Source organism: Taudactylus pleione, unplaced genomic scaffold (assembly GCF_031769625.1).
Source record: "Taudactylus pleione unplaced genomic scaffold, aTauple2 ptg000256l, whole genome shotgun sequence".
Taxonomy (NCBI): Eukaryota; Metazoa; Chordata; class Amphibia; order Anura; family Myobatrachidae; genus Taudactylus; species Taudactylus pleione.
This window is the reverse complement of record NW_028284658.1, coordinates 1,710,171-1,782,259: the sequence shown is the minus strand read 5'-3', so window position 1 is coordinate 1,782,259 and position 72,089 is coordinate 1,710,171. Positions and strand designations below refer to the sequence as shown.

General features: G+C 42.2%; 1 protein-coding gene across 1 annotated transcript; it reads right to left on the bottom strand.

Moving 5' to 3' along the window:
* Positions 1–12,697: 12,697 nt before the first annotated feature.
* On the bottom strand, positions 12,698–70,277 carry LOC148514866 (BPI fold-containing family B member 4-like). The gene is made up of 15 exons (XM_088480782.1): positions 70,151–70,277; positions 68,571–69,045; positions 56,879–56,983; positions 54,207–54,350; positions 54,064–54,127; positions 40,810–40,870; positions 39,461–39,552; positions 38,173–38,358; positions 35,931–35,984; positions 25,752–25,922; positions 22,202–22,269; positions 20,405–20,447; positions 17,969–18,032; positions 17,172–17,248; positions 12,698–12,721 (listed from the first exon to the last, which is right to left on the bottom strand). Exons 1-15 carry the CDS (start codon positions 70,275–70,277, stop codon positions 12,698–12,700), a joined length of 1,755 nt encoding a protein of 584 aa, XP_088336908.1.
* Between the last annotated feature and the right edge of the window lie 1,812 nt (positions 70,278–72,089).

Below are 72,089 nucleotides of genomic sequence, written 5' to 3'. Positions count from 1 at the left end.
AACCTAACCTTCCCTCCCCAGTGCCTAACCCTAACCTCCCCCCTAGTGCCTAAAACTAACCCCCCCTCTCTGCAGCCTAAACCTAACCCTCTCCCTTAGTGCCTAACCCTCCCTCTAGTGCCTAACCCTAACCCCTAACCCTACACCTAACCCTCCCCTAACCCCAATACTTACCTTCGGGATGCCGGCGGTCGGGATACTGGAGCCTGGATCCCAATGCTGTTGGGATTCTGGCACCGGTATTTAGACCATCAACATCCCACATGCCAGGATGCTGACTACATCCCAATTCAAAGAGAACCAATGAGTGAATCCTAATATGCCTAGTACCATTTGCTGCTCCTCAAATAAGTACACTGGTACACAGGTGCATGGCCCCACCATGGCCACACCAATATAAACATGCAACAGGACCAGGCAAAGATTCTCCAACTTGATTAAAAAATTGGAGTCCTGTCAGCAGGGGACAGTTGAAAAAACCACAGGGGCAGAAAGACAGTTGAAATAGAGCTGTTGGGAGAAGACGTGAGTGCCGTTGCCTGACCTGCTCTGCGATGGGTGGATAGGCAGACCGCAAAGTAAGGACTGTTCCAGCATCGGGCTCGGTTCAGGAGCAAGTGTGTCTGGCATTCCCCGCCTCCAGAGGCTCAGTTGGTAGTGGTGAAAGATGGAGTGAGCGTGCCCAGTGATTGACAGCAGAGGTCGGATTGGAGGCGAAGCTCCTGCGGCCTGCCTGATAAGGATCGGCACTTCTGAGGTAGTCTGACGGTGGAGGCAGAGAAATTGGGGTCATCGCAGTGCTGCCAGACTTACCTCATTCATAATGGCAAGTAGCAAATAGCCTGCACCCAAAGATTACATGTACTGAGGCCACAGTAATTATCCAGCAAGTGAGCAAGCCATATACAGTAGTTAACGCTAACAATAGAGGAGAGCAGCCATAACTTGCCATCCCAAAACCAAAAGACAGCAGAAACAATTATTGACATACTGTACCTAGTACTGCTCCACAGTCAGTATAGCTAAAACGACTTAGGATTGATACATAACGACTGAAGCAACCTGTCAGGAGACATCAACCCAACTGCCTAGGGAAAGTCTGGAGGGAGTATAGTATAAGACAACAGGAAAACCTCTGTAGACACTTCAAGCAGCTGTAAACATTAGCTCATAGGCTGAAAGCAGGGAATAGAAACATTGTATTAAGCAATTTCAAATCTATAGGAAGGATACAAAGTTATAAAAAGTAACTCCCCTCAGTTTCTATTTTCTAACCATAAGGATTAAATAGTGGAGATAATAGGGAAGTTTTCTTTGCAGCATCTAGCCCGGGCAACATACAGCAGCAGGACTCTTAAATAACATTTAAGCAATAACTCTAACAAAGCCAAAAGGAGGTCATAACATCGTATTGTATGTGCACCAATGAAATGGAGCGAACTGAACTTACAGTTCACCTTGGGTAGCATGCATGCTATTATAAGGGTGACCAAAAAGGGGTTTTAAATGCAATGTGTGTTTTTGTTCAAGAGTGTTATATTTTGTTGCCACATTTGGTATGCTATTGATAAATGCAACTGCGTATTCTATATGTGCTAGATACTAATCTGGGACGTAATTGTATTTTAGTATAACCAGTGAGTTAGTAGATTTAGAGACATTACCGTTGAATATTCTGTTGTTATTTATCTTCTGCGAGTACTAGGAGGGAATTACCTCCTTTAATAAATCAAATTACTAAGGAAATAATTGTGTTATTCAACTGGTTGGATTCACTTCCTTGCCTCTCCAATCCTCATGAAAGCAGTAATTGAACATAGTGGAGACAACCCCCATTTAGTGAAGGCAAAGGTACGAGCACACTGATTTCCACGACCAGTGTTCCACAATGGCACCCACCAAGAATGCCTGCTTTCCCCTATGATTTATGTACAGTATTTGCAATAGAATCTCTGGCTGTGGAAATTAGGGATGCTGATTCTATCTGTGGACCCCATATTGTTGAGTTTTTATTATAAGATAAGTTTGATTGCTGATGATATTTTCTTGTGTCTATTGGACCCTGATACCTCTCTTTTTCCTTGTATTCTGTGTTGGAACATTATTCCAGGGTAAAAATGTATACTATTAAAACTGAAGCTCTTCCTTTCCATATAGCCCCTCCATCACTCTCCTTAGGATAACTGAGACCCTCACTAAGGACTGGATGTCCCAAGAGGTCTCGTGGCTGGGCAGATTGACTGTGATAAAAATGGTCCTACTCCCAAGTAAGTTGCATGGGACCTGGTGACTCATTCATGCCAGGCATAATGCACTGCATGGCGTATTGATGATAGATAAGCAAGAACACATCTGTACTGTACCTTCTCCGGCCTTCTCCTTGGTGGGGATAGCTCATTTTACCAGACTTACAGTTTAATACTTGGACTGGAAATGGCTTTTCCATTTTGAGTGAAGCTACTGTATGTCCGGTAATGGTTTTCTTACTTTCTCCCATACAGTCTGTCCATGCCATCCCTACATAGATTAGTTTTTACACTGGATAGCCAACATAAAATTTGGCCCTCAAAATCTAAATATTGCTTGAGAAATTGTGTGTGTGTGAGAGGGTGTGTGGATTTTCCATGTATTTTGGGATTGTCCACTCCTCAGACCTATCTAAGTGGCAGTTTTTGCCTTGATTAGACAAGTTACAGGAGTGTATATTCCATTGCTGGCCATGTTTCATTTTTACCCTGGTAAAATGTCATCTAGTGATGCTGTAGGTAAATTATTGGCCATAAACTTGTGGCCACCAAAGAGGTCATTGCACAGCTTTGGAGAACTGCTTCTGTGCCTACCTAGCTTTTTATTATGGTAAGATATAGAAACATTTTCTAACCCTGTTTCTGATGAATGTTTAGCATGGGACTGATGGATGTATCTTTAGACAGAATTGCACAAATCTTTTAATATGTGCCCATGACACTCCCATGACACTTCCATGGCACTCTGACAAGACAGGGTGGTTCCGTGCACTCACATTGATGCTGCCCAGTTGCTTCCCCAAAATGGTGACATTCATGGAAAGACAGAACCGACCAAGTTCCATATGGCTTAGAACGGGATGAACATATGTAAAAATGCATAAATTCAGATCAGCAAAATTCTATGCAAAAACTTTCCATTTGTAGCCCAACTTAGCACCTACACTGAAGCTGTGAGAAAAAAGCAGTGCTAATTCCTATTGAAATTACCACAGCTAAATTTCTCACAGCCAATTGAAAAGAAAAAACCTTGCGACTGCGGGAAATAGTTGCGCCGCAGGAAAAAAATATTGCTTGCAATTGAATATGCCCCTCTGTGAGTAAATATGAGAATGAGTGCACTTTGTACTTTGCTGTTTGAACAATGTATACATTCCAAAGTATACAGTTGGCGGGGTTTATGTAATAGCTTGCGACTTGCAGCCGCTGTGGGAACTCCTGCGACAATCATTCTAAAGGCAAAACCAGCACGTACACTACATTTTTTATGCAAATAAAATAAAACTTTGTTCAACTTAGCATGAGCTCCTGTATGTTTTGTGTGGTGCTGACATCTTCTGTTCATTTATAATATTACATCAATTTGCCTAATAATTCTAATGCTTTACACAGCTCTCCCTGATTTCAGTTGTTAATGATTGGTTCAGTGATTTGTAACCTGAAAATGTATTTAATTTTCAGTATTGACATAAAAAATTGTTCTTGCATATTACGTGCAATTCTTACCATCTATACTTGTTACCTAGGGTTTTTTTTTAACTGATGAGTAGTTACAATGCAATAAATGTATTATATAATGAGATTTAGCATGCAAAACATGAGTGCTGTGCAGGAAATTCTTGCCCCAGGAAACGATTTTTAAATGTTGTCCAGTATGGCTTAATCAGTGGCAATTCCTACCACAATACATGAGGGGGGCTCCTGTGGTGCAGTCCCAGTGTGAGGTCTGGACTGTGACAGCACCTGCCAGGTGTATTGCACATGCACAAAGGATCTGGCAAGCTCTGCGACTGGTACATGTGCACAAACACCGGCTTATAGGGACCTTTTCGGCTGCAGCACCTAGATGTCAAGAAAGGCTGATGGAAAGGCAGGGGAGTGACTTCATATTGGAAGCACTATCTCTGCTAATCGCAGTCCTGACTGACCATCCCAGGGGGAAGAAAACACCTCCACCTGGGACTGCCTGAGTGACATTTGATTAACAGCTGGCACTTCCAATGAGAAGCCACTGCCAGGGATTACACCTAGTGCCCAGACTCAATGGTTAACTTCACTGGAAGTGGCGGGGGGCAGCATTCCCTAGGTAAATTCAGTGCTTTATGTAGCCTAGATGCCACTAAAACAGTGCCCATAGTCACAACAATTATATATGCATCTCATCATGAGTTGCGGCAGCAGGTATAATAGTACTGGAGCAATTCTGTATTGCTCTGGCACAATGACTGATGCGCCGAAAAGCAGCTGTTCCATGAACCCCAACAATTTTATTACTAATTAGTAGGTAGTAAGTCTGGCACGTGCGCACTGCCACAGGGGGCACAGGCCCGGGGGTGAAGGGACCCTAATATATTCATCTTCTCATGGGGGACTCAGGGCTGGAGGGCATGAAAGGACCCAAACGGATCCCTCTTCACAATCCAGACATCATTTCCATCCAGACACCAATGGCATTTGTAGATGGCTTAGGTTCACGCAGTCAAGCTTTGCTTAACATTGGGCCAGTGATATTGAACAGGCCCCTTAGTAACTTTCTCTCAGAGTCTGATTAAGATCTCATGGAGCCCAAGATAAAGTTCTGCTTTGGAGCCCTTTTCTCCCCTCCAATTACCAAGAAAGAACACATACTACAGTATATGTATAAGTAATCCGGGTCCCTTAGTTTCCATAGAACTCTACCTAATCAATGATCCATCTCTGACTTCTATACATGTAGAAAAACTAATATTTACATAGCACTCTGATTTCTTCCGCCTTCTCCCTGAGCACTATGTGATAATGCTTCATTAAAATCTCTGCGATGTCCCAGTTTAGCAGAAAGCTCATTAACTCTCTGTTGTGAGCCCTCCTGTACCAAAGAAAGTTATCCAAAGAGAATAGAATGGAGAATAGAATTGAATAAGAAGGAGTTGTCCACAAATAACTTTGATATTCCTGTGGTTATTTGTGAATAGGAAACTTGGTCAAGCAGTTGCAGAATTCTGATTAGTTTGCATGTGAGAATGAAGAGCAAGCCTCTGCTATGAAGGAAAGCACACACTCACACAGGAAGCTGCTGGCTGCTGCTCCATATCAGTGTTATATTGGGAGTGTGTCGCTTGGTTGTGATGTCACAGGCAGGTTCAGCACTTCTAATCCCAGCAGGACACAATGCCATCCAAGCTTCCTGCTTATTAAAGCAGTGGTGCGATGTGAGGGATGGGGAGGAAGACTACGCTTTCAATGAGAGGGTAGCACTGCCTAGGTCTCCATCAGTGCTAGTGGCAGCCCTGGCCAATGTGGAGGATTTGGCAGTTGCTCCAAGGCCCTCACAAATGGTCAGGCTGGTTGACACATGTGCCCATGCTCATTACTCTTTGGACTGGTTTAGACCCAGGACAGAGGACGACTTCTGGGTGACGTCCATTATTTTGTTTTAAATTCCAGGGTAAAAATGTATACTATTAAAACTGAAGCTCTTCCTTTCCATATAGCCCCTCCATCACTCTCCTTAGGATAACTGAGACCCTCACTAAGGACTGGATGTCCCAAGAGGTCTCGTGGCTGGGCAGATTGACTGTGATAAAAATGGTCCTACTCCCAAGTAAGTTGCATGGGACCTGGTGACTCATTCATGCCAGGCATAATGCACTGCATGGCGTATTGATGATAGATAAGCAAGAACACATCTGTACTGTACCTTCTCCGGCCTTCTCCTTGGTGGGGATAGCTCATTTTACCAGACTTACAGTTTAATACTTGGACTGGAAATGGCTTTTCCATTTTGAGTGAAGCTACTGTATGTCCGGTAATGGTTTTCTTACTTTCTCCCATACAGTCTGTCCATGCCATCCCTACATAGATTAGTTTTTACACTGGATAGCCAACATAAAATTTGGCCCTCAAAATCTAAATATTGCTTGAGAAATTGTGTGTGTGTGAGAGGGTGTGTGGATTTTCCATGTATTTTGGGATTGTCCACTCCTCAGACCTATCTAAGTGGCAGTTTTTGCCTTGATTAGACAAGTTACAGGAGTGTATATTCCATTGCTGGCCATGTTTCATTTTTACCCTGGTAAAATGTCATCTAGTGATGCTGTAGGTAAATTATTGGCCATAAACTTGTGGCCACCAAAGAGGTCATTGCACAGCTTTGGAGAACTGCTTCTGTGCCTACCTAGCTTTTTATTATGGTAAGATATAGAAACATTTTCTAACCCTGTTTCTGATGAATGTTTAGCATGGGACTGATGGATGTATCTTTAGACAGAATTGCACAAATCTTTTAATATGTGCCCATGACACTCCCATGACTTCTGGGTGACGTCCATTATTTTGTTTTAAACTACCCAAATGTGAGGTTCTGGTTTTGTTGTGGACCCGGGGTGGTAAAAGGAGCAGACACTGAAGCTGATTTAAAAATAAACGTGGAGTTTTTAATGAGTGGCTTAACAGACATGAATGTGGCAAAACAAAAAGTCCGGGTATAGCACTAAAGTGCACTTGGAGAACTGTAGTGAAGCAATGGGAAAAAGTCCAGGTAGTGATAACAGAAAGTAGTCCAGTAATCCAGGTTTTGTGAGGCAGAAATGATTTGCAGGCTGAAGTGAATTTGCAAGCTGAAGTGAATTTGCAGGGAAGAGGCAAGTGGAGGCAGGGTGCAGGGTAACAGCTGACACAGGTACTCAGGTAAGGGAGAGGCAATGGAGGAGGCAGGAGAATCCAGCGGGGCTAGAACAGGCAGGGTGAAGCAGGCTAAGCAATGATCCCAACAGACAGGTGAACGCACAGGAAGTCTCTCTCTCAGCTCTCGCTGAGAAACACGTTGCACTGGCAATGAAAGGAAGCTCTGCACTCCCTTAAATACCCAGTGCCGGATTGTGACTGGCCAGAGAGAGCATGTGACACACCAGGATAGGGCGACTAGGTCACATGACCGGAGGAAAGATGGCGGCGCCCATGCCAGAGTGGAACGGAAGCACCACCAGGCCTAACCAGACCAGAGTGACAGTATGCCCGCACAGGACTACGCACAGCCAATGCACCCCGCCAGATACCAGCACCACCGCCAGAGGCCCCTCACCATTGCGTCCTCACAGGTAATACCTGCCGGCCGGCATGCCGGGAATCCCTGGTCGTGACACCAAATAGGCAAAAGAACAGACCTGAGCAGCTTCTTGGCTTAGCCTGGTGGCGCAGAAATTATGTGTCAAGTCTATACTCAGAAAGGAAGTCCTATTTCCTCCAGGAGGTTCCTTAACTAGAATATACAGTCTGAAGAATATTGTAATTTTTTTATGCTCGCTAAATCAGTATTGAAGTTTTGTTTTATATTGTTCTAACTTGTGCTATATAGCAGAGGTGGTCCTGCCTACGGTTTTGTTATTAAATTGCCATTACTAAAAAAATGCATGTTATAAATCCAGAAATAGTGCCGCATTATAGGCAGGGCAGCAAGGGTTGTCATCCAGGGGCCCCCGACTCATGGGAAGGACTAAGGCCCTGATTCAGAGCCAGACGCTCTGACCAGAGCGCTCGCTCTGAATCAGGGCAGACCTCCATTAATATGGAGCGTCCTCCTGGACGCTCGTATAGCTGTGGGTCACCACCCACAGCATATACGAGCGTGCAGGATGATGGTCGCGATGGTCTTGACCATCGCGACCATCGAAACTGCGAGCAAAAGCCTGCTGTTGAGTTTTTCAACCGCAAGGCCAGGAGTGATTTTGGCTCTATCAGAGCCAAAATCACTCCCACTGACATCACTAGTGATGTCAGTGGGGCCGGCTTCAGACGGTAGGCGTTCCCTTGGGAACGCCTCCGTCTGGCAGGCACGCCCCCGGCACGCCCAGCAAAGGGGGCGTGCTGTCAGTCAACATCGACAGCACGCCCCCTTTGATGAGACACTCCGAGCGAAGGAAAGTCCTTCGCTCGTCGGGTCTCGCGCATGCGCACGACAGAGCTCCCTCCGTCGTGCGCATGCGCAGTGCGGACCATCGACCCACTTGCGAGCGGACAGCCGCTCGCGAGTGGGTCTGAATGAGGGCCTAAATGTTTGTGGAAACCATTATCTTCCACTCAGTAGTGCTACCTGTCTTGACAGCACGGATGTAATTTAATGATGTTGTAGAATTGCCATTCAGTGGACACAGGAGGAGTACTCCAGAGACAGAGGGGCGTGAGAGAACTGCCTGGTAAGTTAACCACTAGGCAGGGGATGGAATATGGAGATGAGGAGGGGTTATGTGTGCATGATACAAGACTTAGAGGGTGGGGGGTTGGAGAGCACAATACAATACATAAAGATGTGTTCACTTGGGGCCCCCCACAATACTTAAACCCAAGGATTAGCACAAAGTGGTTAGAGGCTCGGGTGCACTGGTTCTGTTGTATAGGCATTGTAAGTATGATTTTCTAATGGAGGAGGGAGCCCTACATCTTCATTAATCTGCTACAGTCCACCTCCATCCTATTCAGCTCTCGCTAGCTCCACTCATTTGAAGTTTGGATGTTATTTATTTGAATTAATGGATTTAGGATCCTATGCACCTCTCTGCTTGATAGGACAATCATAAATTAAAATATTAAATGTATTCAGAATTTATGAAATATCAATATGAACATTTAATGATAAAATATTAAACTACATTAAAATATACTATAAGAATTATATGTATATACTGTCTGTATGTGCTTTATTATAATGAAATAATGTGTCTGGTAAAATATAGTAAAGGGTAGAGAACCTCTAAGAGTTGATAACAGTCAGTAATCCATTTTGTAGGAATACATAGCATAATATAGTAATCATCAGCTCATACTACACTACACCTTAAATCGCTTCACTGGCTCCTTATCTACTTTAAGATTCAACTCTGGCTACATGCCCAGCAACATTCTCCTGACAAGGTTATTTCATTTATCATGTTGCCACCTACAGTAGAAATGCCCATTGCATGGATGAAGAGAAATGCATGGTGATATTGTATATGCAAAGTACATACACAAATGTTTGCTAAAACTTGCTAGATGCGTCCGCATTAAAATTTAGGTTGAAACTCAGAATCAGACCCTTTATATCATGGGTCTTCAACCTTGGCCCTCCAGCTGCTGTGGAACTACACATCACAGCATGCCTTGCCACTGTTTTGATATAACAGCATACTAAAACTGTGGCAGGGCATCCTGGGATCTGTAGTTCCATAGCAGTTGGAGGGCCAAGGTTGAAGACCCCTGCTATATCATCTGTCTGTAGGGACTGGAAGCAAACACAATGCTGATTGTTGATACATTATTATTTTTAAATAACTTTGCCAGTATATTCTTTTGACAATTATATTGGTAGGGCCCGTCCCCATAAGCTATTTTCCCGTAGCCTGCACAAACCTCAGTATGACCATGACCCTGACTGTACATTTCTAACTGGCTGCTTATTGTTTTAGAATAGAAATTTTGCTTATTTGACATTTATATGGCTTTAGATTAGAACACATATATTCTATTGGAAACTCATTATTGCTGCACATTACTTCTAAAACAGACACTCAGCTACCTGGGATTATTGACTGACAGAGAAAAGAGTAGTCTTATGACGGCTGGTATTTGATTTATCTATGTGTGTATAACCCAGCTTTGCATGTTCTCATAAATGCAGGTGGCTTGGGCTTCCAGATCAAATTATGAAAAATAATAAAATAAATAATAGCAATAATAAAATAAATGTTTAAATAGTAATAGCACAGAAGAAAGAAAACATACATGTATTTCTCCCTTTTGTATAAAGACTCGTTGGCAATTATATACTTTTTTGGCTACAAGAAACACTGTTCAAGTGTACACTATGTACTGTATATTATTCTTTATTTTGGTGGGGTAAGATATATAAAGAAAGAGATATAAACCCTATTCATAGGATATATGTAGCCATTAATAGCATCCTATTTGTGAGTTACTGCATTTTATTAGGATAACATAGCTCAAGACAAACACTTCAGTTCTGTAAAGGCCTTTATTGCAGGCATTCTCAGACAGTCACTGATCTGTCACTGTGCAGACATGGGCATGCTCCACTTAGGTTTTCATGGATGATGCTTGTCCCACTTCATGTGATAACATTGCAATTATCTTTATTTCTGAAAAAAAAAGTAAACAGATAAGAATAAGGGTCATTTGTAATAATTATATGAATGTACAGGTCACTAATTCATGTGAGTGTCTGTCAGAATACATATATAACAATACATGTCTGCGCTGTCAGTGTCAGTTTATGTACTTGCCTGCATGATTGTATGATGCTTGTCAACTCTCCCTGTACACCCGGGAGACTCAGTAAATGATCTGGCTGTCCCATGGACCCCTGAAAAAGTGGGTGGTTCCCCCACATCCTGCCCAACTTCAAGTGAAGTGGGCACGCCGGGGAGAATAATGCCGCAATTTGCGGGTCTAAGTGATTCTAAGGGACTTGCGCCATATTGACCTCAGCTCCTCATCATAGACCCGTAATTGCAGCATTATGCTGTGGGGTCGCAGGGTCTAATGAAACAAAGAGAACAGCCCCGACCCCATCAGTGACCACCAGCATTTCCTCTTCGGGCTTCTCCCACAGAGGAGAGTATTAAAGTCTGCACATATGTATCCTGTATTTGTCACTGTGGGAGTTACTAATATACTGTACAGTAAGGCTAATGTCAATCCAAATAATCCCAATTTCAAGATTAGAAAATGAATCACACCCTCTACTGAATTTGATCACATCCTGATATTATTATACATTATCTGTTTTTCCAGACTGTTAGGCCTCATATACAAGTGTTATTTTAAAGTGTTCAAAGTATATTCTCAAAGACAATTGAATGTATTTTATATTTTGATAATTCAAAAATCAATACATGCAAATGAATTTGATCACTTTCTGAAAGGCTTTACTCCAAATTCAGTGTTCCCTGGAGTGTTCAGATGTGTTATCACTTGGAAAAATATAATGGAGTTGTATAGGATTGCTCTAATTCAGAGTTACACATAAGTCCATTCACACATGCAAATATTCAGTGATTCAGAGCTAGGCGCATTTTCTTTTTTGGTTGAGCCAGTGTAATTCTGTATGTATCAACTGGGTGTTCACACGTAGTATAATTATTCAGCCTACATATTGTGGCTTCGTAGAGTTGAGTATAAGCAGAGATCTGGTGCAAGTGCACACTACTGATGACAGCTGCATGTGGGTGGCTTTGGCCCATTAGGGCACATAGATGTAGCCAGCTCTGAGATCCACAATTATTTCCAAGCATGCAATGCTGCATCTGCAGCTGACTTGTGTCCAACTCTGATCAGGCCATAAGTACATAGTGTACTGTACTTCTGGGAGACTATTGTTGAATTACAGTATTTAATGTGTTTTGATATTTCTGGGATAAATTTGAGAATAAAGTACAAGGATTTATCCATGCTTTTAATTAGGCTTGCTTTACAAAGCTCCTGTTTGTGACAGAAAAATGGGACAGCTGAGGGATATGCGCTGGATGGCATACAGGTCATTGTAGGTGTTTAATCTGTAAACTGTGTATGTAAAATAAATGTATTCACTTCTACTACATAGTTGATCGTTTAGCAAGAGTTCTTATTTTTGTGGAACATTCCCAATTTTCAGTAGCTAAAACGGAGCATGGCTATTCCGGACATGACTGTGGCTTTTCTGGAAATGGGTATGTCATGGCCTATTCTTGATCAAGCCCTGATGGCCCTCCATAATTAGGTATGTAGCTCACCTTGAGTGGCATCAGCAGATACCAATTACCAGAAGAAACCAGTATTGCTGAGTTTCCAGGACAGCTGCTCCAAAAAGCAACTGCTTCAAAGAGCAGCTGTCCAGCAGTCCCCAACACTGTCAGTTTTGCTAAAAAGTATTGTAAGGGGAGGGGAGCACAGAGGGGGCTGGAGGAGGTGGAGGGATCAGAATAACCCTCTTTGCACTCCAGAAAGCCATCTAATAAGAAGGAGCAAGGCTCCGGGTACTAATGCCATCTGAATTGGTGTCAGTTCCCACAATCAAATGTACCAATCAAATGTACATTTTCGGAGCTTGATGAATTTACTGTGGCCACATCAGGCCACTAACAATAAATGGGCTTGTTACATAAAAATTGCAGAAACTGCTGTCTCTGCATATGTAACAGGACTGTTCACTGTAATGATTAGGCTTCTATGTCACATAAGGCCAGTCATGGAAATCTTTTTTAGTACACTCAAATATGGCACATAATTTCACATCTGATAGCCGCCTCCAAAGAGATTACTATGAGACACAGAAATGTCTCCAAAAAACTTGCATAATGCAACCTAATATGCCCAGGTACATGAGCATTACTTCTTTGTTTTTTGTTTACCCATTCATTTTACACATTTTATTATAAATGTCCTTTATTGTCTCTATTTTCAATTAACATTGGCGTACAGTAAGTGTTCTTACCTAGCTTTTATGCGTTTAGTACCACAAGATTCTAAGAATAAAATGAGAAGAAAAACAGGTAACGTTTCCAAACAATAAATATTGAACACCTCAATCAGATGTTTTTTTGTTTTTAAAAAACTATGTAAGGCAAGCTAAACACAAATGTAACAAAATGATTCAAATGCATTTAAAGCCTGCACAAGTGTTGCATACTACTTTAAAAACACCTGTTGTTTACGCCTAATGGAGACAGTAATTTCATACTTACATCCGGGAGGGGGCTGCCAGGTTGCTGCAGTGAGTGGTGTGGGGTCAGCTGAAGTGGGCGGTGCGGTGGCATGCCGGCGCGGTCTCATCATCGCGGCCATGCCCCGCTTTATAATGCCGATATTACCGGTATTATAAAGCAGGGGGCGGGGCTACAATGATGCAATTCAGCGCAAATCGTGTCATCGCACCCCTGGACCACCCACAGGCTGAAATAATATGAAATTGCAGCCAATCAATTCACCAGGAACTAGTGACATCACTGAGTCATCACTGAGTCATGAGGCACCTTTTTCCAGTAAATGAATAAGCTTAATGCTGATGTAGGTCACAAAATGACTGTCTTTACTATTTCTAGGAGACATTCTTGCATTTGCCTACAATTGTACACATAAACCTAGATATGTGTCTTTACATTTTCCTTAGATGTTCTTTAAAATTAAATGTGTGTCTAGTAGCTTAAATGTTAGAAAAATTAAATTACTTGTGTAATCATCTTCATCACTCCATTCAAAACTACTGAGGCAGTGACTATTGTCAATTTTTAAACTATTAGAAGAATATATTTTGAATCTTGTTTCACCCCATTGACAATGTGGAATGATCTACAGCTATGTACGGATATAAGGATGGACATAGAAACTATATAACCGTGCATAGTTATTTGATCTACAGTATGCATTTTTTTATTTGGGTATATTTTGACAGTGCAATAATATATTTTATCCGTGACATGAGAGTTTTATTAAAACTTTCAAACCATAAATACTTTTCAGTGGCTGTACTGATCCTTTTCCATTACACTGCTCAATATAAGTTGTATATACCAAAATGTAATGAAGTTTCTTAAACTTTTCAATTAAACACAAGCTGCAAAGGTGTTCCATGACATGAATACCATAAATTCTATTCACTATGTCTATAGGCAAAGATGGCTTAACATATTTCTGATTTGCTGAAAATAAATATTTAGCTGCTTTGAGAATATGGTTTACATGAACATTTACTGTATGTAGTAATCGGTGGATAATAAGGAACAGTGATATTAGTGGGAGACAAACTGTACAGGCAACCTGTAAGATAAAATCATAAGTTACCAACAGAACAAATGCTTTTCTTAGTTTCCAAATGTAAATCCATTGTTTAATAGAGATCTCTCTTCCTAGTGTTATTCCCCATTTAATAATATACAGTATAGTGCTTCAGAATTGGAATTGTTTTGGGAGTGCAATCAGAACTTCATAGTATGTGGTCTCGGGATGCAGTTATTATCCCAACCGCAGGAATTCCGGTGGTCAGAATGCCGGGGCCAGTATCCCGACACCTGTCAGAATCCCGGTGCCGGCATCCCGACTGCCAGAATTATGACCGCCGGGATCCTGAGCGCCAGCATCCTGTACCCCTACCTGTGGAATCAACCCATTCCCTGCAGTTCCATCCAGGGGCACCGAGAGGAGGGAGAACGTGTACTAATTACCCTCCATCTACACAGACAATGTGATTTATCTAGGTGCAGAATTACTACTTTTTTGCTTTGCTCTCATCTCTAATTCAGCTGCCCAGTATCCTCAGAGTCCATTATAAATAACCATCAACTTTTCTGAGGACCACTCTCAGATGCCAAATCTACTGTTATTATCACGATATATTTTGACAACATGTAACACAGTATTTTATGAGGAATGTTTTAATCCTATATATTTGTGTCAGTCACAGGCACGGCTTACATACACAACATCAATTCCATCCAAAACCAGTTTCTCTGGACTGTCGGAGAAAAGCAGAACACACATGGGGAGAACATACAAAGTGCATACAGGTCATCTAGTGCTGTGGTTGGACATGAACCCATGGCCCCAGTGCTTTTAGGCAGCAATGTATATCATTATGTGCATCTTCTTGTGCCTTTATTGTCACAATCGTGGGATTTTGAGACTGTGTTCCCGGGCTGGGCCTTGGATCAGTATTAGTCAGCACGGGGACTCGCTGGAGGAGAATAGGCTTGATAAAGTTTCTCCGCATGAGAGGGTGCAGAAGATTGTTAGAGGTTTGAAGTAATGCGGAAGGAGCTTGGTGTGGCTAAGGAGCCGAATAGAGACGTACATAGCGTGAAAGCTACTTGGAGCGGCTGGATAGCCATGTAGAGAATTTGGTAGCGTGAGAAGCTACATGGAGTGGCTGGATAGCCGTGTGGAGAAGTTGGTAGCGTGAGAAGCTACGTGGAGCGGCTGGATAGCCGTGTGGAGAAGTTGGTAGCGTGGAAGCTACGAGGAGCGGCTGTATAGCTGTGTGGAGAAGTTGGTAGCGTGGAAGCTACAAGGAGTGGCTGGATAGCTGTGTGGAGAAGTTGGTAGCATGGAAGCTACGTGGAGCGGCTGGATAGCTGTGTGGAGACGGCGGGGGCTTGGACGCTACTTGGAGTGGCTGAGTAGCCATAAGGTGTCGGTGGTAGCTCGGACACTACTTGGAGTGGCTGGGTAGCCGTAAGGTGATGGTGGTAGCTCGGACGCTACTTGGAGCAGCTGGGTAGCTGTAAGGGGACGGTGGTAGCTCGGACGCTACTTGGAGTGGCTGGGTAGCCATAAGGTGACGGTGGTAGCTCGGACGCTACTTGGAGTGGCTGAGTAGCCATAAGGTGACGGAGGTAGCTCGGACACTACTTGGAGCGGCTGGGTAGCCGTAAGGTGAATACTGAGCTAGATAGCAGTAATACCTATGGAGCACAGTGGGAAGGCTCACGGGAAGGCGGAACATTTTATAGTGGAGGCTGGGAGTTGATAGGCTGAGAGAGAAGGAGAAGATTCCTCATAGGTGGTAATGGAGTCACATGGGCAATCCAAGATGGCCACACCCATGGACCGGAGGACAGTGCTTCTTGGAAGTAATCAGCGGGGACCAGTGATCAGCAGGAGTCGGCGTGGAGACAGGACAGGAGCGGGACCCGTTAGAGGAGAACAGCGGGACCCACCTAGAGAGAGGAGGAAGCAGCGTACAGCGTGGGAGTCGGAAGATACCGCGGGTTAGCGCCCGCAAAGGTAAGCAACGGGGTCTGATCCTGGGGTCTCTAGTGTGGCGTGTGACATTTATCTCCTCCCTACAGAGAATTATTGATCAGTGATCCTTGTTCTTTGGGGATTATTACTTAAATACAGAATAATTGCAGGGGGCAGATATTTTCTCATAGTTTTAGGAAACAGATTAAAGGGCAGATGTGTCAAACCTTCGAAAGAGATAACGTTGAAAAGTTGCCAATAGCAACCAGTCAATTACTAGCTATCATTTACCTAGCACAGTCTATAAAATGACAGTTAGAAGCTGATTGGCTGCTTTTTTGCAACTCCATCTTATCTATCTCTAATGTTTGATACAGCTCCCCCTAAATCGTTAACTATATTAATAAATAATTCATTTTACGTAAATCCTAAATATTAACTTTCCTTTGAAAACAAGATGGTTGATTCAATATGGACCATGGGTGTGGCAAGGGTTATTGGGAAGTTAAAATACACTAAGGAACACTTTTCAATTCATGTTTTAATTACATCGTAAAAGTTTCTCATCTAAAGGGGCATACACACTAGACGATGTGCTGAAAGATATTGGTGAAAGATATTGGAGAATGATATTGGAGAAAGATATTGGGTGTACGCACTGAACGATATTGTTAATGATATCATTCAGTGATGTTATCCTGCCACATCCCTGAACAGGAACTTTCTGATGATATCATCAGATTGGCCTGCATGTTTGCAGGACAGGAAACATCCTTACGACCTGCAGGAGCGCACATCACTGGTCGTTTGGTGCATACATACTGGACAATATGAACGATATATATCGTTGAACGATATCGTTATCGTTCACTTTTATCGTCTAGTGTGTATGCCCCATAAGTGTATTGATATGAGCAGTAAGACTCTTCAGGATTCTGCAATAACTTCTCCCAAACTTGGGGTATAAATTGCCTCACTATGATCCTTTATCTAGGTCTAATTGCACAACTGAGTTTAAATTACCTCTGGGGCCTGGGCTATCACTATTATACTCTGTTATACTCCAATGAATAAATTATGTGATAAAATATATACTATATATTACTAAAAACATATAAAACAATAATGTAAAAAGAAGCAAAACGCAACATAATAAAAAACAAAAAATGGAAACCCTAAGGGTGAAAACAGTACACAATGCTAAAAAAAAGCCAATTTCTATTTTACTGGAATCCTTACATCCAAAATGTCAATGTCTGCGTTATTAAAGTCTATGTTCATCAGCTTCGGTAGAGGTATTCCATTCCCTACAACAGCTGTAATTAGAGCAAAAAACACATGTGTTGGTTAAAACCGTGTTTTAAAAAAGTTTGTATAAATAATGTATATTGCAGAAAATTTGCTTCATTTACCAACTAACCTGAACTCTGATGCTCTCACTGACTTTGGTGGGGTAGCAGCAGAGTTACAGTGTTTACTTCTGTAATCCAGGCCCAAGCCTCAGGGGGACTATTCCACAATTTTATGTATAGCCGACTAATTTGGGACCTATGCTGTTAGCAGGGACCAGCTCCCTGTGTTTCTGGCTACATCTCTGCACTGGAGGAATTACCTGCAGTCCCACTGATATTATAATTTTTCCAGGCTATCACAATGAGAAAATACAGAATGTCGGATGTGCCTGCGGGAAATATTACTGGAAAAACTGTTCTGGGGAAAGTTGCGTACTATTGTATTACTGCAAAGGGTGATCTTTATGGGGAAAAAAAAGTGCAACAAGCTGTATTAGTTTGTTATATTACTAAACACTGGATTGAATCAGAAATATATTGGGCATGGATATTGTTTTTGAAGGTTCTGTCTTCTGTAAAGTCATAGGACGTACGTGCACCTAATAATAAAGCACCTTGGGTTTGCACTGGTGCACCTGATGGCCTTCTATGTTATATATTGTCGCTCTTAGTTTATCAGTCATCATCATCATATACAATGTAATCATATTAATAGACCTTTTTTACAATGTGATAAATGCTTACTATTAATTGCAGGCAGAAAGGCAAGGCTGATAATGTTACCAACCAATCCCTCTAATGCAGAAACCTGTAAAGGAAAAATAAGTCAGCACACCTGCCACATGTCTTAGATTTCATAAATGTGAGAGCTAGTTATGTAGACTAAAAAGCAACATACAGTATTCTGCTAGACTGTGGAAGAATATACTTGACGCCATGTAGCTTCCCTTGTTCTGAAAGCCTTCAGGTTTGAACTGACTCTTATGAACAGATTTTCAAGCTAGCAACTTCAAGAATAATCTGCTGATAAAGAGTGCTTAACATGATGGTGGAAAATCGGAGCACATGCAGAGTACAATGAACCCTCAGAACATTGAAGATTCATCAGGTATACAAGAGATACACTTTCCAAGGCAGTTATGGTGCATATATAAGGTCAGATTTCCTTCAGATTTGAACAAAAACGATTTTAAAAATCGTTCAATCTTTCATATCTGAAAGAAAATCTGACATGTGTCCCTGCAACGATGAATGATGCACGTTCCCGTTTGTCAGATAACGGTATCTGACATCTGATGTGTTTGCAGTCAGATTTGGATAATTCCATTAATTTTAATACAGTAAAAAATCATTCAATCATTGAAATCGTTAGTAAAATCGTTCAAATCGTTCATCGTTTATTTGAAATATCTGACCGTGTGTATGCACCATTATGCTATCGTTATTGTTCAAATCTGAAGGAAAATCTGACCGTGTGTATGCACCATAAGAGTTACACTGAGCCTAAAACATGACTACAAGACTGACAAAACCTCCCAGATCTAACATCAGTCCTATAATTTATCCAAGTTTAAATCCTAACTGGAAACATAGCACCAAAATGAGTTCTGGTTTTGTCTGTCTGTGTTGTAAGAATGTAAGAAATCCCAACACAACATAAAAAGTTGCAGTTTTTGTATTGCTCTATTTAGCAAACATTATTCACTGTACTTTTTGGATACAATCACAAGTTACCCCTCTGCCCCAGTCATGTCACAGCGCTTTCTTCGTAAATTCCTAATGAGTAATTCAATTATTAAATGCATCTATTAAACACAAAATAATTGTTCAAGGCAAAATAAAAAAAAATGAAAAAACAAAAACTTTTGTAAATATTGTGGCACATATTGGACCTGATTCAGAAGTGGATGCTGCTTCTTCCACTCTAGCGTCTGTTGCTGGAGTCGTGGGAGCGATTATACAGAGCCTACCTCTTGTATACTAGCGTGCAGCAGAATTTGCAGACCCCGAGATGACCACTTTCAGTGGCCATGCACACTGTGGCACCACTGGTGGTTCTTGACTTGCCACCATCGCACACCATTGTGTGCACCATTGTCACTTGCACCAGGCCTATGGCAGGAGTAGTGTCTTTGTCTGAATATGGTCTCTGTAGAACACAGCTGCTCTCACTGACATGGCGACGACACTCCCATGACATGCCTATGAAACTTATTTTTATTTTGTTCACTTCAGGTCACCTCCTACTCACCACCCAGGAACACCCATCATTTTTGCCTCAGATTTTGATACCATCAATCCCTTATGCAACAACATCTTTGTGTGTATACTCAGGGTAATTCATGCAACTACAGTACGTGGACATCGGCATAGTGTGTGGTTTGTGCGAACCGCTGAATTCGGCCCATTATGTCTACAGTTTTCTCCTCCAGTTTTATTTATAAATGACCTGTGTGGTTATTTTTAAGGGGTATATTTACAAAACAGTGAGTTTTCAAAGCCGCCAGTTCTCAGAAACTTTGACTGCTGAATTTAAAATGGCAATAGTAATAATTGCTAAGTCAGGCTTGTTTTGCATTTATTGCTATTGCCGTTTTAAATCCAGTGGACAAAGCTGCCAATAATCAGCAGCTTTGAAAACTCGCTGTTTAGTAAACATTCTCCTAAGAATGTGATTTACTGACTTAACTAAATTAGATAATTATTTATGTTACAACAATGCATAGATAAAATATAATGCCCACATATATACAGTATAAGGCCTAGAGTCAGCTGGCATTAATATACACGCTTTGACTAACATTTTTTATGATGATGGTAATAATGTTGCCAGATGTTTTTGTATTTTGGATCTATTTTACCCCTGCTTGCTCCATTTATTTGCATGTATTTATGTCCTTAATTGTCTTCCGAATGACTGCAAGTGCAAGCACTGTGATTGCATTTGGCATGTGGTGTTACCATTGTCTAACACAATGCCAATCAACATTTTTATATTATGCATTTAATTTTATTACAAAACTTTAAACTTCACATCAGCTAAAAGAAAATGATATCTCTGTTTGCTGGCTACTAACACTTCTTCTTTTCTTTGTATGTTTATTTGCACATATACAGAAAGACTATAACAATGAATAATGTAGTTTATACTTAACTACGCATAGTTACTATCATACTTACTTCGAAGCGCCCAACTGAAGAAGAGACTATAGAAAGCTTAGTGCTAAAAAATAAAAAGACAAAGATTAGTTAACAGCAGAATAAAACTCTGCTCGTCTATCCTTGATTGTATCAACTCTATCCTTGGAATTTACTGTAGTTTATTATTTAGTTCCGATAAGAACAATAGAATGTTCATGGAGTCTTAATACGATTTGGTAGCTTTGATCATGGTTAGTATTTAACTTAATTCCTCTACTTGGACTATTTAATCTTGCTTTAATAACCAATATTCTAACTAATAATACTTCTGTTCACATTTTTCCTTTACTGTATTGCTCTCAATTATCCATTAGTTGCATAAGAACTTGTTAAAGTGATTTTATCACTTTTTTTATTATTATTATTTTATGTTTGTTTTTGTCTCATGTAATTTGTTAACACTACAACAATACATTATAGAACTTTGCCTAGTTTCTGCAATGATGCTAACATAGCTCATCATTTAGCAAAGTTTCATTGTTTGTATTCGCTTACCCATAATTCCATTATCATCCCAGAGCTCTGCATTTAATTGCATTGATATCATCATATTGCATAAAATAGCGTTATGTAAGGAAAATAAAGAGCCAACTGCACTATTTTGTGACCTTATATTCAGATTATTTATCCAATGTATTTATTATTTAAGATCCTAGGATGAAGAGATGCTACCCACTAAAAGGGTTAGATGATAGAAAAAGCAAAAAAGATAGTATTATGGTGCACTGATCATATCAGTTCAATAAATATAACTTTTATTTCATATGTTAAAACACTTATAAGACAAAATATATATAACCCCACACTAATAAAATAGACAAATACTCAAATAATAAAGTAGGGTGGGAAAATATTTATATACAGTAATCTGTGACAAGAACTGACTAAACAGACAGATTAAGAGGCAACATAATTCCCTATGCATGGGTTATAATGATAGTCAAAGATTGCACAATGTGTTAGGTTTGCTTAAAATTGCAGATATTATTTGTCATAGCCACATCATGACATGGCAACTTGTATCTTGCATAGATGATTACAAATTTGCAACTTTTTCTATGAGGGCGGCAGCGCTGCTCACTAACAGCCCCTGTATCTGGCTAGTAGGGTGCCTAGAATGGCACCCTGCAGCCAGAATCTCTGCAGCAATGCCACCTGGAGCGTCCTTAGGATGCTTCGGATGTGCACACCGCTGCCCTTACAGCCCACTCTACCTTATTTCAATGTTTGAATATTTTATTAGTGTGGGGTTATATGTATTTTGTCTTATAAGTGTTTTAACATATGAAATAAAAGTTATATTTTATTGATCTGATGTGACCAGTGCACCATAACACTATCTTTGTTTCTCTCTATAAAATAGCTTTAGCCAGGTTTTCTCTATAAATATGGAAAAATAATTATATACTGTCTGTGGGGGAGAAATATAAAAGTTTGGAAAAAGTACCAACCAATCAGCTCCTAACTGCATTTTTGTATAGGCTATGTTTGAAAATGCTTGAAAAATGACAGTCAGAAGCTGATTGGTAGGTACTTTATTTCTCTCCACTTTATCTCTCTCCAAGGCTCGATACATCTCCCTCTGTGTTTGAAAAATGTCAGAAGTTGATTGAGTGTTTTTCTTCAAATGATCATCTATATCTCTTACCATTTATTCCCTGAGTTATTTCTAATTAGATAGATAGATAGATAGATAGATAAATGTGAACTACCTTCAACTAACCATTCTCTTTATTGTATGTGACACTTTGATTAAATAATTTCTCACATATTTACCTGTCCACAGACATTGAGATCTTCAGTTTATCCCCAAAAGCAGAGAACTGTGCTCCAAAATGTGCATCCTACAATCAGATTTATTCATTTTGTTAAGAAGAAAAAGAGCTTTGCAGTGTTAACATGTAATGTTTTGTGTAAATCTTTAATCATGCACAGGTGAGTTAATCTATTTTACTGGGTCAGTAATTATCCCACCTTCTTCTACAGACTGAAATCCTGAAAACATGACCTGTTGGGATACTTGAAGGTCAGAGTTGAGAACCACTGATTTACAGCAATTAAAATTAAATAGATCACCATTTCTATGTTATTCCTTAAAATCCACTAAAGGTGAAATAAAGAAATAAGTAGTAGCTACATGGTGAGCAGACGCCCCTTACAGAAGTCACAGCAGCAGAGATAAAACTTCAGCTACATAAAATCAGTACTCAGGGCAGTGTCGTAGCTAGCCCCACCCCTTTTTGCGCGTGACATCATGACGTCACGCACAAGGGGACGGGGCCTCCGGTAATGGAAGCTCAAGCAGTGCCCGGTGCGTCTTCAAGACGCGCCGGGCAGCTGTAATTATGGCAGGGTGCCTGCCTGTAGCGTCTGCGCACCCTGCAGTCAGAAGCAGGGGCCGTAGGATGTCGCCCACAGAGGTCTGCGCTCTGTGTGGCCGCACCCCCCTAGTCATGGCCCTGACTCAGGGGCGTAACCAGAGGTTTGACTCATAACAAAATTTCCTACCTATACAGTGCCCGGTTGTTGTGCTCATTGAGCAATACCCCTTGTAGTAGTGCCCCTTATGCAGATGTAGTTGTGCCCATTCTGCAATGCCCCCTGTAGTTGTGCCCATTCTGCAATGCCCCTGTATTAAGACCCCTTATGCAATGCCCCCAGTAGTGTCCCTTATACAGTGCTCCCAGTAGTGCCCCTTATACAGTGCCCCTTGTAATGCCCCTTATGCTGTGCCCCCGGTAATGCCCATTATGCTGTGCCCCAGGTAATGCCCCTTATGCTGTGCTCCTTCTGCTGTGCAGTACTTTCCTGTCTTCACGCTTGTCAGCGCTCAGCTTCACTCTGGTGTCTGTGCCTGCCGTTGACTAGATCTAACTAGATCCAGCAGGCGGACAGGCTCCCAACATGTCAGGTGATGCGGGTGATGTCCTATGTACTAATAGCACAATGCAGAAGATTTCACAGAAATCTCCGGCAAAGTGCGAAATAGCACTTCAGATCGCAGTCCCCATTATTAGCAATGGGGATTATGATCTGACCCCCTATGTACTAAACTCCATAAAGCAAAGCTTTTTCTGAGTTTTGCACCTGTAGTGTCAACTATCTTGAAATGGTGTAAACTTCTGTCTGCCACTGGAAGTTCCAGGGTCAGGAGAAAGATTTTTCGATCTCTCTCTCGCAGTCCCTGTCTAGCCCCAGAAACTGACACTGTACGCAAACGCAGTGTCAGCTTCCCCCGGGGAAGTCTTTCACTTCAGTGAATGATTTCTTTGAAATGCCGGGGATATAACTTGCAAGGACAGCGGTTACCGCAACCGCTGTCCCGGCGAGTTCTCGGTAGTACATAGCCGGGATATTTTTATTAGAAATGAAAATATCCCCGGTGACTTGGAACGTTAATAATTGCGGCAGTACTGCGATTGTTAATACATAGACCCCTTAGTCCGTGTTTTCAATTTGGCAAATGTTTAAAAGGAAAAAACAACTTGGTTTTGCCTTCTAGATTATTCTCGATTGAAAAATACAGGAAAACTCACTGCCTTTTGAAAGGAACATTCTGCCTAGTGGCTTCTATAAATTTAGTCAGGAATGCCACATGTATCCTAGAAAACAGCTTTGTAATTCTTCTTGTTTTCTAACCTCACATATAATAAAGCTGGGTTCTAAATGACGTGTGTACCATGCGATGCGACAGTTTGATACTACTGACAACCACACGGGAACGCGCACTGCATGATATAGTGCTTACACACTGCCTGATTTTAACTTTTTGTCATTCCGATCATGTAGTGTGTAGGGGCCGTAACACCTATAACTGTTTACAACACTAAAATATTTTGCTAGATTTATTATGTAACAACATTGGGGCTCATGCAGAGTAATTAGTACAACAGTTGCTGGAGTACACATTCACTCTGCACATGCTCACAGCTTCATCCTTATAGGTTTACCACTTCTTGCTATTACACCTGTCTGCTGAGGCTTACCACTGAATGAGCAGATTGGGGCAGGATAGGGGAGTTCGGTTGTAGGTAATGTACTCTATGATGTGTACACGCAATTTTGTTTGCATGTATAGCTGTAAAAATAAGTACATTTGCGGCTGGTCAGGAGCTGGTGCAAACACCAGATTGCAATGATAATGGCTGTGATATCTAATGATTCTTTGGTGATTGACTGCTTGCGAACGCAGCAGTAACACTGATTTGTCCCTCCATCATCTTCTGGGCACAGAATATACTTCTGTGAGCTTTCATGAATGTCATAGCAAAAGTGAAGATGAACTGCACAGTATTAGGGAATTATTTTCTTATATAATAATGTTTCTGAAGCCTCAAATGTATACAAATTATAATAACATAATTCAGTCACCATGAGAGTGCTACTGCTAACAACAATATTTAATCCAGGATCACACTAAAATCAACTTTCAATAAAGGATTTTTCGATTAGAGATCAAGGGAGACTTGCCGATCTATTTTATATTCACTTTAGTTCATGTCTTTACACTTTAATTGTATTTGTTTGTTTATATAATTCCAATGAATTCTTTTTAATTATTTTGCTGCTTGTAGTTTAACTAATTAGTAATAAAAGTTAAGTTTTATATGTATATTGGCCTTCATTCAGTACATTGCATTAGTAACAACACTTTTCTTTTTGTTTGTGTTCCTCCAGCTTTCATGAATGTATTTGAGTTATTATATTTTGTTTTCTTGAGAACACAAGATGGGGGGAGGTGCTTCTGCTGTTTAAAATAAATTTTAGAATTTAAAACTACACTGAAGGACGTAATGGTCTCTGATGTTTTCCTGTTAGAATCAGGAAGCAGGCGCATATGTAGCAGTTACAGAAGGAACGCATTCTGGCTACAGATAAAACTTAAGCATACAGTATTGGTAAATATGCGCCCACTTTGCCTGTGCTTATTTTTTAGGTGTTAGTTATGTAAATTCTGTTGCTCGCTCTGCGTCAGCCTCATTGTACATAATGTCATTAGTGAAATGAGTGCATGTACCTTTTGGAACTTTACTAAAGGGCATGTTTGCCGCCCATAGCTGGTAGTTGTGACAAAACAAAACACCAATCAACACTTTGGAGGGTGCTTTGATAGCCACCAGTGATGCACAACGGATTTCAAATGGCCAGAATAAAACCCCATTACAAAGGGGTAAGTTTGTAAATACTAAACCAAGGGGCTTGAGCTGTGTGATTGGATTTATATGCAAACACACATCTTAATAAACCTCTACACCAGTTTTCTATGCTAACATGGTACAATATACTTTTTTGCTTATAAAAATAAAAAATTCAGACTTATACTTACAACACCTATAATGCATAGAGAGGTTTGTGAGGAGTCTGCATTGGCCACGAATATTTCTGTTTTCACAAGTAATTTCACAGCAGCACGTTTATTCTGCAGCTTCACAACTGGTGCAGTAGGAACAGAGACCTTCAATACTAATGGCCTTTCATCTCTATACATAGCAGCAACCTGTAATGTTAACAGACATTCTTGTGAAAGAAATGTAGTTGTTATTAGACCTATTTAATTAGGTTTGATTAGAGACACACTAATGTCCCGAATATACAGTATGTATATATACAGTATATATATATATATATATATATATATTAGGGGTGAGCGGGTTCGGATTTCTGAAATCCGAACCCCCCCGAGCCCCCCCCCCCCCGATCCGAGGCCGATCCGTGTCAGGCTTGACTTTTCCCGCCTGACTCGGATCTGAAATCGAGGCAAAACATCATCCCGCCTTCCGGGTCTCGCGGGTTTTGGATCCTATATAAGGTACCCGCGTCGGCGCCATTTTCTCACTCGGCTGTGTAGTGTTGTGCTGTGCTGTGCTCTGCTGTGCTGTGCTGCTCTTGTCCATAGGCTGTGTTCACTCCTCCAAAGTCCATAGGGGCTGGCTGGACTGTGTTGTGCAGTCAGTTGTCCATAGGGGCTGTGTTCACTCCAAAGTCCTGTGCAGTGTCCCAGTCCTAAAGGGGTGCTGTAGTGTTGTCCAGGGGGTGCTCTGTCCATCAGGGGTGCTCCCCCCAAGTGCAAAAATTTTTTATATTTTTTCTGTGTTTGTGAATTGTGTGCTCTGTGGCTGCACGTGCATCAACAAAGGAGCAGCGCCAAGTGTGCGCCTGTGTCCCATAAGTAAAGGGCCGGCTGGCTTGTCCGTTAAAGGGTGCTGTAACCCCCAAAGTACACTCCAAATGAAAAAAATATATATTTTCTGTGTTTGTGAATTGTGTGCACTGTGGCTGCACGTGCATCAACAAAGGAGCAGCGCCAAGCGTGCGCCTGTGTCCCATAAGTAAAAGGCCGGCTGTCTTGTCCGTTAAAGGGTGCTGTAACCCCCAAAGTACACTCCAAACAAAAAAAATATATATTTTCTGTGTTTGTGAATTGTGTGCACTGTGGCTGCACGTGCATCAACAAAGGAGCAGCGCCAAGCGTGCGCCTGTGTCCCATAAGTAAAAGGCTGGCTGGCTTGTCCGTTAAAGGGTGCTGTAACCCCCAAAGTACACTCCAAACAAAAAAATAATTTTTTCCTGTGTTTGTGAATTGTGTGCACTGTGGCTGCACGTGCATCAACAAAGGAGCAGCGCCAAGCATGCGCCTGTGTCCCATAGGTAAAGGGCCGGCTGGCTTGACCGCTAAAGGGTGCTGTAACCCCCAAAGGGCACTCCAAACAAAATAAAAAAATATATTTTTTAGTGTTTGTGAATTGTGTATGCAGTAGCCGCACATGCATCAACAAAGTAGTGCCAAGCGTGCGCCTGTGTCATAGGTAAAGGGCCAGCTGGCTTGACTGTTAAAGGGTGCTGTAACCCCCAAAGGGCACTCCAAACAAAATAAAAAAATATTTTCTGTGTTTGTGAATTGTGTGCACTGTGGCTGCACGTGCATCAACAAAGGAGCAGCGCCAAGCGTGTGCCTGTGTCCCATAAGTAAAGAGCCGGCTGGCTTGTCTGTTAAAGGGTGCTGTAACCCCCATAGGGCACTCCAAACCAAATAAAAAAATATTTTCTGTGTTTGTGAATTGTGTGCACTGTGGCTGCACGTGCATCAACAAAGGAGCAGCGCCAAGCGTGCGTCTGTCTGTTAAAGGGTGGTGTAACCCCCAAAGTGCACTAGTCTCCAACAAAAATAAAAAATTATTTTCTGTGTTTGTGTGCGCCTTAGCCGCACGTATATATCAATATAACATAAATGGAGGACCAAACTTTCTCCGATAAAAATAAAATAGGGAAAGATCAAGAACCACTTCCTCCTAGTGCTGAAGCTGCTGCCACTAGTCATGACATAGACGATAACATGCCATCAACGTCGTCTGCCAAGGCCGATGCCCAATGTCATAGTAGAGGGCACATACAATCCCAAATGACAAAGTTCAGGAAAATGACCTTGAAAAAAACATTTAAATCATCTGAAGAGAAACGTAAACTTGCCAATATGCCATTTACGACACGGAGTGGCAAGGAACGGCTAAGGTCTTTCCCTATGTTCATGACTAGTGGTTCAGCTTCACATGACGATGGAAGCCCTCCTCCCACTAAAAAAATCAAATGAGTGAAGCTGGCAAAAGCACAGCGAAGAACTGTGCGTTCTAAGAAGATATCACAAATCCCCAAGGAGAGTCCAAGTGTGGTGGCGGTTGCGATGCCTGATCTTCCCAGCACTGGATGGGAAGAGGTGGCTCTTTCCACCATTTGCACGCCCCCTGCAAGTGCTGAAAGGAGCACCCACAGTCCACTTGCTGATATGCAAATTGAAGATGTCATACAACAGGATGAGGATACTGGTGTAGCTGGCGCTGAGGAGGAAGTTGGCGAGGAGGATTCTGATGGTGATGTGGTTTGTTTAAATCAGGCTCCGGGGGAGACAGTTGTTGTCCGTGGGATGAAAAAGCCCATTACGGTCATGCCTGGGCAGAAGACCAAACATTCCACCTCTTTGGTCTAGCAATATTTCTATCCAAATTCGGACAACAACTGTCTTGCCATATGTACCTTATGTAAAGGTGAAATAAGTAGGGGTAGGGACGTTAACCACCTAGGAACACCCTCCCTTATACGGCACCTGCAGCGCGTTCATAAAAAGTTACTGTCAAGTTCAGAAACTTTGGCTAAGACCGTAAGCAGTCCAGGGACACCTAAATCCCGTTGTCCTGTTGTATCCAAGCGCCTGCAAACCACACCGTCAACTCCCTCATCGTCAATTTCCTCCTTAGTCAGGATCGGAAGTAGTCCTGCAGGCCATGTCACTGGCATGACTGACTCTCCTATCCGGGATTCCTCCGGAGGATCCTGCTGCTGCTGCTGTTGCTGCTGCTGGGAGTCGTTCATCATCCCAGAGAGGAAGTAGGAACACCACTACTTTTACTAAACAATTGACCCTCCAACAGTCCTTAGCAAGGAGGATGAAGTACGACAGCAGTCATCCTGAAGCAAAACGTATAACTGAGGCCTTGACTGCTATGTTGGTGTTAGACGTGCGTCCGGTATCCGCCATTAGTGCAGTGGGATTTAGACAATTGATGGAGGTAGTGTGTCCCCGGTTCCAAATCCCATCTAGATTCCACTTCACTAGGCAGGCGATACCGAGACTGTACAGAAACGTCAGAAAAAGTGTCCTCAGTGTCCTGAAAAATGCGGTTGTACCCAATGTCCACTTAACCACGGACATGTGGACAAGTGGAACAGGGCAGACTAAGGACTATATGACTGTGACAGCCCACTGGGTAGATGCATCACCTTTCGCAGCAACAACAGCAGCGTCACCAGTAGCAGCATCTCAGAAACGCCAGCTCATTCCAAGGTAGGCTACACTGTGTATCACCGGTTTCAGTAAGAGGCAACAACCTCCGCCGACAACCTCTTAGAGAAACTGAGGGAAATCATCGCCCAGTGGCTTACCCCACTTAGACTCTCCTGGGGATTTGTGATATCTGACAACGCCACCAATATTGTGCAGGCATTACATCTGGGCAAATTCCAGCACATCCCATGTTTTGCTCACACAATAAACTTGGTGGTGCAGAATTTTCTGAAAAGCAACAGGGGCGTGCAGGAGACGCTTTGGGTGGGCCAAAAAATTTCTGGCCACTTTCGCCATTCAGCGACTGCGTGCCGAAGACTGGAGCACCAGCAAATACTCTTGAACCTGCCCCGCCATCACCTGAAGCAAGAGGTTGTGACGCGGTGGAACTCAACCCTCTATATGCTTCAGAGGATGGAGGAGCAGCAAAAGGCCATACAAGCCTATACATCCACCTATGACATAGGCAAAGGAGGGGGTATGCACCTGACTCAAGCGCAGTGGAGATTGATTTCCGTGTTGTGCAAGGTTCTCCAGCCCTTCGAACTTGCCACACGTGAAGTCAGTTCAGACACTGCCAGCTTGAATCTGGTCATTCCCCTCATCAGGCTTTTGCAGAAGCAGCTGGAGAAAGTGAAGGAGGAGCTAAGACGGAGCGATTCCACTCGGCATGTGGGACTTGTGGATGAAGCCCTTCATTCGCTTTGCCAGGATTCCACTACATTTTGGCCACCATGCTCGATCCTAGGTTTAAAGCCTATGTGGTATCTCTCTTTCCGGCCGACACAAGCCTGCAGAAGTGCAAAGACCTGCTGGTGAAAACACTGTCAGCTGAAGCGGAACGTGACACGTCAACAGCTCCTTCTTCATTTTCTCCCGCAACTGGGGCTGCCAGGAAAAAACTTAGGTATCCTAAGCAACCCGCTGGCAGTGATGCAGGGCAGGCAGGACCAAGTTTGGACATCTGGTCCGGACTGAAGGACCTGGCAACAATTTCTGACATGTCTACTGTCACTGCATATGATACTGTCACCATTGACAGAATGGTGGAGGATTACATCGGTGACAGCATCCAAGTAGGCATGTCAGACAGTCCGTACCTGTACTGGCAGGAAAAAGAGACAATTTGGAGGCCCCTGTGCAAACTGGCTCTATTATACCTGAGTTGCCCCCCCTCCAGTGTGTACTCCGAAAGAGTGTTTAGTGCAGCCGGGAACCTTGTCAGCGAAAGGCGTAGGAGGTTGCTTCCACAAAATGTGGAGAAGATGATGTTCATAAAAATGAATTATCAACTCATCCAGGGAGACCAGCCTCCAGAACGTACAGAGGGACCTGTGGTGGTGGATTCCAGCGGGGACGAGTTAATACTCTGTGAGGATGAGGATGTACACAACACTGAAGAGGGTGAGGAATTGGTGGATGAGGAGGATGAGGAAGACATCTTGCCTCCGTAGAGCCAGTTTGTGCAGGGACAGATTAATTGCCAGCTTGTTTTGTGGGGGTCCAAACGAACCAATCATTTCAGCCACAGTCGTGTGGCAGACCCTGGCGCTGAAATGATTGGTTTGTTAAAGTGTGCATGTCCTGTTTATACAACATAAGGGTGGGTGGGAGGCCCAAGGACAATTCCATCTTGCACCTCTTTTTTTTCTTTGAATTATGTATTGTTTGGGGCCTAGTTTTTCAAACTGCCATCCTGTCTGCCACTGCAGTGTCACTCCTAGATGGACCACGTGTTTGTGCCGCCCACTTGTGTCGCTTAGCATAGTTATCCATCTACATATATATATATATATACACCTTTTATCTGCTGCCTTTTTATTGCTGACACTATAGATTAGACTAGAGACACACAGAGTGGGAGGGCTCACACTATAGTGACACAGAGGGGGAGGGCTGACACTATAGAGACACAGAGGGGGAGGGCTGACACTATAGAGACACAGAGGGGGAGGTCTGACACTATAGAGACACAGAGGGGGAGGGATGACACTAAAGAGACACAGAGGGGGAGGGCTCACACTATAGAGACACAGAGTGGGAGGGCTCACACTATAGAGATACAGAGGGGGAGGGCTCACACTATAGAGACACAGGGGGGGAGGGCTGACACTATAGAGCAGTGATTCCCAACCTCTGTCCTCAAGGCACACTAACAGTCCTGGTTTTAGTGATATCCATCGTTAAGCATGCATAGTTAAGTCAAAATAACTGAGGTACTAATTAAGTCAGCTGTGCTCAAGTATGGTTATCCTTAAAACCTGGACTGTTAGTGTGCCTTGAACCTGTGGTTGGGAACCCCTGCTATAGAGACACAGAGGTGGGTTGCTGACATTATAGAGACACACAGGGGGAGAGTGATGACACTTTAGAGACACACGGAGTGGCTGAGACTATAGAGAGACTCAGTGTTACATGACACTATAGAGACACTGGGGGGAGGACTGACACTATAGAGACACTGGGGGGAGGGCTGACACTATAGAGAGACACAGGGGTGAGGACTGACACTATAGAGATACACAGGGGGGTGGGCTGACACTGTGGAGAGACACAGGCTGAGCTGACAATATAGAGACACAGGGGGAGGTCTGGCACTATACAAAGACACAGGGGGGAGGGCTGACACTATGGAGAGAAATGGGGTGAGCTGACACTATAGAGAGACACAGGGGGGAAGGGCTGACACTATATGCTCTGTAATTCTTGACTATATTACACTCCCCAGACATCAATATATTCATTATTCCGCACTACCCTTTCACTGACTACTCATAATCAACTGGAAAATAACATCACAAACAAGGTGTAGTTCTACAGCATTTAACTAATAAGGCTATGAAGAGACAAGGGGGGCTAGCTGAGGCTATGGAGATGCACGGTGGTGCTGAGGCTTCTAGAGAGACACAAAGGGGCTCTGGGGCTATGGAGAGATACAGGAGGGAGTGGAGGCTGCTGAGAAGACACAGGGGGAACTGAGGTTATGGAATACGTGACAGGATGAGACGCAGTGGCAAGAGTCTGTTGGAGAGACACAATGGGGAAGCAGCTGGAGATTTTCCACAACTTTCACAATTAGTATATTCCTACATAAACAGGCATCTTCCGGACCATAGGCAAATTCCCGCCTACATGAAGAGGGAATACAGACTGAAGCTATCATCTGTCCAGGTAGGATCAGATGCTTCATAGGTTCCCCATTGCAAAGCAACCACCATATAGGTAAGAAAAGACTCAAGCCGACTGGCCTGTACCTAGCAGGAGGGATGGGAGGGCCCCAAGAAACATTAGTGTACTCGGCCCAAAGGTTTCTGTTGCCAGCACTGCTGCTGTCGGGGGATGCTTCTGTTCGTCTCCAGCCTCTACCCCCAGCAGCAGTTGCCGTGCAGCTGCTAGACCAGCTGCTGCTGGCAGCGGAGGCTGGAAATGTGCAGAATTGGTCCCCGCAGTGCCTGAGAGGAGGCTCCGGAGTCAATGCAGGGAAAAGAAACATTCATTCAAAATATCTATGACATGCTGTATCTGATTACAGTTAGCACTTAGTGAAATTCCTAGGTTGCCGGTCATAATGGAAATGATTATCAAAATCACATAAGGTAGCAAAGATGTTGAAATAGCAAACAAAACCGTAATAGCCAATAAATAGACCTCTTGTCTTTTTCAACATTTGTAAATAATAGCAATTACCTTCTAATAGGCAACTTAATTAGATCTGAGAGATACAGACATCTCTGTAGCTCCTACAAATGTAGTGTGTGTGCATAGATAAGATTGAACCTCCCAGACCAGCTGTGTGCCCTGAGGCAGTGAAAAGGCAGCCAAGGGGCCGAGTGAGCGGTAATTACAGATAGAAAAAATATATGTCACCTCTGCTGTCCATGTAGAAGTTAACCGGCGTGATTCCTGATACGATGTATTGCAGGGTTTCACAGCCAGCCAGATGAGAGGGTGACTAGCGAGGGGGAGGGAAATACCTGTGTATATAAATATATCAGCAAAGTTCTCCAATGCTGAATTAAAGTTCCAGGTGGTGGTGCCAACAGGAGCACCTGGTGGACGCACATTTCATCCTCTGTGTGTGGGATTGTTCACCGGTATCAGCCAGCACCTGTCATAGCAAACAAAGTGGCCCGTGGAGAATCTCTTAACATCCCAAGATGAGGCTGTCATTGTCTTGTGAGACAGAGCTTCCCCGATGGTGGTGGTGGTGGGTGAGTTGGGAGGCCCCCTCTCAGCCGCTGCTCTGCTTAGTTGAACAAGCAGTAAATAGATGCCGTACGCATGCAGTGTCTATTCACTGGAGAGAGGGGGATGGGTAGCATGCCCAGCAACTCCCGGAATGCTGGGCATGCCCCCAACATGATGAAAATGTGAGGAGTGGCTTGTGGGCATGGCATTTCACACTAAGCCACGCCCTTTGTAACAAGCTCAAACCCACTTTTCAGGGGTGGGCCCGCGGCGTGTGCAAAGGTCCCAATCGCCACTGCTAATAAGTATACATGGGGCCACTTTCAGAGATTTTTCGCTGGCCACTTTCAATTCCCAATCCGCCCCTGACCCCTATGTACTCTCAGCAAGTCCGCTCACATGTTATCCACTGCATCTGCACATAATATGCAGCAGCCACGTGTCTGTGCAAGGTGAATAGGGACAATTTACTTCTTAATCCAATTAATATGGATCTGATCATACTGATCTCTGTCCAAATGCAGGCTTAATTGTGTATACAAAAGCATGATTCACACTACTGACTGCCAAAAGATTTATATACACCTTTATCTCAGTGCTAACTGTATACAGATATGCAGCCACTTGATTATGTGAGGTTAATAGGGGCAAGTTATTTCTGAATCTAAGTATCATGGATCTGATCATACTGATCTCTGCCCAAATGCAGGCTTAATTGTATAACAAAGCATGATTCACACTATTGACTACTAAAGGATTTATATATACCTTTATCTCAGCGCTAATTGTATACAGATTATATGCTATAGGTAACAAGCTCTTATTTGATCATTACATAATTTTCATTATTGCCTTAGTACTGAGTCTCATTTTTTTAACCCAGTACTGAATCACACTGATCCTCAAATACTCTTACAGCTTATTACTTTATACAGGATTATGGTTGCTCAATATCATATACTACCTTAATTGTGTTGTATACTAAAAGCCTATAGTTACATACATAATATATTGCACTATGAAGATGACAATCATATTTTTTGGAGACCATGGGAATGGATGAGCTGCTATTTATGTTTGGTATTGCTGTGGTGACTGCTGCTTATTTTATTTTCATTAAGGATTTTTTTCCTTTGGAATTTGATATAACTGTATCCTATATATTTTTGCCATGGGACCAAAAAATTCTTCTTAGCGATATACCACTGATTTATGTCATTATTTTTTTTGTGTTGTTGTTCTATTGTAACATATGTGATCTCTTTCTTTTTAGTGCCCCAGAAAGGACAGTACTGTCTCTTTCTCCTTATTCTGTATAGGTTATTATTATTGTCAGAAAAGATTTCCTTAAACCATGCTTGAATAATCTGGGCACATTTTCCTGCTGAAAAAGGCCACTTCCATCGGAGAATACATTTGCCATGCAAGTTGTACTTGAGCTGCAATGATGTTTAGCTAGGTGGTACGTGTCACAATAATGTCCATATGAATAACAAAACCCAGGGTTTCCGAGCAGAACATTGCCCAAAGCTTCATACTCCTTTACTGGCTTGTTTACTTCCCAAAATTCATCCTGGCGCCATCTCTTCCCTAGGTAAATGACACACACCTACCCAGGTGTCATACAGGGAACAGGGAACAAGATTTATCAGACCAGACAACCTTGATCCATTTATCCAAGGTCCAGTTCCAATGCTTGTAGGATCACCGGTGAACAGGGGTTTGCATGAACACTCTAACTGGGCTGTGGCTACTCACTCCATACAGAGCAAGATGCATTGCAGTGTGTGTCAGGACACATGACTTCTGTCACCATCATTAACATTTTCTGAGATTTGTGCCACAGTAGCCATTCTGTTGGTTCATACCATACTGGATAGACTTTGTTGACCTCTCGCATTAATTAGTCAACCAACACCACTGTCAGTACATTAGGTACTCACCATGTCTGACCTTGAGTGCTCCCAAAGCCATTCCATTTTGAAAATGCTCTGACCTACTCTTCTGGCCATTATGATATGGCCCTCTTGAAAGTCACTTAGACCTTTAAACCAGCCTATATCTTTCTGCATTAAACACTTGTTCTACAAGTACCTAGTTTTAGCTCACCATATAATATATCCGGGACCTTGACATGTGCAGTTGTTACAAATAACGTTCTTTAAAATATCAATCTGCAGTTGGTTCTTATGATAGAACACAGGACATCTTTCCATTTTCTGTTTTTTGGACAATTTTCATATGTACTGTATTTTTTGCCAATTTATGTAACATATTAGTAGGACATTAATCACATGGAAAAAGGAACATATCTAAGCAATTCACTTACTTTTTTTACCTTTTTATACATACTAAACTTGGTGTTTATATCCTGTGATGACTGTCAATGTTCGCTTTTCAGATTGGCTCGTAAAGTAAGAATTCTCATACACTACCTATAGTAAAACAAACACAACTCAGTTCTTTTTCTGTTTCTCCTACCTTTGGTATAATACCACCGATGACTGTTGTTGTGAGGGGTGGAATCCCAGGCACCTGCATGTAAACACAAATATTTAGTCAAATGGTAAAAGATTGATACACTCAAACATAAAGCATTTAAACACTGAAGGTATTTATTTCTAAGAGAATAGAGTTGAGTGAACTTTTAATTTTAATTTAATTTTTAATTTTTTAATTTAATTTTAATTAATTAAAGATAATAAATGTACTATTTATTGAAAATTTTATTTTACTTTGAACCATTAAATCATTGACATTTGATATATAGATTTTTTAAGTAATACCTTGTTTATGTTATGTATACACTAATAATAAATGTGCTTTAGAAAAGCCCCTTACATGATATGTTTACTTATGCCATTCCTGGTATCCCTATCAGTGATCTTGAGGAATCATTTATTACCAGTTATTTATTACCTTATATAGGGCACATATATACACAGATATATTTGCCCATTCACATCAGTCCCTGCCCCAGTAGAGTTTACAATCTATATTTCCTACCACATGAAAACATATACACAGTAGGTTTAATTTTTTGTGGGGAGTCAATTACCCTAGTGGTATATTTTTGGAATGTGGGAAAAAACTGGAGTACCCAGAGGAAACACACACAAGCAAAGATGATTCTGTGTTTAGGGATTATTTAGTCTTTGTGTAGTGGTGTAAAATAAACAAAACAAAAACAGTAATTTACTAGTGATTTGTGTAGCTTTTAGTCCAACTATCTTTACAGCTTGGAGATCTTTACCACATTGGGGGAGATTCAGTAAGCAGCAGTAATTTAACACGGGCTAATTAATCACCGTGGGCTATTCAATTAGCCTCACACTGCAGTTAATGGGTGATCTTTTTCACGAATTGTGTGTGTTAATGCCCAATAAACCGTGTTAATGCCTGTTAATACGTTCATTTAATGGGTGTGAACACAGGTATCAAGGGAAAAAGGGAGTCTAATTGAATAGCCTCAGCGATACAGCCCGAGGCTAACTCCCTTTTTATCCCCCATAATTTATTGGGGCTAACTGAATCTCACCCATAGTTTTTATTTTTTTTAAAAGCACTCAAATTTCAACAGTTAGCGAAACCACATACAATGCAATGCATAATATATGTATTATTCCTCTTGTAAAACATCATATCCTGTTCTGTCATCTAAAATGAAATTTTTAGTTGTCTAAGGGATCTATTTATCATAGATTTAGGGCTTCTGCCTATTTGTTTAATTACCTTGCTGGTGAAGACTATTACTGGCTATTGCATGTGATAACCTTCACCAGGAAACTCCTGTGATACTTCTAGGACAGTTCTTTCATAGAAAATTACATCTTGAGATCGAGTTAGCCAGGGGTGTCCGAGCAAAAAAAAAAATCTTAATGATTAAAATAAAGCATTTTGAATTTTTTGTTTAAATCTGTTTTTTTTTCACTTAAAAAACCCATCTATTTTATTTATTTGAACCTATCTTGAATTGCAGTCTGAAGCAAGCTTTCATTTCCAGTGTGCAATCAGCAGCTGGTAAACCGGCTCACACATGAACTGATAGACAATTTACTTGTCTGGCAAGGGGTAAATTCTCTTATCATTGCCTTCCAGTATCTCCCGGGGAGTTTGAACTTTTGAAAAAGGGACAGACTGTGTATAGAAGGCAATTAAGCCATAATAATATTATTAATCAGACAACTGAGGATCGTGGATTTATATTATTGTGTAGTTTTTCACTCTCATATTTTTCTCTCATATTTCACTGTATCAATTTTATATCAACATTCATTCATTTGTAACATTCCTGTTTATTTTTTTTATGTAATCTAATATTTGTGGTTTTACCAAGGTTATTTACTTCATGTAGGTACCCAGTGATGCAACGGATGACCGCACCCCCGACTGGCCGACATATCAGACGACAGGTACACATTACACGATTCGGTTCCCGACCGCCCGATATGTCAGCACCAACCATATCCTGCTGCATGGGGTCATCAGTCGCATTGTCAGATTGAACAGCATGTAGGGTAAACCTGACGATGCCAAACAGGAGCTACATAGTTGGTACACACTAGTCGTCCGGTCGGGCAAAATATTGTCTAATGTGTACCCAGCTTAAGTGCCAATTATCTGGAATCTTTTCTTGGCATTCTTACAAATTGTGTTGATGGAGTCACTCATACTACAGAGCGTTGGGTTATTTTCAGAAATAGCTATTGGGACATATACATACGTCTCCATTTGATAACTCAAGATCCATCAGACCTTCTTTTTGCAGAGCAGTTAAAACACAGGCCAGGAAATTGGAAGAGAGACCAAGTTGTGATTCAGATACATCCTTCATTGGTGGCAATGAGATTTTTTCTCCATTTCCAAGTGGATAATCAATGAGTCCACCACCCAGCTGACTCACCACCGTCTGTGGCAAAGTAGAGGATAATTAGAAGATCATAATTGGTTACCAAACACAAACTGTATTTAACAAATTGAGTGGTCTATTTACTAAACAGTGTTAGGAGACAGAGTGAAAAGTGATAAGAAAGTGATAAGGTGCCAGCCAATCAGCTCCCAACTGTAATTTTTCAAACACAGCCTGTGAGATGACAGTTGGGAGCTGATTGGCTGGCACCTTATCACGTTCTTATCACTTTTCACTTTGTCTCCTAACACTGCTTAGTAACTAGACCCCAAAGTCTACAGCTTAATGGATGCACTCATTTAATTCCATATTAAAGTTTGTTTGACACAACCCACTTTCTGGTTTAGCTTTACAGCAACCTCACAGCACTACGCTGTGATGTTAGTGAACCTTGCTCTTTCCACTGTCTAATTCTTAGAAGCAGATGTACTAAGCTTTGGAGAGAGATAAGGTGGACAGAGATATAGTGCCAGCCAATCAGCTCCTAACTGTCATTTTTCAAACACATCTTGTAAGATTGCAGTTAGGAGCTGATTGGTTGGTACTTTATCTCTCTACACTTTATCTCTCTCCAAGGCTTAGTACATCTACCCCTTAGCCTGTGGCACTCTTTTTACCTCAATTCTCTTCCTCACACACTGATATTGTCTTTTTAACATGCGGCATCACCTTCACTAATATAATTATACCAGTGGGCAGGTCATTGCCTTATTCTGGGTACACACTAAGCATTAGGTCACCCGATCCGATGGATCGGAGCAACATATCAGGCTTACATGTTGTTATATCGATGACATATAGATGGAAATTTATAAGAAAAAACACCTAAAGGACCTAAACACTACAGGACATTTGCATTGGTAGTACAATATATTATATTTGACTGGATAATAAAGAAACCTGAATTTGAGTTGTGGCATTGAACACGTATACAATATTTCTCATGAAGAATTCAATGTAAAAACCTGCATGGAGACAGTATTACTAAGTATTTTTAAGTTGTTTCATATGTTTCCTTATAATAAACAATCGTTTATTAACTAGTTTTGTTGACATTTAACTTTGGATAGAATAAGCATAACTGTTTTGTAAGATAACTTACGTTCAAATCCAACTCAATGAATTGTCCGGTTACTATAGGAAGACTTGATACTGTGTATTGGATACTGCCAATTAAACCAAGGGGGACCATTGCTGCATAAAGGAGACCATAAGATATTTAGAAATAAAACAGAGCACTTCCAGTTAAATGAACAATGATTGCTCTTTTGTTTCTTTCTTGTGTCTTTATAATCAACCCTTTTATTTACAAATTAAGGCCCAGATTTATCAACAAGTGATATCACTCGTTATCAATCTTAAATGGTGCGCCAACCAATAAGCTCCTAAATGTCATGTGTTTGAAAAAAGACAGTTAGGAGCTGATTGGTTGCAGCACCTTTTAAGATTAGTAACAAGTGATAACATGAATATCACTTATTGATAAATCTGGGCCTAAGTTTGAGATGGAGTCAGTCCTGAATGGTGCTAGATTTTCTGTACTCATCATTTTTTGTAAATCTTGAATACTTTAGACATGTACAGATTACTTAATTCTATTGTTTTTGCTCATGTAACTTCATTGGACATTGGATTTATTATTATTATTATTTTTTTTACAGTGCGTATTAGTTTTTTTTCCACTCATTTTTAATAATTTTGGAATCTCACACAGCAACTAGCTCACAATTTACAGTATAATATATTTTGATAATTTTGTAAACACAAAATATGTAGCTTCCAAAATATGCTCTAAGCTGGACATACTGTACATCCAAGCATGGTTGGAATGAAAATCTGGAAAGGTGACAATCAACCATTTGCTCCCAAACCCCGGAAAACTGACAAAAATTGTAGTTTAAACAAATTGTTTGAACCAAACATTTAACCAACTTTTCTGTATGACCATTTTCGTCTGTTTTCTGGCATTTGGGAGCAAATTGCTGATCATAATTTTCTCCCATACCTTACCAGATTTTCATTCCAACCAATCAACTAGTTGGATGGTTGGATGAAAGTTGGTCTAGTTGGATGAAAGTTGGTCTAGTGTATGGCCAGCTTAAGGTTATAGTTGATGTTATTATTCAGTGGAGATGAGACAAATGGTTTTGTTTTACACTTTTATTCAGTAGATCACTTCACAAAACCAAATATGGAAAGTTCACTCATAATAATGAATCATTAGGAAAAAAAGAATGACTGAAAAATTTTTACATTCTGTCTGTAATGTCATTAGTTTAATGGCTTAAGCAAGTAGGCAATACAGATTTGAGCTATTGAAAAATACAAAAAAAATGTTTAAAGATTTATCAAAAGCCAAATCATTGTATGACTGGAAAAAATAATAAATAATGAATTTAATTATCTTGAATTATGCAAACTGTATCTCTCCATTTACTGTAGCATACTTACAGTTGACAGTGAGAAGAAGGCCATTGGTCAAATCAAGCACGACATTCACCACTGGACATAACTACAGAAATATAAGAATATTCAGATGTGAATGTAAGTAAATACTAGGGGTGAGCGGGTTCGGATTTCTGAAATCCGAACCCCCCCGAGCCCCCCCGATCCGAGGCCGATCCGAGTCAGGCTCGACTTTTCCCGCCTGACTCGGATCTGAAATCGAGGCAAAACGTCAACATCCCGCCTTCCGGGTCTCGCGGGTTTTGGATCCTATATAAGGTACCCGCGTCGGCGCCATTTTCTCACTCGGCTGTGGACAGTGAAGAGGGAGGGTGGGAGTTAGGGCTGGCTGGGCTGTGTAGTGTAGTGTAGTGTAGTGCAGAGTAGTGTTGTGCTGTGCTGTGCTGCGTTGTGCTGCTGTTGTCCATAGGGGCTGTGTCCACTACTTCAAAGTCTATAGGGGCTGGCTGTGTAGTGCTGTGCTGCTGTTGTTAATAGGGGCTGTGTCCACTACTTCAAAGTCCATAGGGGCTGTCTGGACTGTGTTGTGCAGTCAGTTGTCCATAGGGGCTGTGTCCACTCCAAAGTCCTGTGCAGTGTCCCAGTCCTAAAGGGGTGCTGTAGTGTTGTCCAGGGGGTGCTCTGTCCATCAGGGGTGCTCCCCCCAAGTGCTATAAAAAAAATATTTTTTCTGTGTTTGTGAATTGTGTGCGCAGTAGCCGCACGTGCATCAACAAAGTAGTGCCAAGCGTGCGCCTGTGTCATAAGTAAAGGGCCGGCTGGCTTGACCATTAAAGGGTGCTGTAACCCCCAAAGTACACTCCAGTCCAAACCAAATAAAAAAATATTTTCTGTGTTTGTGAATTGTGTGCGCAGTAGCCGCATGTGCATCAACAAAGTAGTGCCAAGCGTGCGCCTGTGTCATAAGTAAAGGGCCGGCTGGCTTGACCGTTAAAGGGTGCTGTAACCCCCAAAGTACACTCCAGTCCAAACCAAATAAAAAAATATTTTCTGTGTTTGTGAATTGTGTGCGCAGTAGCCGCACGTGCATCAACAAAGTAGTGCCAAGCGTGCGCCTGTGTCATAAGTAAAGGGCCGGCTGGCTTGACCATTAATGGGTGCTGTAACCTCCAAAGTACACTCCAGTCCAAACCAAATAAAAAAATATTTTCTGTGTTTGTGAATTGTGTGCGCAGTAGCCGCACGTGCATCAACAAAGTAGTGCCAAGCGTGCGCCTGTGTCATAAGTAAAGGGCCGGCTGGCTTGACCATTAAAGGGTGCTGTAACCCCCAAAGTACACTCCAGTCAAAACCAAATAAAAAAATATTTTCTGTGTTTGTGAATTGTGTGCGCAGTAGCCGCACGTGCATCAACAAAGTAGTGCCAAGCATTCGCCTGTGTCATAAGTAAAGGGCCGGCTGGCTTGACCATTAAAGGGTGCTGTAACCCCCAAAGTACACTCCAGTCCAAACCAAAAAAAAAATATTTTCTGTGTTTGTGAATTGTGTGCGCAGTAGCCGCACGTGCATCAAAAAAGTAGTGCCAAGCGTGTGCCTGTGTCATAAGTAAAGGGCCGGCTGGCTTGACCGTTAAAGGGTGCTGTAACCCCCAAAATACACTCCAGTCCAAACCAAATAAAAAAATATTTTCTGTGTTTGTGAATTGTGTGCGCAGTAGCCGCACGTGCATCAACAAAGTAGTGCCAAGCGTGCGCCTGTGTCATAAGTAAAGGGCCGGCTGGCTTGACCGTTAAAGGGTGCTGTAACCCCCAAAGTACACTCCAAACCAAATAAAAAAATATTTTCTGTGTTTGTGAATTGTGTGCGCAGTAGCCGCATGTGCATCAACAAAGTAGTGCCAAGCGTGCGCCTGTGTTATAAGTAAAGGGCTGGCTGGCTTGACCGTTAAAGGGTGCTGTAACCCCCAAAGTACACTCCAAACCAAATAAAAATATTGTGTGCACTGTGGCTGCACGTGCATCAACAAAGGAACAGTGCCAAGCGTGCGCCTGTGTTCCATAAGTAAAGAGCCGGCTGGCTCATTTCTTAAAGGGTGGTGTAACCCACAAAGTGCACTACTCTCCAGCAAAAATAAAAAAATATTTTCTGTGTTTGTGTGCGCCTTAGCCGCACGTATATATCAATATAACATAAATGGAGGACCTAACTTTCTCCGATAAAAATAAAATAGGGAAAGATCAAGAACCACTTCCTCCTAGTGCTGTTGCTGCTGCTGGGAGTTGTTCATCATCCCAGAGAGGAAGTAGGAACACCACTACTTTTACTAAACAATTGACCCTCCAACAGTCCCTAGCGATGAGGATGAAGTACGACAGCAGTCATCCTGAAGCAAAACATATAACTGAGGCCTTGACTGCTATGTTGGTGTTAGACGTGCGTCCTGTATCCGCAATTTGTGCAATGGGATTTAGACAATTGATGGAGATAGTGTGTTCGGTTCCAAATCCCGTCTAGATTCCACCTGCATCCTCAAAGCAGCAGCGACAAGCGTGCGTCTGTCTGTTAAAGGGTGGTGTAACCCTCAAAGTGCACCAAAAAATAAAAAACTATTTTTTTAATGTGTTTGTGACTTGTGTGCGATGTAGCCGCACGTGCATCAACACAGTAGCAGCGCCAAGTGTGCGCCTGTGTCATAAGTCAAGGGCCGGTTTGGACATCTGGTCCGGACTGAAGGACGTGCCAACAATTTCTGACAAGTCTACTGTCACTGCATATGATACTGTCCTCAAAGCAGCAGCGACAAGCATGCGTCTGTCTGTTAAAGGGTGGTGTAACCCTCAAAGTGCGCTCCACAAACAATAAAAATATTCTTCTTTTTTTTCTGTCTTTGTGAAATGTGTGGGCTGTAGCCGCACCTGCATCCTTAAAGCAGCAGCGACAAGCGCGCATCTATCTGTTAAAGGGTGGTGACACCCTCAAAGTGTGCACCACAAACAATAAAAATATTCTTTTTTTTTTTCTGTCTTTGTGAAATGTGTGGGCTGTAGCCGCACTTGCATCCTTGAAGCAGCAGCGACAAGTGTGCGTCTGTCTGTTAAAGGGTGGTGTAACCCTCAAAGTGCGCTCCACAAACAATAAAAATATTCTTCTTTTTTTTTCTGTCTTTGTGAAATGTGTGGGCTGTAGCCACACCTGCATCCTTAAAACAGCAGCGACAAGCGTGCGTCTGTATGTTAAAGGGTGGTGTAACCCTCAAAGTGCGCTCCACAAACAATAAAAAAATTCTTTTTTTTTCTGTCTTTGTGAAATGTGTGGGCTATAGCCGCACTTGCATCCTCAAAGCAGCAGCGACAAGCGTGCGTCTGTCTGTTAAAGGGTGGTGTATCCCTCCAAGTGCTCCAAAAAATAAAAAACTATTTTTTTAATGTGTTTGTGACTTGTGTGCGATGTAGCCGCACGTGCATCAACACAGTAGCAGCGCCAAGCGTGCACCTGTGTCATAAGTCAAGGGCCGGTTTGGACATCTGGTCCGGACTGAAGGACGTGCCAACAATTTCTGACAAGTCTACTGTCACTGCATATGATACTGTCCTCAAAGCAGCAGCGACAAGCGTGCATCTGTCTGTTAAAGGGTGGTGTAACCCTCAAAGTGCGCTCCACAAACAATAAAAATATTCTTCTTTTTTTTCTGTCTTTGTGAAATGTGTGGGCTGTAGCCGCACCTGCATCCTTAAAGCAGCAGCGACAAGCGTGCGTCTGTCTGTTAAAGGGTGGTGACACCCTCAAAGTGTGCACCACAAACAATAAAAATATTCTTCTTTTTTTTTCTATCTTTGTGAAATGTGTGGGCTGTAGCCGCACCTGCATCCTTAAAGCAGCAGCGACAAGCGTGCGTCTGTCTGTTAAAGGGTGTGTAACCCTCAAAGTGCGCTCCACAAACAATAAAAATATTCTTCTTTTTTTTCTGTCTTTGTGAAATGTGTGGGCTGTAGCCACACCTGCATCCTTAAAGCAGCAGCGACAAGCGTGCGTCTGTCTGTTAAAGGGTGGTGTAACCCTCAAAGTGTGCACCACAAAGAATAAAAATATTCTTCTTTGTTTTTTCTGTCTTTGTTAAATGTGTGGGCTGTAGCCGCACCTGCATCCTTAAAGCAGCAGCGACAAGCGTGCGTCTGTCTGTTAAAGGGTGGTGTAACCCTCAAAGTGCGCTCCACAAACAATAAAAATATTCTTCTTTTTTTTTCTGTCTTTGTGAAATGTGTGGGCTGTAGCCGCACCTGCATCCTTAAAGCAGCAGCGACAAGCGTGCGTCTGTCTGTTAAAGGATTACATCGGTGACAACATCCAAGTAGGCATGTCAGACAGTCCGTACCTGTACTGGCAGGAAAAAGAAGCAATTTGGAGGTCCCTGTACAAACTGGCTCTATTTTACCTGAGTTGCCCCCCCTCCAGTGTGTACTCCGAAAGAGTGTTTAGTGCAGCCGGGAACCTTGTCAGCGAAAGGCGTAGGAGGTTGCTTCCACAAAATGTGGAGAAGATGATGTTCATAAAATGAATTATCAACTCTTCCAGGGAGACCAGCCTCCTGAACGTACAGAGGGACCTGTGGTTGTGGATTCCAGCGGGGACTAATTAATACTCTGTGAGGATGAGGATGTACACAACACTGAAGAGGGTGAGGAATCGGTGGATGAGGAGGATGAGGACGACATCTTGCCTCCGTAGAGCCAGTTTGTGCAGGGACAGATTAATTGCCAGCTTGTTTTGTGGGGGCCCAAACGAACCAATCATTTCAGCCACAGTCATGTGGCAGACCCTGGCGCTGAAATGTTTGGTTTGTTAAAGTGTGCATGTCCTGTTTATACAACATAAGGGTGGGTGGGAGGGCCCAAGGACAATTCCATCTTGCACCTCTTTTTTTTCTTTGAATTATGTACTGTTTGGGGCCTAGTTTTTCAAACTGCCATCCTGTCTGCCACTGCAGTGTCACTCCTAGATGGACCACGTGTTTGTGCCGCCCACTCGTATCTTTTAGCATAGTCATCCAGCTACCTCGGTGCAACCTTTTGGATGTTTTTGGATATAAAAACACTATTGTGAGGTGTGAGGTGTTGAGAATAGACTGGAAATGAGTGGAAATTAAGGTTATTGAGGTTAATAATAGCATAGGAGCAGAAAAACACACAAATTCTGTGATTTTAGCTGTTTTTATGCTTTTTAAAAAAAAATAATACAGATCCAAAACACAAAACCCAGAACCCAAAACACGGAAGGGTGGTTTTGGCAAAACCAATCCAGATCCAAAACATGAAGAAAGATCCAGATCCAAAACCAAAACACAAAACACGAAAAGTGGCCGGTGCACACCCCTAGTAAATACATATATTCAGTTATTATAAAAAGTTCAGGACAAGCTTTTTAGTCATGCTCAGTGCAATCCTGTTCTATTTTTATATGTTGGTGAATTTGCCAAAGCTTACAATGAGTATGTGAGTAATAATTATTGACAAATAGGGCTGACTTGAGTGGTACCAACAATGATTGTTCACAGGGCCCTGTTCATAAAGCCCTTGTTCAGACCTTTCTCTATTGGACCACAGGGTCCCACCTTCTTTTAGCAGACATATTGGCTGGTTAAAAAGCAGAGATTAATTCAATGGGGGTCTGGCAGAGTTTATAGGGTACTAGACATGCCCCTCTGTGAGTATAAACACACGTTCTTTGTCAATAACCATGGCTTCTCTAGTGAGATGAGGGACTCACCATGGAAATCACACAGGGCACTGCATTTGCAAAGGTGGCAATGGCTCTCTGTCACAGTATATGTCTGAGGACACAGCTCTCATGCCATCATTATTTGAATTGCCATGAATTTATTGTGGGTGTTAAGTCTTTGGTTATATGAGTTAGTAATGTAGCAGAGAAGAAGTAGGTATTCTTTTTAAACTGTGCGGTTCGGTTTCTGAAATACGAGCACACCCAAACTTAGGGGCTCCCAGTCTAATCGAATCCCAGCTTGGAATCACATTGGAGTTCTGAGTCGAACTGAGTCCTGGTTCAGTTCTGTAGTCAGTTCAAAACTCGGAATTAAAAACCAAACATGGGTTTATTTTGAATTGTATTAAAACAGGTCCAAACTATATGAATTTAGCTGTTTTATAGATTTTTATTGATTTTTAAGGAATGTAAAACCGAACCAAAACCAAATCCGAACCAAAACACTTGACGGTGGTTTTGCCAAAAACAAAGCATTTTTTGATTAATTATTAATTTGATGTAAAAGGATCATATTAGAGGTGTAGAAGGGTGGAATCTGATTTGAAGTTTACACTGCACAGTACATATTCCACTCCTCTGCGCAGTAAGGAGCACTTGTACTGTAGTCTGCATACTGTATGGTGTTCCTGAAAATGAGAAGTGTGGACAACCAATTGAAGAGCACCAATTCAAGATATTTTAAAATCAGGTGAGAAAACCAGGGAACAGCGGTGTGGTTACACCCGCGCACGCAGGGGGGTTTCCGTGTACCTAGAAACACCCCCTGCCCGACCCAGCAAGCAGCGATGAACAAAATAAATATTTTTTTTGCACGCTGAGACTGCCTGGGCTGGCTGTAGGAGGAGCTGCAGCGCGCAAGCCCCTCCCAGTCAGTTCCCATAGGCCAGGCGGATGAGAGCGTTGCAATTACCGAGACACTGCCAGCGCTGTGTAGTTCTGGAGCTCAGCCGCAAGAGACAAGACATAGGTGGCCGGGTGCCGCCTGGGGGATAACACTGTATTTAGCTGCCAGATGACTCAGACTGCTCTATGTGGGGGGAGCCCCGGGGGTCTTGCAGGCGGCAGCGGTGGGGGGGAGGGATAAATTATGCCATTCTGCTGTGTGTGTATGGGCGGGGAGGTGCGGACGGCGGGGCAGGGGAATAATATGTATTAAATTATACCATTGCATTTCGACTGCTCTGTATTTGCGTTGGGGGGGGTGAAGGGGGAGGATAATAATTATTAGATTATGCCAGGCTCACCTGTCTGCTGTATGTTATTCCCAGGGGTGGGGGAATGGGAGGATAATAGTTATTTGATGATGCCAGCTGCTGTCTGCTGTATGTTATTCCCGGGGGGTGGGGGGATAATATTTAATAAATGATGCCATATTAAAACACTTGAAGTGCACAATAAAGTGTATGTTGCAGGCTTATTCTGGATTAGACGTTTTTGTCTTTGGGTCTGTAACCAATTATTTGGAAACCCCCCTTTCAAAATCCTGCATTTGCCACTGGGTTATTATGCATTATGGAATAATTAACAGTAAATCTATACAACTTTACCCACTTTAGTTGCAAACGATGCAACCTGTCAGAAACACACAGTGGGCAGCTGCTGGAAAATAATATTCCAGCAGCCAACAATAGCAGAGGCCGGGCCCTCCCAGCCCCTCTGCATCCCTGCACCTTCTCCCAGTGTCTGCAGTGCTGCCAATCACTGCTAATCAGACAGCACAGCAGGACCCCTATCTGGCAGCTGCAGAGAGAAGCAGCCGCTGGGGAGACGTAAATAAAATATCCCTCATCCCCCCAGTGTATACCTGGAAGTTGCTCAGAGGAGCAGCCACTGGGGAAATCAGTCATGATGGTCACAATGTTCCGAAAATCAATGGTTCAATATATCAGTGACCAATAAAATAAAAATCAATGTTAATATAATGTGTTTCAAAAATATATATATTTCATTAATAAAATCGTGTCGGATAAGTTTTAAATAGATGTTCTTGACCTAATGCAATCATAAAAAATCCAACAATTTCTGAGTGGTTTTGGAAGAAAAAAATTGCCAGTTTGTCAGTTAATGCAGTCTGGTGTGATCATAAACAATGAAACCATGCCAGGCAAGTGGTTAATAGAACAAGGAATAAAGTATATACTATTACTTAAATAAAAAATAACGCAGTAAAAGACTGTGGGCCTAATACAGACCCACTCGCGAGCGTCCTGCTCGCAAGCGGGTCGATGGTGCCCTAATGCGCATGCGCACGACGGAGGGAGCTCCATCGTGCGCATTTGCGAGACCCGCATAGCGACAGCCAAACTGTCGCTCCGGGTCTCGCACCAAAGGGGGCGTGCTGTCGATGGTGACTGACAGCACGCCCCCTTTGGTGGGCGAGCCGGGGGCGTGGCTGCCAGACGGAGGCGTTCCCATGGGAACACCTACCGTCTGGGTCCGGCCCCACTGACATCACTAGTGATGTCAGTGGGAGTGATTTTGGCTCTGATAGACCCTACCGCAGGGTCTCGTCGCAAGCCCGATGGTCGCGATGGTCTTGACCATCGCGACCATCATCATGGACGCTCGCTGTAGCTGTGGGTGGTAACCCACAGCTATGCGAGCATCCAAGAGGCCGCTCCATTTTTAGGTAGGAGGGCACTGATTCAGAGCGAGCGCTCTGGTCAGAGCGTCCGGCTCTGAATCAGGCCCTGTGTTTGAGTATACAGGGTCGATTCTAACGGTGGGTGACCCATGCAATCGCATAGGGTGCTCCGCCTCCGACACCTACTATCACTCAGTCACAGCGGCTCATTGCTCCCCCCTCCCTGTCTGTGACTGCCTGTCCCCACCCATTGCATGTTGTCATGACGAACAGCCATGCAGAGGACAAAGTTATTTAAGACGCTTCTGTCCGCCTAACTGCCCGCCCGCACGCTGCAGCTATGCACTGGGCCTGAGTGTGCAGACTGCTAAGCCCCAGTGGTCAGCTGACGAGGGCACATCAGCAGAGCTATAGACAGCAGGTAAGTGTAATTTTTTCTGTGGAGGAGCAATGTGCTTTTTTTTCTGTGGGGGGAGTAATGTGCTTTTTATTCTGTGGGGGGAGTAATGTGCTTATTTTTTGTGGAGGAGCAATATGTTTTATTTTCTGTGGGGGAGCAATGTGCTTTTTTTTCTGTGGGGGGGAGCAATGTGCTTTTTATTCTGTGGGGGGAGTAATGTGCTTATTTTTTGTGGAGGAGCAATATGTTTTATTTTCTGTGGGGGGGAGCAATGTGCTTTTTTTTCTGTGGGGGGGAGCAATGTGCTTTTTTTCTGTGGGGGGGAGCAATGTGCTTTTTTTTCTGTGGGGGGGAGCAATGTGCTTTTTATTCTGTGGGGGGAGTAATGTGCTTATTTTTTGTGGAGGAGCAATATGTTTTATTTTCTGTGGGGGGAGCAATATGTTTTATTTTCTGTGGGGGAGCAATGTGCTTTTTTTTCTGTGGGGGGGAGCAATGTGCTTTTTTTTCTGTGTGGGAGTAATGTGCTTATTTTCTGTGGAGGAGCAAGGTGTTTTTTTTTCTGTGGGGGGAGCAATGTGCTTTTTTTCTGTGGGGGGGAGTAATGTGCTTATTTTCTGTGGAGGAGCAAGGTGTTTTTTTCTATGGGGGAGCAATGTGCTTTTTTTCTGTGTGGGAGTAATGTGCTTTTTTTCTGTGAGGGAAACAATGTGTTTTTCTTTGCGCTGGAGCAATGTTATTTCCCCTGTGGGGGAGCAATGTTATTTCCTCTGTGGGGGAGCAATATGCTGTTTTCTGTGGGGGAGCAAGGTTATTTCCTCTGTGGGGGAGCAATGTGTTTTTTTTCTTGGTTTTGCTGTCTCTAATCCTATGGTTATATTAACGTAATTTATTCATAAGGTAGTCTTTTTATTTTAAGCCACGCCCCTTACTGTGAGACTACACTCGATACGATGAGGCCACACCCCTTTCCGGGGTGCTTACAAACTTACTATTTTCTGCTTGTTTGAGGGACGGGCGCACTTTAACTGTTCGCACTGGGAGCCCCATCCCCTAGAAACGGCCCTGTGAGTATATTATAAATATTGCATGGACTCTCAAAACTCTACTAGCTGGTAACATACATTTTTATTACTGGGCAATACCCAGATGTTTATGTGCACATTACAGTCTATGGTACATACAGAGATTAATAACATTATGGCCTATTGGTACTTTTAGAACAAGGTGTCCCTTTTCATCAATTTTTCATTGATTGGTTTAATTGATGAATGTGCAATATTTATGATATGCTCAAACAACAGTCTTTTACTGTGTCATTTTATGTTTAAATAGTTGTGTATACTTTATTACTTTTTTTTTTAATTAAAGTTGTGTCATTTTACAATCAACCAATCCGTATAGATACTGTATACTGTTAATTATTCCATAAAGTGTAACAACCACACTAGCGCTGTTCCCTGATTTTCTAGTATTGAATTTTTATCTTGGGGATTGACTCCCTCAATGTGAATAGCTACTTCTTCTGACCGTGTTCACCTTTTTCTACTTTATTTAAAATCAGGTGAGCTTTGTAATTTATAGTACATGGATTCAATAAGCGAGGGTAAAAGAAGAATAAGGGACAAAAACTGAAAAGTTATGCTGGTTTTTTGTGCAAATCCCTATTTGCTTGCCATGATCATACATAAGTATATCTATTTAAGATACATGCTAAAAATGCAAAAGTAAACATATTACTTCTAAGGACTATGGACCTCATTCAGACCCGCTCGCAAGCGCTCGCAAGTGGGTCGATGTTTAGGCCCTGCGTACATGCAGCGACTGCACTGCACGTGTGCAAGCCCCGGAGCGAGAGAGAAATTCTCTCGCTCCGGAGCTCACTACAAAAGGGGCGGCTGTCAATGTTGATCAACAGCTCGACCCGTTTTGTAGGTGTGGCGGGGGGGTGGTTTCACAAACGGAGGCGTTCCTTAAGGAATGCCTGCCGTTTTGTGGGCGGCCGCACTGACATCAGCAGTGATGTCAGTGGGGAGCTTCCTGCTCGATTGCGGTTGCCGAGACCCAACCTTAGGGTCTCGTCACAAGCCCCGATGGTCGTGATGGTCTTGACCATCGCGACCATCAACCTGGTCGGTCGCTAAAGCTGTGGGTGGTAACCCACAGCTTAGCTAGCGACCAGGAGTCCGCACTTAAAAAAACAAGCGGCCGCCCACATTCAGAATGAGCGCTCGCATTTTTCCGAGTGCCTCTGAATGAGGGCCAACATGCTTTGACTTTAATATTAATCTCATCTGCTAATTATAACTTTTCTACTTATAACTTATTTTTTCTTCATTTAATTTTCGGATGCTCATTTATGTTTTATATTTAAATTCATTATAGCAAGAGAACAAAGATAATCTTATTTGTTTTACATGTCCCTTTTGTATATGTTAATATCTTGATTACTTTGGCTCATGCTCAGCTTGGGCTGTGTCAACGTGATTTATGTCATCATTGCCACACCCCTAATGCTGAGAACTAGCTGTCACAAAGCAGGGGGTAGAGCCATGATGATGTAATTTGCAGCTAATATTGTAATTCAGCCCCTTCTCCCCCTATCCCCTACATGGGTCCGGGAGGGTTCCCTGCTTCCCAGGGAGTCGTACTTTGTGAGTTTCCTGTACATTCTGAGAAATTAGGCAAGTACTGTAAATGTGATCAATTACTAATTCCTTAAATATTAAATCAATCTGTATATTCAAAGAGACTCTGGGCCTGATTCAGAGCCGAACGCTCTGACCAGAGCGCTCGCTCTGAATCAGGGCCCTCCTCCCTAAAAATGGAGCGGCCTCTTGGATGCTCGCATAGCTGTGGGTTACTTACCACCCACAGCTATGCGAGCGTCCATGATGATGCGGTAGGGTCTCGGTGACCGCAAGCCCTGGAGTGATTTTGGCTCTATCAGAGCCAAAATCACTCCAGCTGACATCACTAGTGACATCACTAGTGACATCCCACTGACATCACTAGACGGTAGGCATTCCCAAGGGAACGCCTCCGTCTGGCAGCCACGCCCCCGGCACGCCCACCAAAGGGGGCGTGCTGTCACTCACCATCGACAGCACGCCCCCTTTGGTGCGAGACCCCGAGCGATGAATTCCTCGTCGCTCGCCGGGTCTCGCGCATGCGCACAACGGAGTTCCCTCCGTCGTGCGCATGCGCATTCGGCCACCATCGACCCGCTTGCGAGCGTCCTTCGCTCGCGAGCGGGTCTGCATCAGGCCCTCTGTTCCTCTGATATAAAGCTAAACAATGTTAATATTCAATACATTACTCATGGCAGAGCTACGCATCTCAAAAATTGCCAGGGCTTGCAGCCAGTTGATTCCCTATTTTATTATCAGAGGGTCTGCTAGTGGGCTGGATGATGAGAGAAACACTGGTACAGTAGTGTCAGGCAGCCATCTAAACATATCCTGCAAACTTCCATTCCTTCGTCTGAATTTTTGTTGTTTGGGTGCTTGTATCTTTCTAATGAGGGCGCTTGGTCATCAATTAGTCAATCTTTGTGTCTGGAGTTTTGAATTTAGGGATCTCTGGGATATACTGTAATATGGGACCTACAGTCAGCAATGGTCCTTATGCTATTACTCTCTACAGCTGTGTTTTTCAACCACTGTGCCGTGGCACACTAGTGTGCCGCGAGCAGTAGTCAAGTGTGCCGCGGCGGACAGCTCACCGCACTACTACTGTAATGTGTTTTATTCCTGAGGAGGCCAATGTAGTGTGTTTTATTCTTGTGGAGGCCAATGTAGTGTGTTTTATTCCTGTGGAGGCCAATATGTGTTTATATTTTTATGTGGGAGTCAATATTTACGTTTTTTTTATTGGTCACACACGCCGTATTGCCGGATGGTGTGCCTTGGCAATTTAAAAATCTGGTGTAGTGTGCCTCGAGTTGAAAAGGTTGAAAATCACTGCTCTACAGCATACCAATACAATGAGCAATTTATATTTTTGCAATGTTCTTGTTTACTTTTGATAGCTGTTTGGTAAGAGACTTAGTCACTGGAGGCATTATATAAATAAGCATCTATAATGGATGAAGAGTTTCTGGCTAATGTAATTTACATGGGAACTTTTTCAGTTAATGCCTCAACCATTGCAAAACGGTCACATCCACCTTTAGGATTTTCTGTATCAGCACAAGTCTGTATCATCAATGAGTGAGGAATTGATTCAATAGACAATCATGCAAATAGCAATACATGGATGTCCTTGTTCTTTTGGACAGGCTGATTTACAAGACTAAAAAGTATTGACTTTAACAAAACAAATGTGTTCTTTGCAATCCAATAAATGTGTTGTTTTGTGGTATATATAATGGTACCTTTAAGTCAATAACTGTCCTGCCATGTGCTCATCTCTATGGCCAAATTAATTAGTAAAAAGAAATGGAAAACACTTCATAAAGTTATTTAATATCTCTGCTGCCCCTGACAAGCATATTTCTATTGGGACAATATAGGTACTAGACCAATTTAATGCTTACCACTCCAGGTAAAATGTTCCGAAGAAGATTACTTAGAAGCCCATCCAAGATTGATGATAACAATCTGTGTGGAAGACAAAACAACTTATTAAATTCCTCTATAGCTGAAATGTAAATATAACATGTTTCATATTGCCACTTACCCTCTTAATAATCTGATGTTTATTCCTCCAAGTAATGCCTGGCAATCTTCAATAACTAAACGTGGAACTCCTGATGACTCCTGTGTCAATCTGGTTCTTGCTGTGATATTTACTTCCACCAAGATATCAAGAAATCCTAAAAGGCTTAAAATATAGTATTCATTTGAGATTTAATATGTTGAACATATCTCAATGGTGGCCATCTCAAAGATGTATGGAAATTACAATTGAAACAATTATTTGTAAATTGTTTTTATTATAGACTAGTGATTTTTAGAATACTGGCATTTCTTTTGGAATTTACCATAATTAATGTGAATCAAAACTTTAGACCCAATATCATATAATATAAAAGGGCATATTGTAACATTCAGAAATTCATGTGAATAGTAGAAGGAGATAAACATTTTTTTAACAGAACCTGGGATATTTGGAAGCATATAACCTGTAGACAAGTGCACACTAAACATTGTGTTGTACAATATTATCTATTTCCAATGCATCACAAGTAAATGAAACTTTAAAAGAGACATTAACATTATTTAGTTATTTAAAATGTAAATCTACATATACAGCCATGGTCAAAAGTTTTGAGAATGACACAAGTATTAGTTTTCACAAAGGCTTCTACTTCAGTTTTTATGATGGCAATTTGCATATACTCCCGAATGTCATGAAGAGTGATCAGATGAATTGCAAGTAATTGCAAAGTCCCTCTTTGCAATGGCAATGAACTTAATCCCAAAAACAACATCTCCACTGCATTTGAGCCCTGCCACAAAAGTACCAGCTGACATCATGTCAGTGATTCTCTCGTTAACACAGGTGAGAGTGTTGATGAGGACAAGGCTGGAGATCATTCTGTCATGCTGATTGTGTTAGAATAACAGACTGGAAGCTTTAAAAGGAGGGTGGTACTTGAAATCATTGTTCTTCCTCTGTTAACCATGGTTACCTGCAAGGAAACATGTGCAGACATCATTACTTTGCACAAAAAGGGCTTCACATGCAAGGATATTGCTGCTAGTAAGATTGCACCTAAATCAACCATTTATTGGATCATCAACAACTTCAAGGAGAGATTTTCAATAGTTGTGAAGAAGGCTTCAGTGCGCCCAAGAACGTCCAGCAAGCGCCAGTACCATCTTTTAAAGTTGATTCAGCTGTGGGATCAGGGCACCACCAGTGCAGAACTTGCTCAGGAATTGCAGCAGGCAGGTGTGAGTGCATCTGCTCACACAGTGAGGCAAAGACTTTTGGAGGATGGCCTGGTGTCAAGAAGGGCAGCTAAGAAGCCACTTCTCTCCAGGAAAAACATCAGGGACAGACTGATGTTCTGCAAAAGGTACAGGGATTGGACTGCTGAGGACTGCAGTAAAGTTATTTTCTCTGATGAATCCCCTTTCAGATTGTTTGGGGTATCTGGAATAACGCTTGTCCAGAGAAGGAAAGGTGAGCACTACCATCAGTCCTGTGTCACGCCAACAGTAAAGCATCCTGAGACCATTCATGTGTGGGGTTGCTTCTCAGCCAAGAGAGTGTGGTCATTCACAATTTTGCCTAAGATCACAGCCATTAATAAAGAATGGTACCAAAACATCCTCCAAGAGCAACTTTTCCCAAGCCTCCAAGAACAGTTTGGTGAGGAACAATGCCTTTTCCAGCATGTTGGAGCACCTTGCCATAAGGCAAAAGTGATAACTAAGTGGCTCGGGGAACAAAACATTGAAATTTTGGGTCCATGGCCTGGAAACTCCCCAGACCTTAATCCCATTGCGAACTTGTGGTCAATCCTCAAGAGGCGGGTGGACAAACAAAAACCCAAAAATTCGGACAAACTCCAAGCATTGATTAGGCAAGAATGGGCAGCAAACAGTCAGTATGAGGCCCAGAAGTTGAATGACAGCATGCCAGGGCGAATTGCAGAGGTCTTGAAAACGAAGGGTCAACACTGCAAATATTGACTCTTTGCATAAACTTAATGTAATTGTCAATAAAAGCCTTTGGCACTTAAGAAATGCTTGTAATTTTACTTCAGTATAGCATAGTAACATCTGACAAAAAGGTCTAAAAACAATGAAGCAGCAAACTTTGAGAAAACCAATACATTCTCAAAACTTTTGGCCATGGCTGTATGCAATTTAAAATGACCACCCACAGCTATAGCGAGGGGCCAAAAAGATGGTTGCGATGGTCAAGACCATCGCGACCATTGGGCTTGTGACGAGACCCTTGTGGTAGGGTCTCGTCTGCCGCAAGCCCTGGAGTGCTTTTGGCTCTATCAGAGCCAAAAGCACTCCCACTGACATCATTTGTGATGTCAGTGGGGCCGGCCCCAGACGGTAGGCGTTCCCATGGGAACACCTCCGTCTGGGCAGAAACGCCCCCGGCACGCCCACCAAAGGGGGCGTGCTGTCACTCAACATCGACAGCATGCCCCCTTTGAAGCGAGACCCATAGCGACAGCTTGCCCGTCGCTATGCGGGTCTCGTGCATGCGCACGATGGAGCCGGCTCCCTAATGCGCATGCGCACTTGGCCAACATCGACCCGCTTGCGAGCGCTCAGCGCTCGCGAGCGGGTCTGAATCAGGCCCACTATTCATTATGCTATGTAACTTGTGAAGCCATGTGTAATTCAGCAGGGTTGATGATAAAAAATAATCACTCTTACCTATGACCATTAATTGCCACTTTGGTGTAAAGGTTAAGGTGCACTCCAATTCCAGGCAAAAGATGCAAAGAGATTCGTGGAAGAGTAAGGTCTATAATTCGTAGGCTGAAAAAAATATTTATACAGTATTAATACATTTTGGAAAAAATTGCATTTTCCCAGCAGTGTTCAACATTCGGATTATGAATTAAGTGAAAAGTGAATCAGGGAAAAATGAATGCATGCACAACCAGGTAGTAAGTTTAGATATTGGTTTGCCCAGTGCTACACAAATAGTTATATGATGCAGCCAGAGAAAAAGGAGTGGAGATAGGACTCTATTTATCAAAGCTTTCTAAGCAAAATCTCGGCGAACACAGCAGGTTTATTCCTATATATTAAACGTTATGAGTCTCCCCATGCAAAGCATCTCAGGATGGCAATAGACCAGGTGTCAAGACAGGAAAAAAAATTATTAATTATTAAAATAAAGCAATTTGTCTTTTGATAAATATATGAAAAAATTTTTGTTTCTATTTTGTACCCATTTTTCTCTCTTTTTTTAAATTGAATCTACAACTGATAGCCCAAGCCCATGTCCATGCTTCCAGTGCAGAACACAGTTGTTTAAAGGCAAACGTGGTCCTACATGTGCAGAGGAACCAGTACTGGTCAGCAATGTAGTTAGAGTGAGTGATACTCAACTCCTCAATGATAATTTAATGATAAATGTGTCCAAAAAAGAAAGAAGTGATCTATTCTGCTAAAATCTATAAATGTTAAATAATTCAGGCTGTTCAACATTTCTCTATGTAGAAACAGGGACGGGAGCACAGATTCAAAAGGACATTTGTGTAAAGGGCCAAGAGGAAACAGTGGGCCTGATTCAGAGCCACTCGCTGTGACAGAGCGCTCGCTCTGAATCATGGGCCGGGCTTATTTTTTTTTGGAGTGGCTGTGGGTGATCACCCACAGCTATAGCGAGCTGCCATGATGATGGTCGCGATATCTTGATCGGGCTTGCGACGAGACCCTTCTGGTAGGGTCTTGTTCATCGCAAGCCCAGAGAACTTTCGGCTCTAACAGAGCCGGAAGCTCTACACTGACATCATTCTCTCGGGAACGCCTCCATTTGGGCAGCCACCCCCCCAGCCCGCCCACCAAAGGGGGCGAGCTGTCACTCAACATCGACAGCTCGCCCCCTTTGGTGCGAGACCCGGGTCTCGTGCATGCGCACGATGGAGCCGGCTCCGTCGTGCGCATGCACTGTGGGCCACCATCGACCCGGTTTCGAGTGCTCAGTGCTTGCGACCGGGTCTGAATCAGGCCCTGTATGCGACTGCAAATTTTTGTTCAGAGTGCAAGCAGGGATAATTAACCAAGGGATTTGCAAATATTATTGGGTAAATTTAATTAAGCGTGTGGGGGAGAACTGCCATTGAAACAGCACAGAAACACTAGCAATGGCACTTTATTTTATTCCTTTGTGACTTGATCTTGGCCTGGATATTTGCATTTTTGTATGGGTCAAAAAAAGTATTTGTTAGTTTTGTACTAAAGTGGCTGGTAAGATATTATTGTCAAATATTGCATATTTTCACAGTGCATCATTTAAGGGTTAATTTATAGTTGGATTTGTGTAGGATGAATGTGTGTAGTAAATGAGGGCTGGGAGTAAACATATAGGTTTTGACATCTGGTTGATAAAAGTAGGGCTTAGAGGAGATGCAGAGTTAAAATAAATTGGAGAGGTATTTAGAGGACCATTCCAATTGTGAGAGGAACACTATTTGGGTGTCTAAAAACTAATTTTTTATGGTATATTTAAGGTGTAAATCTTATAAGTAGTTTTTTTTTAACAAAGAACATTTCAAACTGCCTAAAAAATAATGTAAGAAGAAGTTGATATCTCTGTAATAATTACATTTAGGAGGATAACATTAATCATTGTAATTGATTTGAATTTTTCCAAAACCATCTTTTAACTTTCCTTATAATAAAATACAACTACCCTATTGGGTAATTCCTTTTCCATGTGTGTACCGGTTTATTGGGGAGGGAACATACAGTAGATCACCACACTTGCACAATAAATTGTAGGGATTCCCCCTATCTGACCCATAGTTAACTCCCTCTAAAATAAAGAAAGTCAAAGACTCGGGTATAGGCACCTCTCCAAGAGAAGAGATATACTCCTAAGCAAGTTTTGCTAATTTCTAGTAACCCTGTTACCAACCTACTTGTAATATAGATGAGCAGATGATACATTTTGGAGGCAATTCTCGGATCAAAAGTAGTACTCATATAGGTAAATTTACTAATGATTGATTTTAATCTGTTTTAAATCTGTTTAACTCTGTCTAAATTGATGTTGTATTTCTGGGGCCAAATCACACATTTATTAACATTTAAAAATGTATTAAAAAATTGTCTGTTACTAATGTGCGATTTAGCCCAGAAACATAATATTAATCTATTTCAAACTATTTTAAATCGATTAAAATAATTTTAAACTGACCTTCAGTAAATTTACTACATAACCTGTTATGTAACTATAAGTCATAATGGCAGACATTTGGAGAAAAGACATTTAGAAGTGGTGTCAACAGAAGGGAGTAATTCCCAAAGGATGCATAAGATTGTATGGAGATTTTACTGATATTGTCAATGTGATTCAAAAGTTAAATCCTATATTATTTGTGCTGTGTTGATCCGGATGAAAATTCATGAGTATCCCATTAGTAATCCCACAGGAAAGAGTTTCAGGTTGTAGATTGAATATTTTATGGCCAGTTATTGGAGAAGTTAATGAAATTAATGGATCGAGGAGAGTTTCAAATCATCTTTATCCACACCGATTGGAAGATGCATATGAAGAATTTAATCTGATATTGGTGATAGACTAATAAGCATGTTTGAAAGGCTGCAAGAAAGTTGAAGCAGAAATTAGACAAATGAATAATGGAGGCGGCTTCATAATGTGGACTGAGGATTTTTTCAGGGATTCGACCTGTCCCACCAGGGAAGAGACCTGTGATACATGCGGTTCAATAACCAGGAGCATGGCAATGCCATGACTGACAGGAAATAAAGAATTGTCTGTGGGGGCCAACTATGGAGTTTATCCAAGCAAGCAGATGAAGTAGGGTTTGATATATTATGTAGGCATTCATCATTTCGACATTCATAATGTCAAAATAAGAATGTTGATATGGTTGTTATGTCAACATTGAACTAGTGACATGTTCATAATGTGGATATTGACCATGCTGACATTCAACATACTGAAACTGATGAAATGTCGACATCATCAGATCACCAGAATGTTGATACTGTGAGTCCATCACTAGCCATAACTCTAATGGTAACTCATCAATTTAGCAATACTTCAAAGAGCATAGATAGAAGCTCACTAGTTATCTGTACAGATTAGGTAAACTAATCCACCACATGTTTGAAAAAAGGGGGTTGAAACACAGTTAGATTCCTATGAAACTATTACTTAGGGTGGTCTTAACATCTGACTCTGTTGCTCAAAAGTTACTATATGTAGAATGGAAAACATTCATCAAAAAGTACTACACTAAATTTTGCAAACTTTCATTATTCAACAAAGGGCTGAAAACTTTATGAACTCACATTCACAATACAGAAAAGGTTACAGTTTATAACGGAAACCTCCTATCTTTTAAAGTACTCCAATTTCACCATATTGAGACTCCTGTAGAGTTGTAAGTAAATTTTTCCACATAGAATATGGGCAGTAAAAAAGACTATTGCTTCCATCCATATGCAGACCCTGCTGCAACTAATGCTTATGACTACTTACATTTGGAAAGCTGAAGAGGCACATGGAAGCAGTATAGTCTGAGTACAGTAAGGATGAGTTCAAGTAAATGTGACTAATTTCAACCTGGAAACAGACTCATATGTGCCTGTCAGCAGGCATATCTTTTGCAGGTGATCAACCCCTGGTGCAAAACACCCAGTGGTTATGGTGATAATGACAGCTCTTCTGATTGGCTGACTGACTTTGGAATGCTCTCACTCATTAGTGTGAAGAGCTATATTATATGATTTTGCAGTCAGCTTTTCAAATTATTTAATTGACATTTAATTCGGGCTGCAGCAGTTAAGAGTATTCTTATTTGATTTTTAACCACTTACAGTAACTGGTGAATATTTTGTCCAAAAACTGCTCTAAAATTGCTGTTTTTTTATGATTGAAGTAGGTCAAGAACATCTATTTAATATTTATCTAACACGATTTAATATAAAAAAAATGTAAACATATCATTAACATCGATTTTTACTATATCGGTCATCTATATATTGGACTATTGATATTTGGAACATGATCATCGCCACTTTGATTACCCCAGCTTACAGGTACACACTATAGGGCTGAGGGGTGTTATTTTACATTTCTCTGGTGACTGCTTATCTCTGCAGCCACTGGCTGTGGGGTCCTGCCGTGCTGACCAATCAGCAGTGATTGGCATGTCGCATAATCTGCAACTAACTGTTAATGCACTGCCTGGTGTGGTTGCAACCATGCCAAGAAACTGGTTAAAAGGAAGCCAACAGATGTTTGTATTTAATCTGTAATTTTGTTTTGCATTTGTAGAGTATCTGCCTGGTAAATCTACTGGCATAAACCAAGGTCATATGCTATTGTTTTCTCCTAGCATAAATCTTGCTTCCAGTATACTGTATGCTACTTTTGTAGAGCTCGATGCATCTCAAGATTCATCTGACTCAGTATTCAAGCGTATTTTTTTCTATTTATCTTCCGTATTTTACAACTGTACTGTACTGTACATCCCTATTATGCCTATTTAGTAATGTTATGTAAATCTTCAATATATCCATCTAAAGGTTCAAGGCTTAGGTGAACACTGCTGACCCTCTACATCATTTGTGCAGCTGTAGCAGTACCTGAATTGAATTGCCTCACACTCAGTAACCATTGTGCTGAACTCCTGTAATTATAATTAGGGCTTAATACACACTCCTCTGAAGCTCAGCATGTCGCTGAGACTGAGTAATGGAGGAAGAAGAATGTTACAGTAGGAGGAATAGAAAGCAGTAGAAGGATGAATGAGAAGAATAGAAAAGTAAATAGGTGGGTACAGAAGCTAGGAGGAAGAGAAAAAATGAAGAGGAAATAAAAAGAGGACTAGGGATGATGGTTTTGTAACTCCATCCCCTGGCTATCAGTTCCCATTGTACGACCCTGCCTTCCTAACTGCCATTCAAGGTGTGCATGGTAGAGCCTGCACTCTGATTAATTTTAGTGGAGGGAAGAAGGAGGAGGAGAGAAAAGTTGCCTGGATTTGTAAATAGGATGCTCACTGTATTGTGTGTTCCCTTACTAGTATGCTCTCTGTATTGTATGGCAGTCACTAGGGTGCTCTTTGCACAGAATGCATGCCACTGGGATGATCTCTGTATTGTATATAATTGCTGTCTGCACTGTATTTCTGTCATTTGGATACTCTCTGTATTGTATAGTGGTTTCTAGAATGCACTTTGTATTGTATAATGGTCAAAATGATGCCTTCTGTGTTGTATGGGACTCACTGTTCTGTTTTCTATATTGCATAACATCCTCTAGGATGCTCTCTGCATTGTTTGGCAATTAGAAGGATGCATTCTTTATGGTATGATTGTCCCTAGGATGGAGTTTGCATGTTACACTAGGATGCTCAAAGATTTGGTAAAGGTAGGTAGAGGAAATGTAATTTATTCATTGTTTCTCTCACATGCTGAAAAATGCGTTTTAACACCACATCAATTGTATATTAGTTAAAAATTAAAATGTGAACTTTGTTTCCTACAGTAGTCAATAGTACAAGAGGCAAAAAGAAACATATATACTGTGTATATATATATATATATATATATACATATATATATTAGGGATGAGCGGGTTCGGTTCCCTGAGAACCGAACCCACCCGAACTTCGGGGATCCGGGGCGATCCGAGCCCAAGCTCGGATCTCCCTGTCTGCCCCGGATCCCTCTCCCGAGGCAAAACCTCGAGATCTGCTGTCGGATCTCGAGGTTTTGCCTCGAGCGGCCATTTAAAAAAAAAATGCCTTTGCCTTTAATGGGCAAAGTGCTGATTGGCTGACAGAGCCGTCTGTCACGGCTCTCAGCCAATCAGCATTATGGTGCTCATTTGCATGTAGCACGGACTCGTGAGATCCGTGCTACATGCATCTGTGTGAGTGACAGTGACACAGAGCACAGATGGGTCAGTGAGACCCGTCTGTGCTGCTGTGTATTTCAATGACACAGATGCACGCACGGACCAGGAGATCTGTGCTACTTGCATCTGTGTCATTGACACAGAGCACTGACGGGTCCGTGAGACCCGTCTGTGCTGCTGTGGTAAAAAAAAAAAAAACCTGTGTAAAAAAAGAAAAAAATGGCGTGCACCCCCCCAAAAAAGAGCAACCAGCCCCGGGCATTAGTGACCCAGTGCTGGGTGTGCTTAAATACGGGGGACAAACGACATAGGGGTCCCCCGTATTCTGCGCAACCAGCTCTGGGCTCTGATCCGGTCCTGGTTCTGGAAATACAGGGGAAAAAAATTAGTAGGGTTCCCCTGTATGTTCCAGAACCAGCACTGGACTTTTTCTAGCGGGGGGCTGATGCCACAGCCAGGGGAGTCTTTTCACCGGGCCCCCCAGCCGCAGCATCAGCCCTGACCGCTAGTCAGCCCAGGCCGGGGATCCCTGGAGAGCTGGGGACCCCCCAATAAAGGGGTCACCCTCTCCAGGGCACCCCAGGCCCAGGCTGATAGCCCAGGGCTATCCCCGCTACCCCTGATGGCGGTTGGTGGCGGGTTGATTGTGTGGTGTGGTGTAAATAAAGAATATCAAACATTGTCTTTACAAGTAGAACTGCAAGTCCCAGCAAGCCTGCCCCACATGCTGGTACTTGGAGAACCACAAGTACCAGCATGCAGGGCATTAAGGGCCCACTAGTACCTGTAGTTCACCTGTAAAAAAATGTTTAAAAAAAACACAGGACACACACACCGTGACAGTATAAGTTTATTAAACATACATACACACACACACATGTACACATACTCGGCATAACCTGTAGCATCGGTCCACTTGTCCGGTAAAGTATCCATAGGGGACCTGTGAAAAAAAACATACTCACCATCTCCTATGCGAGGTTCTGTCCTCTTCGTTCCAAAGTAGGCATCCCCGGACTTGGCAAAAAAAAAAAAACGAAAACGCGATCCACGAACTTAGTACCGTTCTATAGAACGGTACTTCCCGAATGAGAGCTTAGCGGCGGGGTATCACCATGGAAACCCCGCTGCTAAGTGTTCATTGGCTGAGAGAGGCCATCTCCCGTCTCTCTCAGCCAATGAACGGCTCCCTCCATTGTAGTCAATGGTGGGAGCCGCAAGGTTATTAAAGTTTACCCTGCGGTTCCCACCATTGACTACAATGGAGGGAGCCGTTCATTGGCTGAGAGACGGGAGATGACCTCTCTCAGCCAATGAACGCTTAGCAGCGGGGTTTCCATGGTGATACCCCGCCGCTAAGCTCTAAGTACTAAGTACTAAGTTCGTGGATCGCGTTTTTTTTTTTTTTTTTTTGCCAAGTCCGGGGATGCCTACTTTGGAACGAAGAGGACAGAACCTCGCATAGGAGATGGTGAGTATGTTTTTTTTCACAGGTCCCCTATGGATACTTTACCGGACAAGTGGACCGATGCTACAGGTTACATAGGTGAGTATGTGTACATGTGTGTGTGTGTGTATGTATGTTTAATAAACTTATACTGTCACGGTGTGTGTGTCCTGTGTTTTTTTAAACATTTTTTTACAGGTGAACTAGAGGTACTAGTGGGCCCTTAATGCCCTGCATGCTGGTACTTGTGGTTCTCCAAGTACCAGCATGCGGGGCAGGCTAGCTGGGACTTGCAGTTCTACTTGTAAAGACAATGTTTGATATTCTTTATTTACACCACACCACACAATCAACCCGCCACTCACCGCCACCAGGGGTGGCGGGGATAGCCACGGGCTATCAGCCTGGGCCTGGGGTGCCCTGGAGAGGGTGACCCCTTTATTGGGGGGGTCCCCAGCTCTCCAGGGATCCCCGGCCTGGGCTGATGCTGCGGCTGGGGGGCCCGGTGAAAGGGCTCCCCTGGCTGTGGCATCAGCCCCCCGCTAGAAAAAGTCCAGTGCTGGTTCTGGAACATACAGGGGAACCCTACTAATTTTTTTCCCCTGTATTTCCAGAACCAGGACTGGATCAGAGCCCAGAGCTGGTTGCGCAGAATACGGGGGACCCCTACGTCGTCTGTCCCCCGCATTTTGGCAACCAGCGCTGGTTCTGACTAGCCCGGTGCTGGTTGTGCTTAAGTACAGGGGACCCCTACGTCGTTTGTCCCCTGTATTTAAGCACACCCAGCACTGGGTTACTAATGCCCGGGGCTGGTTGCTCTTTTGTGGGGGGGTGCACGCCATTTTTTTCTTTTTTTACACAGGTTTTTTTTTTTTTTTTTACCACAGCAGCACAGACGGGTCTCACGGACCTGTCATTGCTCTGTGCCAATCACACAGATGCATGTAGCACGGATCTCCCGGGTTCGTGCTACATGCAAATGGGCACCATAACGCTGATTGGCTTCCTGTCTGCCACTGCAGTGCCACTCCTAGATGGGCCACATGTTTGTGCCGCCCACTTGTGTCGCTTAGCATAGTCATCCAGCTACCTCGGTGCAACCTTTTGGCTTAAAAACAATATTGTGAGGTGTTCAGTGTTCAGAATAGAGTGGAAATGAGTGGAAATTAATGTTATTGGGGTTATTAATAGCGTAGGAACAAAAAAAGGCCCATTTTATGTGATTTTAGCGTTTTTTTTAATTTTTTAAGAAAAAATCCAGATCCAAAACACAAAACCCAGAACCCAAAACACGGAAGGGTGGTTTTGGCAAAACCAATCCAGATCCAAAACACGAAGAAAGATCCAGATCCAAAACCAAAACACAAAACACGAAAAGTGGCCGGTGCACACCCCTAATATATATATAATATATACAATTATTGTGCGGCCCCTAATTGACAGATCTTTATGCCTCTTGTACTATTGTCTAACTGCAATATTTGTCAGCTGGCAGCACCCCCAAATGGAATAACAATTAACATGACAAAAATAAGGGGTTATTTATCTAAATTTGAAGGTGTGTGCAGATGTATGTATTCCTTTGTTTTTCCTACAGTAGTCCAAATAGAAATGATAACTAAGTAATGTGAACAGAGGTCCTCAAAATGATGTGATATAGACATGTCACTTATGTATGATGTACTTTTAGCTATATGTACTTTTAGTCATATTTGGATATGTCTAATCTTGTCTAATTATGTTCCCTCTCAAGGGGGCATGCTACACTTACGAAACCACTTTTTTACATCAGTCATCTAAGGTTTGCACTCTCCCTTTCCAGTTCTCTAGGCCACATATCTAAGATGCCCAAATCTACTGTAGATACTGCACGGATGCATTTTGGTGTGCATGTGCTGTACGTAAATACATATGTTAATACCATAAAAAATGCTATGGGCCAAATGTAATAGAGTGAGGGTTTAGAAAAGTGAGAGTTTCTGACACTTTTTAAACTTTGCCAATGTAATAGAGTCCAAAAACAAAGTAACAGAGCGAACTTGCATGTTTTTTTAGACTTAAAAAACTCTCAAGATTTAAAATCTCATTCAGATGTTTTCCCATTTTGAAGATAAAACTCAACCAATGTGAGAGTTTACTGCTAAACTCTCACATTTTCTAAACTCTCACCCATTTACATTTGGCCCTATATGTCCAACTCTAAATAAAGCCCTAAATGTGATGCAGGATCAAAGGAAATGAAAGAAAAGGGTTGTAATGCAAATAAAAATCTGCATCTAAAGGGGGAATTCAATTGTTTACTGATGCCGCAGCTCCCATCTAAAGTGACCAGGAGAGATGCAATTGTTTGTGCTGATGGGCGCAAGTGCTGTGGGCGTCCATTATTCGTCTCGCAACCTCCTGAGGTGGCAAGCAGAAATCCGCTCAAAGTTGGGCTTTTGGGCACCCAGACTTAGGTGTATATTTACTAAAGTGGGAGTTTTTAAGAAGTGGAGATGTTGTCCATAGCAACCAATCAGATTCTAGAAGATGGTAGTTAAATGTTAAGTAGAATCTGATTGGTTGTTATGGGCAACATTTCCACTTATAAAAACTCTCACTTTAGTAAGTATACCACTTAGTGCGCCCAGTAGTTTTGCACGGGTTTAGCAGGTTTACGTGGCTAATCCTGGTGCATGCATGATAAGTAATAGGCACTTGCTTCGTGACGGAGCAACAACCGCTGCTCCAAAGTGGTCCGACCAGCGGCAGCCCATCTGATGTCTAGCGGCGCGGTGTGTGAACCTGACAAGATCCTTGGATGCTGTGTGAAGATTGCCTGGTGGAGTATTTTGAAAAGTCCATGTGGTAACCAGCCCGCACCATTTTTTAATAAGTACAAGCGGCACTGTACTGATGTACTGTTTTTAAGTGATAACTTGTTTCAGAAGAAAAAAAGTTTATCAGCACTATGGAGCTCCCCCTTTCTATTTTATGTTAACATATATATATATATATATATATTTATATAGAATGAGAAGGGGGCACTCCATAATGCATAAAATTCTTTAATAAAATTCACATATAGTCAAACACTGGAATACACCCATAGAGTGAACCCGTACCAATAATGTAGCTGCGTGGGGAGGTTACCACTTGGCTTTGATATTCGCAAACAGCCTTGATAAGAATGTCCATAAGCGTCAACCATGCCAGCTCTCTGATGAGGTTTGAATACAGAACATGTTAGGGCCTTGTCTGTTGATGCTGTTCTAGTGATCTGGCATCACTGGAAACCTTTCTAAACTTAAAGTGGTCTCGGCGGGCTGCGGTTCATGGCGGTTACCCAGAGGTCAAGGACTGGAGGTTGGAGATTGCCTGGGTTACAAATATCCAAACCAAGTGGTAACCAGCCCACTCAGTTATATTATTGGTGCGGGTTCCCTCTATTGGTGTATTACTAAATTTGAATTTTATTAGAGATTTTTATGCACTGTGGAGCGCCCCCTCTATTTTAACAGATTAACATGTTTCTGAGGGATTCCAGGATTTTATAAAGAAGGGGAGCTGGGGCCTTATAAGCAGGACCTTGTGCAAACTTTGATACACTAAGGTGGAGCTTATGAGCTGGACTATATTAGCGAGAGTATATCTATCAGCCTGGATTCTAAAAGAGCCCCTCCTCTATACTGGTATTTTATATATATAAAATATTTTATAATTTTATGCACATGTGAAAGGGCTCTAACATAAGCAAGTACAGAAGAAAATAATAATATTAAGTATTAAAACAATAATAGCAATAGTTATGTATTCTTTTTTTTTATTAAATTGCTATTTGTTAATTTTGTACGAGTTCAGAGTACAATTTGTATTGTATTTTATATACTGATCTTGTCTACATGTTGTACTTTATTTTTATTGTCTTATGTGGACATTACTCATTGTACTCTAAAATTTGTGATGTGTGTTTAATAAAAACATGTTTTAAATAAAAGACACAACATGTTACAGTATATAGATAACTCCTCAATCTGGAAAACAATAAAATGAAAAATGTTTATTCATCTTACCCAGTAATACCCTGTACTGTGTCTAGAATTCCACCATTGCCAAGAATTCCAAGAAGTCCTCCTCCTCCAAGCAATCCACCCAGTAATCCTCCATTTCCAAGGATGCCACCTAGGATGCCACCATTATTGTGAGGACCTGTGTCATATGGAGCATTGCCACCACCAACAATGCCTCCAAGGAGTCCACCACCACCAGTACCCCCCAGAAGACCTCCAAGAAGACCTCCTCCTCCCCCACCACCAAGAAGTCCTCCAAGGAGGCCACCTCCACCACCCTCTCCTCCACCAATCACACCACTTAACAGACCACCTCCTTTTCCACCTCCCAAAACACCACCTAAAAGTCCTCCTCCTCCTCCACCTAGCAGTCCACCAAGCAAACCTCCAACAAGGTCACCACCACCACCACCACTTCCCATTGCTGGCATTTGCAAGTTGTTCTGGGAATTTCTTCCTTTCATTTGGCCTGAGACAGCTAAAAACAAAGAAGAAATCCAATTATTATGATTTCTTAACACATTATATACATAAGAACAAAAATAATTTTCTTTTAAACTATGAATTATTTTTATCATTTAATAATGAATCTTATTTTACACACTATAAATATACTATCCCACTCTACCCCTTGTCCCTTGTCCCTGTTACTGTATGTCCTTGTCTCTTTTATGTCCATACCAAGTTCTATGCTGCACAGTGGTACTGTGCTTTCTACCTGCACTACTTGCTGTTTTTGGTGTGATACATGCTTTTTTTTATTATGATAGCTATCTGTTTTCATATGCTCATGCATCCTGTGTCTATAACTGATGCATGATTTTGTGTTGTTTATGTATATGTATGATTTTTATTACTTTTACCCATTCTGTTTTATTTATATTGCACTTTTGACCTTGACTGTACAGAACACAGAAACTGGGTTGCCATAAAAGCAAAAAAATTAGATTAATGATCCTACATATCCCAAATGATCTGATCAAGATTTTGGTGACTCGCGTCCACTTTTAGAAAACCGGTAAGTAGTGATCCCAGTATATTGTTATGAGTTCTAAGAGTTCCCAATCATTATCTTCAATAACATACTTTTGCATCCTCAAAATGTCCATTAAAGCCACCAATTCAGGAACATGTTTAAACTGATGTAGCGTGCTGATGTTCTTTGGTGTGTCAGTCTTTCTCTATCTTAGAACAGTTTTAAAGCTCTCCCAGACCAATGACACAATAGGGTAAAATTACTAAGTGCATTTTTTAAAGCTGACGAGTCTTCTGCAGTTTCAGTTGCTGGATTTGTATCGCTCTCACCACCTAAAGATTCCAGCAATGGGGACCAGGTAGCAGCCTTTTGGCTTCAGCGAAGCCTCCCAGGCACTACCGAGGCCTCGTCAGGTATAAGTGTCATGCGCATGAAATGGGAACCCTTTACTGGCATCAATAGACTGCCAGCAACAGAGAAGAAAACACTGATGAGGAGGGGGATCGTCCCTGGACATCATCGGAACTCTCTGGAGGGTGAGTAATGCTGAATACCAATGGTGTTTTTGTTAGTATCAAGTTACATTCATAGATATTTCAGATCTCACCATTATTTAAGGCTCCTTTAGACACTCGAAGTACAGCCCCCTTACTTCCAGTTTCTCCAGCTCTAGCTAGGCAATGAGCTTGGATGAGCAGACTACATACAAAGTAGACACGCCACAGCTTCAACATCTTTTGACTGAAAGACTCTAAAATAAAATAGAACACAAAAGCTGTTTTACTGCTTGTGGTAATAATATTGAAACAAAGATACATTCTGCACAATGACTCCTTCTCTGCCTATTTCAGCACCTGGTTTTCTTGTCTTCCCTTGATATATTTTTTTTTACTGACAGGGTTGTTGGGGAAGTTGTTTTTTCATTTCTAATACTGCTACCAGAATTTTTCAACTCACCAACTCCAAAACCTCAACTGCCCCCCTCTCCCTCTGTTACAGTATGTATAAAAATATATAGCATTTTCCCTAGCTTACAAAGCCATACACAAGTCTGGTAATCTTGGAACTGATGCAGAATTGGTCGCTGTTTCAATCCAAGATATGTTCAGCAGCAATTGTGGGAATATCAACTATTGCAAGATGCATGTGGTTCTGAACTAGTAAAATAAGCTCCATTTTTATGTTAGGCATAAATCACATAGTGTTGATCAGGAGAGTGCTCTGCACATTTCTCCTGTTGGTTGCGGTCTGGGAGTCCACTATGCTGGAGGTGTGATGACATGACCGAATGCTTTTCCTATTGTCCTTAGTGATGGCCATTGGAGGCTGTACCGTCAATGGTTGTAAACCATTGGTAGAAAACCATAGATGGTTTACCCATCTATGGCTGATTATTCCAAATTGCACAGACCTCGGACATCAGACCAGTGCCACCAATGTTTTCTCAACATCAGGTGCCACCATCGGTGGTGTGCATCAGTGTCATGCCATTGATGGCCATCCCTAGTTGTTCTCAATAAATGACATCCATCACACACCACTAACTCCTATACCAACATCTAAAAGTTCTGCCAATATTTACACACATTGCTGTCCACTCTGCTACCAATCTCCCCATCCTATCATCTCTGTTATCCATACCCCCTCCTATTTTATGATGCTCCTAAGTAATTTGTATAAGACCCCTAGAGTCATGCTAGGAAGAGCTTCTGCCTATAACAACCGCCCATTGTTCCCTTAGAGTTGGATAAACTAACTGGTACTTAGGATGCCACCAGGTCTTTATCTTCCGGATGGTAGGGGCTTATACAATTATTAAGAGATCACAGGATATGCTGGAAAGTGAGGATACAGAGTAATTACTGAGGCAGAACTGAACTCAATAGTAAGCCATGGAAATGGAGCCACAAAAGTAAAACAAAGGGCTGGAAAGAGGCAACCTGACAAACGTATATAAACAACATGTTTGCTGAGCAGAGGTGAAGGTGGTGTAGTCTGCAAGTGGTTAATGCAACAGGGGTGAACAGAGTTATTGTTGCTCAGAGTCTGAACAGTTATAATGAATAGCCAAGGAGACAGGGCTTAAATAAATCCAGTACATGCTCGAATAACCAGGAGCATAAGTACTTAGATGCAGGTAATGGAATATTCCAGGATACTGAAGTGATAGGAACTGGACCAGCTAGACAGAATGAAGTATGGACTATCACTGGCAAAGGACCTGTGGGGATGACTGCCTTTTCACTGTGCCTGCACCAATGAGATGCAGGCAAAAGGAACCAGGCCCATGGTAACAGAACAAGTAGCAGCTGTAGTGTTGCACATAGCCAGCGTCGTGGCTACTAAATGACAGCTGTGTCTGCCTGGCATCCAGCCTGATTAGTAAGAGCCGGGAACACAATTCCCCGTGGCTGCCCAGCATCCTGTTTGACTACCAACTGCAGGACCTAGACCCAGTGCTGCCGAAGAGACTCAACGTCCCGGCCACCAAGCAAGGGCCGGGAAAGATGAGCCATGACAGCGGTTCATAAGACTTGTTCTCTTTG

Coding starts and splice junctions, on each gene's coding strand:
- LOC148514866 (XM_088480782.1), bottom strand. CDS start 70,277: ATGTTGAAGCTGTGGCGTGTCTACTTTGTATGTAGTCTGCTCATCCAA. Junction 54,128..54,206: donor AACATCAGATTATTAAGAGG/GTAAGTGGCAAT, acceptor TCTTCCACACAG/ATTGTTATCATCAATCTTGG. Junction 12,722..17,171: donor CAGACATTGACATTTTGGAT/GTAAGGATTCCA, acceptor TTTTATTCTTAG/AATCTTGTGGTACTAAACGC.